The 58,433-nt window shown below is 43.8% G+C and overlaps 1 protein-coding gene across 5 annotated transcripts; it reads right to left on the bottom strand.

Annotated features, from left to right (window-relative positions):
* Window positions 1-21,901: 21,901 nt before the first annotated feature.
* On the bottom strand, window positions 21,902-57,609 carry CNOT8 (CCR4-NOT transcription complex subunit 8). 5 transcript variants are annotated; one of them, XM_085617626.1, is made up of 7 exons: window positions 57,492-57,609; window positions 54,995-55,248; window positions 52,687-52,880; window positions 51,248-51,409; window positions 28,503-28,647; window positions 26,950-27,060; window positions 21,902-23,155 (listed from the first exon to the last, which is right to left on the bottom strand). In XM_085617626.1, exons 2-7 carry the CDS (start codon window positions 55,109-55,111, stop codon window positions 23,015-23,017), a joined length of 870 nt encoding a protein of 289 aa, XP_085473752.1. In that variant the 5' UTR covers window positions 55,112-55,248; window positions 57,492-57,609; the 3' UTR covers window positions 21,902-23,014. The 5 variants fall into 5 exon arrangements, with proteins under 5 accessions (XP_085473752.1, XP_085473755.1, XP_085473751.1 ...); XM_085617629.1 differs by having other exon boundaries at window positions 26,940-27,060; XM_085617625.1 differs by having other exon boundaries at window positions 54,929-55,248.
* Window positions 57,610-58,433: the final 824 nt, after the last annotated feature.

A 58,433-nucleotide genomic window follows, 5' to 3' on the forward strand; every position in this document is an offset into this window, starting at 1 on the left:
CAAGCAAATCCGATGGTCCTGAGCCCAGGACCAGAGTCGCAAAGCCTCTCTGCAGAGACGGTACGACCCTACTCGTCCCTGCTTGTTGACATACCACATCGCGGTTGTGTTGTCCGTCAGGACATGAACCGACAGACCTCGAAGGGAAGGGAGAAAAGCCTTGAGCGACAAACGTATTGCCCGCAATTCTAGAAGATTGATATGAGACAAACTTTCCTCTGGAGACCAAAGACCCTTGATCTCCAGATCCCCCAGATGAGCACCCCACCCCAGGGTGGAGGCGTCCGTTATATGCGATGAAAGGTGAAGTAGATCTGTGTACCACACCCTTCTTGGCCAATCTGGGGTCATCAATATAACTTGGGCCCGGTCTTGGCGAATCTTCCTCAGAACCAGAGGAATCAAGGGTATGGGAGGAAACACGTAAAGGAGTTGTGAGCCCCAACTCAACTGAAACGCATCCCCGAAAGCCCCCTGCATCGGAAACTGGAGACTGCAGAATGACTAGCAATGCGCGTTCTCTTGAGTGGCAAACAGGTCCACCCGAGGGAGATACCTTCTTGGCCTATCCGGGGCGATCAATATAACTTAGGCCCGGTCTTGGTGAATCTTCCTCAGAACCAGAGGTATCAAAAGTATGGGAGGAAACTTTTTTCTTCGAGGTCTTCTCCGCCTCAAGAGCTGGCTCCTCACCATTTGGTGATAAAGAAGGCTGCGGAGCTTTTAGACTTACAGTTGCCTTCTGCAGAATATAAGCCGAACTTATTGACCGAGGTTCTTCATTCATTCGCCTTCCTCAGTTGTCAAGCCTCTGTTGCCTTTTAATGAGGCCATCTTGGATCCTATTATGGATGTTTGGCACAAGCCACTTTCTTCGCCTGCTGTTTCGAGGGCTGTAGCTAGAAGATATAGAGTAGCTCCAGGGAATCCGAGCTTCCTTTCTTCTCATTCATCTCCAGAGAGTTTGGTAGTGCAAGCATCCTGCTCCAAACAATCTTCGGGGACTTTTCCACAAGCTCCAGCTGACAGACTCAAAGAAAATTGGAACAGTCAGCTAAAAAGGTTCTCATCAGCTAGCATGTCACTGAAGTCAACTAATGCCACTTGTTTGTTGGGCCCCTACATTCATGCTTTAATGGACTCTGTAAAGCAATTGGCCCCCAAATTGCCTGATGAGGAGAAGGGTTGTTTCATGGAGTTCTTTCTGACGCTCAGGCGGCAGCTAGGCAGGTAATTCAGTCAGGCCTAGATACGGCTGATTCTGTGGCCAGAGTTATGGGTTCTTCCATAGCCACTAGAAGGCAGGCTTGGCTCCGCTCTTCTGGATTTTCACCTGATGTTCAGGCCACTCTGGTTGACTTACCCTTTGATGGGACAAAGCTTTTTGGAGAGCAAGCGGATTCTGCCTTAGAGGTTCAAGGATAGCAGAGCCACTGCGAAATCATTAGGATTGCAGACCCAGTCGAAGGGTTTTGGCTTCAGAAAGTATAGGGGTTTTGGGAGATCTTCCTTTCGGTCCTTCCGTCAACCTCAACAGCAGCAACAGCAACAAAATCCTCTCTATAAGTCCTATAGAGGAAGACAAAGGGGTCGACGTGGTTCTGGCCGCAATCTCTCCTCCTCCTCCTCAGCCTCCTCTGCTCCCAATGATGCTGCAGGGAATCAGCCCTAGATCCCCCATCCTGGATCATGTAGGGCCTGTTGGGGGTCGGGTGTCCCACTTTCTGCAAGGTTGGAAATTGGTCACGACAGATCTATGGGTTTTAAACCTTGTGGAGAATGGGTACGCCCTTCCCTTTCGGGAATTTCCTCCCCCTTACCCTCCTTGCCAAGGCTTTTGCTCAGAGGACCATCTACTTCTTCTACAGAAGGAGGTTCTTGCATTGCTTCAAAAAGGTGCGATAGAGGTGGTTCCAGAGCAGGAAAGGGGTCAGGGATGCTACTCCCGGTATTTCCTGATTCCCAAAAAGGACGGCAAATTGCGTCCGATTCTGGACCTCAGAGTCTTGAACTTTTACCTGAAGCAGGAGAAATTCAAGATGCTAACCCTTGCACAGGTTCTTCAGGCGTTGCAGCAAGAAGACTGGATGTGGTCGATCGACTTGCAGGAAGTATCTCCGTTTTACGGTTGGGTCGCAACACTACCAGTTTGCGGTCCTTCCGTTTGGTCTTACTACTGCACCTCGAGTCTTCACCAAGGTGATGGCGGTGGTGGCTGCCCATCTCAGGAGGTCGGGATTCCTTTTTTCCCCTACCTGGACGACTGGCTTCTGAAAGCAGAGTCGCCAGAGATGGTGCAACATCATCTGCAGGTAACATCTCATCTGTTATTCAACTTGGGTTTTTCAATGTGCCCAAATCTCACCTGGTGTCCTCTCAGCGCAACCTGTTCATAGGGGCGGTTCTGGACACTACTGTGTGTCGAGCATTACCTCCTCCTCAAAGAATTCTCGACATTCAGGAGATGATCCCTTTATTCCACAATGGAGCGGTTGTTCCAGTTCTGAAGGTCCTTTGCCTGCTTGGTCTGTTTGTCTCCTGCATTCGGTTTGTCAACCATGCACGCTGGCACATGAGGGTGCTCCAGAGGTGTCTCCGCAGGCAGTGGTATCAGCACAACGGGGATCTCAGGGAGTCAGTCCGGATCTCCAGAGAAGCTGCAGCGGACCTGTCTTGGTGGAGCGTGGAGGACAATCTGTCTCAAGGAAAGCCTTTTCATCTTCCTCCAACAGTGGCCACAGTGATAACGGATGCCTCCACCTTGGGGTGGAGTGCTCATCTGGGGGATCTGGAGATCAAGGGTCTTTGGTCTCCAGAGGAAAGATTGTCTCATATCAATCTTCTAGAATTGCGGGCGATACATTTGGCGCTCAAGGCTTTTCTCCCTTCCCTTCGCGGTCTGTCGGTTCAAGTCCTGACAGACACCACCGCGATGTGGTATGTCAACAAGCAGGGAGGAGTAGGGTCGTTCCGTCTCTGCAGAGAGGCTTTGTGACTCTGGTCCTGGGCTCAGGACCATCGGATTTGCTGGATGGTGAATCTTCTGGCCGGGGTGCTGAACGTACGTGCGGACAGTCTCAGTCGGCAGTTTTCCGCCGACCACGAGTGGAGGCTTCATCCAGAGGTAGTTCAGCACATCTTCCGGATGTGGAGGACTCCTCGGATGGACCGGTTTTCCACTCAAGAGAACGCGCATTTCCTGTCATTCTGCAGTCTCCAGTTTCCGATGCAGAGGGCGTTGGGGGACGTGTTTCAGTTGGGTTGGGGCTCACAACTCCTTTACGCGTTTCCTCCCATACCCTTGATTCCTCGGGTTCTGAGGAAGATTCGCCAAGACCGGGCCCAAGTTATATTGATCGCCCCGGATTGGCCAAGAAGGGTGTGGTACACAGATCTACTTCACCTTTCATTGCACCCTCCGCTCCGTCTCCCTCTCAGGGCAGACCTCCTCTTGCAGTCGGAGGGGCAGGTTCAACACCCCCACCTCCAGAGCCTGCACCTTCATGCCTGGAGATTGAACGGGGCAACCTGAGTTCTTTCTCTCTCCCACCAGACGTAGTGAATGTTATATTATCATCCAGGCGACACTCCACTAAGTCAATTTATTCCTATAAATGGTCTAAGTTTGTAAAATGGTGTGGAGAGAGATCCATTGACCCTTTAAAGGCCCACTTGTCTAATGTGCTTCAGTTTGCTCTTTCCTTGGCTCAGCAGGGTTGTGCTGTGGCCACGGTTAATGGCTATTTATCAGCCTTATCGGCTTTTCTGTGTCTTCCAGATCAGCCGTCGTTATTTAAATCTATTGTTTTAAGATTGATCAAAGGCCTTACTAATAGGTTTCCACCTACTCCCTTTGTAATGCCAGAGTGGGACCTTAATCTTGTTTTACCTTTTTTGATGGGGTCCCCTTTTGAGCCCCTTCATAGCTGTCCTTTGAGGCTGTTGTCCTTTAAAACGGTCTTTCTTGTAGCCATAACCTCGGCAAGGAGGGTGAGTGAGCTTCAAGCACTTAGTTAAAAAAAAACGTTTTTAACCTTAAATGCTGAAAGGATGGTCCTCAGGACCAGGGCTGCTTTCCTTCCTAAGGTAATTACTCCTTTTCATCTGGGGCAGTCCATTACTCTCCCTGTGTTTTATCCTCCCCCTCACCCTTCCAAGGAGGAGGAGAGACTTCACCGCTTGGACCCTAAAAGAGCAGAGCGCTTTTATTTGGACAGAACAAAAGATTTTCGTTTGGAAGATCAGCTCTTCGTTGGCTATATTGGACACTCAAAAGGCAAAGCTGTGCACAAGCGCGCTCTGTTCAGGTGGATCATCCTAACCATCAAGATCTGCTACGCCCTTGCTGGTAAGGTTCCTCCTGAGGGTTTTAGAGCTCATTCTACTACAGCTAAGTCTTCCACCTCTGCTTTGGCCAGGAGTGTTCCAGTTGCAGACATTTGTAAGGCCGCGACTTGGGCCTCCCTCCATACTTTTGCAAAGCATTATTGCTTAGATTCTAAGATGAGGAGGGAGGGCCATTTTGCGCGCTCTGTCTTGCAGGACTTTTTGGTATAGGAAAGGTGGACACCCTCCTCCGGGAATGGGACTGCTGTGGGAATCTATTCACAAGGTGAGGAATCCACTGGCAGATGTATCCATCAGAAGTACAAGTTACTTACCTTCGGTAACGCTTTTTCTGGTGGATACAGTATCAGCCTGTGGATTCCTCACTGTCCCACCCGGCTCCCCGTTATCCACCTTTGTATACCTAAAAAGATCCCTTTTTTGGCTGGTTGTTTATTCATTGTATTTTCTATCTAGTACATTTATGGGAAATGTGGTAAATAATTTAATTACCGGGACTTAATTTGGTACAGAAACATAATAAAACAGCTCAGTAAATAAGAGGCAGAATCCGTGGTATTAGAGGTTCGGAATGGGCTTTATTCCAATGATCGATTATAATCGGTTGCTCCAAGTTCCGTCACCACGAAGGTTCAGGAAGTGAAGTACATACATGATTGACAAGAAATGACTTTTATAGAACATACAATACAATGAAGCGAATGCGGTAGGCGTAACAATTGATAAGGAAGATGACGATTCACCTGCGTAACCGAAAATGGGCGTAATGAGGAGTAAAAAGGAACATAATTGGTTATGATGTCATATATAGGTGGATCTATAAGATTATACTTGGCATAGATGCGTGCGCAGCAGCATGACGTGTGATTGACGTGCAACTAGGGGGTGAAGGGGGCTTGACATTTAGCTCTACATGTGGAGACAAGAAGTCTGGAGGGTCAAGTCAACCTAATCCCAAATCATATCTAACATCCCATGTTTAAAGAACTATGTTATCCACAAAGGGAAGTCTCTTGGACAAAATCTATTCTATACTGACTGTGTGTGCGTGCACAAGCGTCTAAGTGTCTAAGTGTCTATATGAGATGCAAGGGGCAGAAACCTTCCATGGTAACAGGGCTATGAATTACTTGCATGAGGACAGAGAAGCCGAGCCTTTGCTCGGTAGCTGGAAGAATGTTTACTTAAACTACTAGACAGGAATGCATCGGGCAGGGAACGGAGCAGATAATTTCGAAGGTGAAATACAGGTTTTGGCAGGCAGCAGGCTTATGTCAGGCTTCGTGAGCCGCGCAGAGAATGAGGCAAAGTTCATGGTCACAGTTGCAGGCTCAGACTGGAGCTTTCAGAGGCAGAAGGCAAGAAGAGTTCGATGACAGAATCAGGGCCTACTTGCCTGGACTGTAAAATGGCATAAGTGAACCATATAAAGCCGGTGGCCTTTCATACTTAAGAATGGAATATCCGGCCTATTCATGGCGGATCTGACAAAGGACATGTTGGCGGTGGACGCACATGTGTTTGCGTCTTCATAACTAGAACTGGAGGGAACATACATGTACTTGTGATTCATACATGGAACCGTTGGGGTCCAAGATAGGGGACATAACTGATCAGAAAAATCCATATTTCCACATTCCCTCCTTGTCCCCTACTTGCCCGTTAAGAGATATCAATCTTCATCAATCCATTGATCTGTTCATATAACATCATTTGTTCTTCTTTCTTCTTTCGTGACGAATGAATTCTTGGTGGTGGAATACACGATGTGGCACACAGACCACAGATCGCTGGTCCACATTGTAGACATAGACAGCAACTGAATAGTATGAGAAGGCCAATACCTAGGAAAGATAGGACCTTCCATCCAAAGGTAGATAATATACTCCAAAACCAACCGGACCAAGTCCAGGTGCCTGGGTTCTGGTGTATCTGGCTTACAATCTTATGAAGGCGAGTTATGGCCTTATATACAGATGGCGAATTTTCTGGTATGAAAATGCAACAGCTTGATCCGATGACCCTACAAGCTCCGCCCCTATCAGCCAGGATGACGTCAAGGACAAGACGATTTTGAAGCACAACAATCCGCATAGCAGACTGCTCTTCTGTTAAATTGCCTAAAGCGGAAATAGTTTCATTCACTACTGCTTCAAGGGTTCTAGTTAATCTACGTATCAGCTTACTATTAGTAACAGTACCTATATAGGGAAAGAGACCTTTATTGAAATCTGTGTATTTTTCCCATGCTGTTTCAGTGTAATCGACTATTGGGAGATCTCTCCTTACTCTACTATTTACTAAATGAATATTTCTGTGATAATCAGGAGGAGCTAAAAAAACTGGTGGCAAAAGGAATCCAATATAGCAAGTACCGTCCCAGTCTAGAGGCAAACGTACATATGCCGTCTGACCACATATGTAATAGGAATGGCGGGAAGCTCTAAATGTGGACTTGCCTTGATCACTAAACTCTACTACAGTCGTGCATTTACTATGGCCCATATGTATGGAACCATTTTTCCTTACACATAGTTCACCCTTTACTGGAAATATTGACATAGCGGGCAAAATTGGAGTAGCTTCGGATTCGACATTTAGGATCATAAGATTAAGCGTGAAATTACCTAATCCATACACTTCGTTTTCTAGATCAGTTCCTGTTCTCTGGGGAAGTCCCTCCTTGTTGGGGTAGCAGACCTTAAGTAAAATTAAGTTCAAATTTCCCCATACCCAGTTATCTTGATAAACTGCAGAATTCGAATCTAGAGAATTAATTAAACTAAACCATGCTCCACAGGAGCCGTTGTGTGTGAACGGGTATGGAAAGAGAGGTAAAATTCCTTTATAATTCTGATAGGGAGGGAGTCGGCCACATATCCAACAATTTGTAGCATTGCTAACCTGATGGGAGTGATGTAACATACTAATAAAAGTGTTATTGCGCAGCGCAAATCTATAAGACAACTCAAGCGGAGATAATTCACTAAAAGAATGTTCAGCAGTAACATTGTAAACAGGTCTAGAAATAGGATAATATATGTGCAACAATATACTTGCAGTAATTATTAAAAGACTCAAGAAAAACAAAATTAATAACGTCATTATGCAATGGCTACGCAATGATTTACAGTACGCATGTCGCTTCAACATTTTTCGCGATTTTCCATGATTCAGGTCTAAGGGATACATGTCGGAGACAGATTCAACCGCTTCACCTTGGAGAGGACTTAAACAATCAAATCGTCCGACGGTTTAGGCCTGAGTTTCAGTTTATAAAGTTCCTGACTGTTGGCCTCAGCCAAAGGTAGTTTTGAGTCAATGGGTGAAGACACACGAGGTGGGCTATTCACATCCGAAGGAAGTCCATGAAATTTCTTGATATGACTTGAATGCACCCATCCTTTTCTGCCTTCGATCTTCACGGCTGTCCTTGTGGTGAGCAGGACCAATTTGGGTGATCTCCACCTGGGCTCCAGCTGAGTCTTTCGGTCGAAATTCCTCACAAGAACGAGGTCCCCCGGAACTACGTCAAGGGGTTTCACCTCAGTGTTGTCGGGAAAGGTTGCAGCTACCTGTGAACGACAAGATTGTAGTGCAGACATCAAGGAAGCTAAGTAATCTGTCAGCATATTACAGTCAATATCAGTTATTTTTCGTGGCATAGGCGTCCCCCACATATTTGGTGGTCTGCCGAAGATCACTTCATACGGGGATAGCCCTGTTCGAGAGTGTGCTACCATTCTTGTGTAAAAGAGTGCAACTGGTAGTGCTACTACCCAGTCGACACCTTTCTCCCTGCATATTTTGGACAATCTAATTTTCAGGGTCTGATTATGTCTTTCTACGAGACCTGCTGCCTCAGGGTGTCGGACACAGTGGAATTTCCACTGATAACCTAACAAAAGTGAAACATGTTTCATTAATTCGGATGAGAACGGCTGGCCGTTATCTGAGTGAACAACACGTGGTAAACCGTATCGTGGGAAGAATTCTCGAACCAACTGTTTGGCAGTAGTCGGGGCAGTGTAATCTGAAACCGGGTATGCCTCCGTCCAACGGGAAAGAGCACAAACAACTACGAGAACGTATTTGAATCCTCGACATCGTTCCATCTGGATATAATCCATCTGGAGGACTTCAAAAGGGTGATCAGGAGGATGAAATCCACCCTGTTCTACGGGAACGCTTTTTCCTGGGTTGAACTGGCAACAGATCATACAGGTACGGACCTTTTGTTTGGCTGCTGCTCGTAAATGTTTATTGAACCAAATGTGTTGAATGCTATCTAGCATAGCTTTTTCTCCTAGATGTGCTGGACTATGTATAGTGTTAATTATAACTTGGACCATTGAATCAGGAAGGAACCACACAGACTTTTCCTTCATAATCCATCCTTGATCCGTTTGGATCCCTCCTAATTCGGTCCATTTCTTTATTTCATCTGGTGTAGCATGTGTCTGGATGTCAATTACGTCAAAAGTAGGATCTTTAACTGTCATACAATGTGTCGGCGTCGGGACTATTATCTTTGTCATGTCGGATGTTTGTGTTTGAGCAGTCTGTTTAGCTGTTCTGTCGGCTAGATCATTGCCTTGAGAAATGATATCAGTGACTTTCGTATGAGCTTTACATTTCATAATTGATATTGCAGTCGGTAGATGTATCGCATCTAATAAAGCATGAATGAGGGGTCCGTGCTGAATGTGGGCACCGTGGGAAGTTAAATAACCTCTCTCTCGCCACAGCACGCCGAAGTCATGTACAACTCCGAATGCATAACGTGAATCAGTGTATATGTTGACTTTTTTACTTGTGGCTTGAATACAGGCTTGTGTCAGAGCGATGAGCTCTGCGGCTTGAGCTGACAAAGTATTTATATGATTTGTTTCAATGACTTCAGTATCTGTTGTGACTGCGTAAGCAGCCACTAACTCTCCTGTATTTGTTCTCATACATGAACCATCTACATACAATGTCAGGTCTGGATCTGACAATGGGACATCGGTTAAGTCTTGTCTGGGTTTCGTCGTTATAGTAATAACTTCAATACAGTCATGGGCTAGTGGGTCTGTTCCGATTACTGGCAAAAGTGTGGCAGGATTCAATGTGTTACAGCGTCTGATTTCTATATGTGGCTGGAACAATGTAAGTTCGTACCCTGTAAGTCGCGCTATAGTCAAGTGTTGTGTTTGCGTTCTATTTACAAGAACCTCTACTGCATGTGGTACTTGAACTGTCAATGGATGTCCTAACACTATGGCATCGCTTTGTCTTATTGCTAAAGCTGTCGCTGCCACTGATTTCAGGCACGCAGGCAGAGCCTGAGCTACTGGATCTAATGTACTAGAAAAATAAGCACATGGTTTGTGTGCTCCTGCTTGTTCCTGTGTGAGTACTGACAAGGCAGTACCTTCGCGCTCTGTAACAAAGAGTGTAAACTGTTTTCTGTAACATGGCGTTGCTAAAACAGGTGCTTGACATAAAGCTTTCTTTAGGCTTTCAAAAGCTTGTGTATGTTCCTGAGTCCAAGGGAGAACAGTCGATGTGGCTGCCTCCTGTGTTGTCAACTGAATGAGCGATTTTGCTAGAAATGCATATTGAGGGATCCACTGTCTACAGTATGAAGTGAGGCCTATGAAAGCCCGTACTTCCTTTTGTGTGTTAGGTATTGGCATGTTAGCTATTAACTGAATGCGGTCGGGTGTAAGCTGCCTTCCCTCCTTGGACAGCGAGTGTCCAAGATAAACAACTCGCTGGACACAGAATTGCAGCTTAGAAGGGGACACCTTGTGTCCCTTTTCAGCTAGAAATTGTAAAACTGTCAGTGATGCTTTCTCACATTCGGGTTCGCTTCTAGCGGTGATCAACAGATCATCGACATATTGAAGCAAGGCAGTGTTAACTGGCATGTGGATACTGTCAAGTTCTCGTTTCAGTGCTTGGCTATAGATGCTGGGGCTTTCTGTAAATCCTTGAGGTGCGCGTGAGAATTTAAAGCTACGTCCATTTAAACTAAATCCGAACAAATATTGGCTTTCCGGATCTATTGGGACGCTGAAAAAGGCGTTTTTAAGATCAATTACAGTAAAGAATGTTGCTTCGGAATCAATGGCTGTCAATAATGACGAGATATCAGGGACCACAGGGAATTGTGGCACAATGCACTTGTTTAATTCGCGCAGATCAATAACCAATCGATATACTGGCAGGGCCTTTGGATCTGTTCGTTTAAGAATCGGAATTATTGGTGAATTACATACATTGGAGTCTGTTTCCACAACCACTCCTTGGGCAATGAGCTCGTCAATGATTTGCAGCAAAGCCACTACAGCATCTGGGGGTAACTTGTATTGTCGCATTCGTGGTAGTACCACTCCTGCCTTTAATGTGACTCGATATGGTGTAATATTCATGCAACCAACATCAGTAGGGCCTTGTGCCCATAGATGTGTAGGTAAAGTCTGCAGTCGGGGATCCATGTCTCTAGATACATAGTGACCTTTAAAATCACGTAAAAACAATCTTACTCCTTCCGGAGAACAACATATTATGGCTCCTAGAGCTTTCAGTGTTTTTATTCCTAACAGATTTTCTGGACATGATTTAGTAAGCAATAAATCGGTAGTTCGGGTCAAAGGTCCTATCGTAAGTGGAAGAGGTTGTGACACTTCATTAACAATAGGTTTTCCTGAAAAACCAAGGGAAATATTCTGAGAGCCTGAGAGGGGTGCCCCTGGAACTTCACTACGTTTTATGGTCGTTCGACTTGCCCCTGTATCGAGTAAAAATTTTCTGTCTTGGCCTAACAATTCACTATGTACATAAGGTCCTTCTTGATCTACAGGGATCTCGATAAGGGGTAAGTCAACTTCCCTCTCTAGGCTGGTTCATGCGTATCGTTGGTAATCAGGATAGTCGTACTGTGCGGTCTGGTACAGTTGTCGTGTCGTGGTTTGTGTGGCAGCAACGGGCAGCGCTGGTGCAGCTGGCACAAACTGTACAGACTGTGGTGGAGCTGGCATGGACTGTGCGTGCTGCGGAGCTCCTTGTTCATTCTGATCCTGTCTAGGTGGCCGTGGTCTTTCTTTTGTATTACCTATGGCGATATTATGTTTCAAAACTGGACAATCGTGTACGTAATGACCTGGCTTTTTACAATAATTGCATGTCCCTTTTACAGGTCCTGCTGAATCACCGGAATGTGTCATACCCTTTTTATGTCCTTCAGCTGGAACTGTCTGAGAAACTAGCATTTTCATTTTTGTGTCTTTCATGCGTCTGTGTTCATGTTCTTGTTCCTCTCTAATTCTATTGTGATGGTACTGTAACATTTGTAACATTTGTGATGGAGTGTTACCTTGCCAGGTACTCTCGAATTTTAATACTCTATTCTTTACTTGGGGCAGGGCATTTTCTACTAATTTTGTTACAAACAGATGTGGGTATGATTCGCTACTTGCTTTTATGCCACTATTTATACCAAAACATTTTTCAAATCGGGCATAGTAATCACTAGTGTCTTCATCTTGCTTCTGTTTACAGGCTGAAATTGTACCCCAATCTTCCTTTTTCGTAGTTAATAAACGTGGCAGTACCTGTACTAATAAACCTGGTAGTGCTTTAGTTTTATCCCCAAGTCCTGCTCCTGCAGTTCGGGCCTTTTCTTCTGCTTCTAATACTGACCATTCTATCTTTTGGTCTCCTACCTCCCACTCTTTTTCCCTGAGTTTCTCATAAATGCCAGCAGGCATTAATACCTTTAATATTGTCATAATGTCGGGATAGGTATACTCTCCCATGAGTAACATGTCTTTAATTTCTCGGTGAAAACCCGCTGGATCTTTGTCATGACTGGGTACCACTTTCTTCATTTCTAACAATTCTATTTTTGATATGGGCGTGTATACAAATACGCGTTTAAACTCATTGTCCTCGCCCTTTATTGGGTGTACTTCTCGTAGAGGATTCTGTCTGTCCATGTAATACGTGGTTCTTTCCTTAATGGGTAGTGAAACATGTTCTGAACATACAAAAATAATGTATTGCTTTCTTGATTCTAGTATTTCTTTAATTAATTTAGTACCTGAACCTCTCCATCTATTCATGAGTAATTCAGTCAATATATCAGGTAAGGGACCAGGGTCCGAATGCTGACTCTGATATAGTATAAGGAGTTGTTGAATCATATAAATCCCAGCTAAACGCTGTTCATCTGGGGTGAGATTCAAAAATGTGCGTGCTACTGTATCATCACTATATTTTCCGGGACTGTCAACCCAATGGACAGCTGACCTGGCTAATTCTTGTTCATCCATAGAATCGAGAAAATGATAACCCCTTCGTTCTCGGAGTAATTTGTCAGCTGCTTGGAACGAATGCTCGTTAGACCTTATATGGACTATGGGTGTTGGGAAACTCCTGTTATTGTCTGGACATATCGGACGTATCGGGTCAATAAGACATCTATTACTATTACAAGATCTTCCTCTACCTACATAGGCTATAGTGTCTGACTGTCCTGTGGGCAGTCCTGATCCTTCTTCCTCGCTTTGTTCGAACTGGTCTACCGCTAATCTTTCTTCGTGTAGGCGTTCTATTTCTTTTCGGATCTTTCGGCACATGGCTATTATACAATTCTGCTTATCATGTCTTCCTTCTGATATATTCTGACTCCATCTGGTAAGAATTTGCATTGCTTCCGGGTCTACCCCTGGTCGGTCTTGATTTCTGATCACACAATTTATGAGGAAACGTAACAGTTCCCCCTGTATCTCCACTTTCTGATATTCCATAGCTCTGTTAATACATTCAGAATCTCGCCCTGTTTGAACAAAATGATATATATTATCTAGATGCGCAGTCATTCCTGGTAACTTCCCTAGATACACCGCGGCTCGTCTGATACGTAATGATGCCAGGGTCATTTCGTCCTCTTTGCCGGGCACAGGGTCATATCTACAATCTACAAGAAGTTCCTTAAGCGTGCGGGCATTTATGAGTTTGGGTGTACGTGAATGTCCTGACTCTTGAAAAGTAAGTTTATTTATTCTGGGTGGTGTAGAAAAAATGTTGCTAGTACCTCCCGTAGCCCCATCTGGGGTGTCGGGCGTGAAAGGATTCGTTGAACGCGATACAGCAACTATAGGTGTGGACACAGCTATAGAAGTATCTGCAGGGACAGATGTAGAAACAGATGTGCTTGCCGGAACTCGTTGCTGTAGAGATACGGGTACCGGATCTTGGCGTTGAACCTCCCTGACAGGCGGTCTATGTGGGGCGGAATTAGCATACTCGGGAGCTGCGTCATCTAAATATGAGGAAAGAAAAACATCTTCTGCGGTTCTAGGATGCCCCTTAGGATGTACCTTTATTGGAAATAATGAGGTTGGCAAGTCTTTCGGTATCTCTGGAGTAGCCTTAGGTAATCCTTCGGCCAGAAGGGGATACATACCATTCATAAGGGCATTTCTTTGTCTGTCTACTTGTTCTGATTTCACTCGGATACCTTCCTCAATTAATAGATTTTCTCGAACTTTATTTGAACTCTCTTTATTCTTCTCTTCCTGTCGGAGTGCTTTTTCTGTACGTCTATGAGATTCTTTACGCCATAACTCAACGGCATCTTTCTGTGACTGTCTGACTTTCCTTTTCCATAACTCTTCCTCGACTTTCATGATGCACTCTGCATCCCAGGTCCCCGCTGCGGGCCACCTCTGACTTTCTGGTAATTCCTTGGTGTAGTCTACCCATAAATCAAGAAATAATATAGCGTCTAAGCCATGTTTATGATACATGAAGTACCCTGGAGTGTCCCTAGGAGGAATAGGAACGGCTTCTTCGAGTACCCCTTTTCTTGTTGTGATCTGTCTTAATTTTGAAAAGAGCGGCATATTGAGAACTGATCTGATACTGGATTTAAAACAAAACTTAATACAGTAACCACGATAATGAACAGTCATTCACACCACAATATGCAGAACGTACTTAAAACATTTAACATTTAACATTTACCTGAACAATCAATAATGATGATGATCTAAGGAAAACTTAAATCACTAAACATAATACTCGACATTAACTGAATTATATACTTGATATACTGCTAAACAGTACAGATACACTGCTGAAACAGTGCAGACCGGATTTGTGTACCCAAACCCGTCTTGACCGGCACAAACTATGTGCACGTCAGAAAGCCTCCCCAGTAATGGTACTCACCGGGTAGCTCGGAAACGGAAGGCCTCGGAAACTGGACTGAACTTGAACCGGACTGGACTCGACTCGAACACTGCGGAGACTGGACTCGACTTGGGACTTCGGAAACTGGTGGGCCTCTGTATACCTTGGATCTTGCTCTCTCAGCTAGGCTCTGGTCGGGATACTTCGCACTTCTCACCGCCTCGTCTGGGTGTTGATCGCAGCCTCAGTCGCCCCCGCTTGACCGGAGGGAGATACAGGAAATCCTGCTGGTACGCGTTATTGTCCGTCCAGCTGTGGCAGGAGACAGGGCCTGCAACTCACCGCCGGCGCGTGAGATGAGAAAGTGTCCCTGTTCGGGCGCCATTCATGTGGTAAATAATTTAATTACCGGGACTTAATTTGGTACAGAAACATAATAAAACAGCTCAGTAAATAAGAGGCAGAATCCGTGGTATTAGAGGTTCGGAATGGGCTTTATTCCAATGATCGATTATAATCGGTTGCTCCAAGTTCCGTCACCACGAAGGTTCAGGAAGTGAAGTACATACATGATTGACAAGAAATGACTTTTATAGAACATACAATACAATGAAGCGAATGCGGTAGGCGTAACAATTGATAAGGAAGATGACGATTCACCTGCGTAACCGAAAATGGGCGTAATGAGGAGTAAAAAGGAACATAATTGGTTATGATGTCATATATAGGTGGATCTATAAGATTATACTTGGCATAGATGCGTGCGCAGCAGCATGACGTGTGATTGACGTGCAACTAGGGGGTGAAGGGGGCTTGACATTTAGCTCTACATGTGGAGACAAGAAGTCTGGAGGGTCAAGTCAACCTAATCCCAAATCATATCTAACATCCCATGTTTAAAGAACTATGTTATCCACAAAGGGAAGTCTCTTGGACAAAATCTATTCTATACTGACTGTGTGTGCGTGCACAAGCGTCTAAGTGTCTATATGAGATGCAAGGGGCAGAAACCTTCCATGGTAACAGGGCTATGAATTACTTGCATGAGGACAGAGAAGCCGAGCCTTTGCTCGGTAGCTGGAAGAATGTTTACTTAAACTACTAGACAGGAATGCATCGGGCAGGGAACGGAGCAGATAATTTCGAAGGTGAAATACAGGTTTTGGCAGGCAGCAGGCTTATGTCAGGCTTCGTGAGCCGCGCAGAGAATGAGGCAAAGTTCATGGTCACAGTTGCAGGCTCAGACTGGAGCTTTCAGAGGCAGAAGGCAAGAAGAGTTCGATGACAGAATCAGGGCCTACTTGCCTGGACTGTAAAATGGCATAAGTGAACCATATAAAGCCGGTGGCCTTTCATACTTAAGAATGGAATATCCGGCCTATTCATGGCGGATCTGACAAAGGACATGTTGGCGGTGGACGCACATGTGTTTGCGTCTTCATAACTAGAACTGGAGGGAACATACAGGTACTTGTGATTCATACATGGAACCGTTGGGGTCCAAGATAGGGGACATAACTGATCAGAAAAATCCATATTTCCACAGAAATGCTGATTTTTTTTGACTTTGTGCTGTATATATTGGTTCAAATGTTGTGTACTATGTATACTTGAGTCTGTGTCAGTCCACCTGTTCGCCTCGGAGGCATGGAAAAAATGGGTGGAACTGACGTCATCACGCCGACGTGGCTCTCTTATGGCTCCGGTGATGTCATACGGAGTCTTAACCGCCCAAACTGAATGCCATTGGACCCACAGGACCTGAAGGTGCACCGGATGGGAAGGCTGCTCTTTGGAAAAACTCCATACATTGCATTTAAAAAATGCGACGGATCCGCCCCTGGAGTCGGGAATTGAGGGTATGGATTCGAACCTGTATCCAGCCGGGGAGTAACTGGAGTCGGAGCAGACGGATCCTCTACCGGATCCACTGGTTCACCTTCAGGCACAGGAGAGAGTTCAGCATCCTGATCCGGCTCGGCGTCGGAAGCTGGTGAATCCCTCGGCACCAGAGACTGCGCCGGAGTTACCTTTGGCGAAGGCGATTTCTCCGGAGAGACACGAGGAGAAGGAGAAGGAGAGATCAAGTCCTTACTGCGACGTCGAGGTGAAGGCGACCTCGAAGCCCTACTCTTTGTAGACCGGCGCAGAGACTCATGCTTCCTCTTTTTCTTATGCCTTGTCGACTTTGACGAGTGCGAAGTAGACTACTCCGGCTTCGACTTGTCTCGCTTTCGACCGCTACCTTCCTTCTTCACCTCGACGGCGTGGAAAAAAGGGAACTGACGTCATGGCTCGCTTATGGCTCCAGTGACGTCATACGGAGTCGCGATCGGAGCCGTGGAATTATGACGTCCACGTCGGCGTGGAGAGCTAGGAAAAATTCAGTGGAATGCTGGCGCAGGGGATATTCACAAGGTGAGGAACCCACTGGCAGATGTATCCATCAGAAACCACCATTATTACCAGAAAAATATATTTATATATAGACAATATATATAGAATAGTTATAGCAATCAAATACTTAAGCTATTCAATACTGCAGTCAAAAATCAATCAATAGGGATTTGTGAAGCACGCTACTCACCCGTCAGGGTCTCATGGCACTGGGGGGTCTGGGCTGTCGTGCAGCTCAGTTTCATCCAAAGAGCCGAGTCTTGAGGCTCTTCCTGAATGCTTGCAGAGTGGGGGGGAGGGGATCGTCTGATGCGGAGGGGGGAGTTCGTTCCAGGTCTTGGCCGCGATGTAGGAGAAGGCTCTCCCTCCCGTCTGGCTCTGCGGATGCGCGGGATTTCGGCCAGGGCAAGGTTGGCGGAGCGGAGGTTTTTTCTTGGCTGCGTAGAAGGAGATTCTTTCGTTGAGGAATTGGGGTCCGGTGTTTTGGAGGGGTTTGTAGGTTTGGGTGAGCAGCTTGAAGGTCACTCTTTTCGACGGGGAGCCAATTGAGGTGTCACAGGTGTTGGGTGATGTGGTCTTGTCGTGTGATTCCAAGGACAAGTCTGGCTGCAGTGTTCTGGATGGTCTGGAGTTTACAAAGTAGAGATTTGATGATCCCGGCGTAGAGGGCGTTCCCATAGTCCAGTCTCCTGATTAGGAGTGCGTGGGTGACAGCCTTTCTGGATTTGGGGGGATCCATTTGAAGATCTTGCAGAGGATGCGGAGGGTATTGAAGCACAGGGATGAAACGGTGTTGATCTGTCGGTTCATGGTGAGGGAGGATTAGAGTATGATGCAGAGGTTGTGGGCGTGGTCCGTGGGTGTGGGAGGGATGCCGAGGGCGATGGGCCACCAGGTGTTGTCCCATGTGGAGGTGTGGATCCAAGGGTGAGGACTTCAGTTTTCTCCGAGTTGAGCTTCAGGCAGCTGCTGCTCATACAGGCTGCAACGTCTTTCATTCCTTCCTGGAAGCTATGTCTGGTGATGTCGGGTTCCTTGGTGAGGGAGAGGACGAGATGGGTGTCGTCGGGGTAGGATACTATGTTGAGTCCATGTTTTCTGATGATGGTGGCGAAGGGGGCCATGTAGATGTTGAAGAGCGTCGGGCTGAGCGAGGATCCTCCGGGTACTCAGCAGCAGATCTGTGTGGGTTCGGAGAGGAAGGACGGGAGTATGATTCTTTGAGTTTGGCCGGTGAGGAAGAAGCAGATCCAGTCTAGGGCGGTTTCCTGTATGCAGGCGTCGTGGAGTCTGGCGATAAGTTTGCGGTGGGAGACTTGTGTCGAAGGCTACTGAGAGGTCTAGTAGGATTAGGGCCGTCGTGTGGCCCTGGTCGAGGAGAGTGTGGATGTCATCTGTAGCGGCTAGGAGGGCAGTCTCGATGCTGTGGTTGCTGCTGAACCCGGATTGGGAGGTGTCGAGGACCGAGTTGGATTCTATGAAATTCGTGAGCTGGATGTTGACGATTTTATCATGGACTTGGCTGCGAAAGCGGGGGATAGAGATGGGTCTGTAGTTCTTGCAGTCCGTTGGGTCTGCGGAGGGCTTTTTGAGAAGGGGCGTGACTTCTGCGTGTTTCCATTCGTCGGGGAATGTGCCAGTTTCACAGGTAAAGTTGATAATTATGTCGTAGTTCAGGTGCTATGCGGCGGGCACATATCGGTGGGGGCTCCTGAGTGTATGCTCCTCATGGTCTTAGCGGTGTCTTCTGTGGAGACGGGTCCAAGTGGTGATGGTAGGCAGGCTGGCGTAGCCGGTGGCAGGTGTAGTGTCAGTGCCTTGGTTCTGTTAGTCGAAGTTGTCGTAGAGAGTCTTGATCTGATGGAAGTAGGAGCAGAGTTTGTTGCAGAGGTCCTGGGAGGGAGGGGCGTCTGAGGTTTCGCTGGGGGGTTTGGTGAATTCTTGTATGATGCTGAAGAGTTTTGTAGAGTTGCGGGAGTTAGAGAGGATTCTGTCCTGTATGAAGTTCCTCTTTGTGGATTTGATGCGTAGGTGGTGTTCTGTCATGGCAGTTTTGTAGGCGGTGCGTGCTTCAGAGGTTTTGCTGTTACTCCATGCTTTCTCGAGACGTTGGCACGTGCGTCTGGATTCTCGGAGATCGGTGGTGAACCAGGTGGCTTTCGTGGGGCTGTGTCTGTCGGAGTTCCGGATTGGGGCAAGCATGTTTGCGCATTCGGTGATCCATCTATGGAGTTCGTTGGCTGCCAAGTTGGCGTCAGTCGTAGTGGGTGGAGGAGCGCAGAAGAGGGTGGAGTTGAGGTGCTAATCGGTGACCTTGTTCCAGTGCCTGCGCAGGGGCGCGGTGTAGGCTTGTGTGTGGTGGGTTTCTAGAAGGAGAAATGGACGCAGTGGTGGTCCATCCAGAGGTGCTGCGTGGTGTGGGTGAAGCGGATGTTGTTTCCACCTGCGAAGAGGTGGTAAAGGGTGTATCCTGCCTTGTAGGTGGGGGTGGCAACGAGCTGTTTCAGTCCAATCTTGGCGAGATTGTCCAGGAGGGCGGTGGGGTTGGGGTGGCGGAGGTTGTCAAGGTGGAAATTCAGGACTCCGAGCAGTACGTAGTCCATGGAAACGAGGGTGTGGGGGTGATGAGGTCCGTGATGGTTGTGGTGCGTGGTCCAGGAGGTCTGTAGGCAAGGGTGCCGCGTAGAGTCGTTCTTGGAGTTGGTCTGGATCTGGAAATGGTGGTGTTCTATGGGGACGGGGAGTCATTCTTACAGGCTTTAGTCGGAGGGAGATTTTGTGTACAATGGCGAGTCCACCTCTAGGGTGGTTGGGGCAGTCCTTCCTCTGGATCTTGTACCCGTTGGGGATGGCGGTTGCGATGTCTGGTGTGGAGCTGGCGTTGGTCCAGGTCTCTGTGAAGAAGGCGACGTCAGCGACAGGGTGTCGAGGAGGTCCTTGATTTCTACAGCGTGTCTGTGTAGGGAGCCTATGTTGAGGAGGATGTATCTCAGGGGTTTGGGCTTGCTGGCATCCGGAGGGTTAGTGGGAGTCCGGAGATGGGTGAAGGTGTGGTAGCAGTGTCGGCAGGAAAACTGGCCATGGGTGGTGTTCGGCATCAGCAGATGTTTGTTCAGGGGTTGAATGCGTGGAGGACAGCTGAGTCGTAGTGGTGGGTGGTTGGAGAACCAGGGTCCCTGGCGCTGGTTGCGGACGGGCGCAGACAGGCAGTTGGGAGGCAGGATCGAAAACCGGCAAAGGGGGGGGAAGGGGGGGCAAAACAGGAAAATAAAAACAAGCTAGCAACAGGAAAACGGTACAAGAGAGACAAAAAGGCACAACCAGACAAAATGCCAACAGATAGACAAAAAAGGCAACAGACAGACAACAGGGCACAAATAGCCAAAAGCAGAAAGGCACAGATAGACCAAAAAGAGAAAAGCAACAGAAGGCTGGCAGAGCAGACCAGCAGAAGAGCAAGGCTCTCCCACTGCACCACCAGGGATGAGGCGCAAGGAGGAGCTTGTGGGTGCAGGAAGCCCTCGAACACCTACCTATAAGCAGAGAGGTGCTAGGGGCAGCGGTGCAAAGACGGAGCTGCACGTGGAGAGAGCAGTTTCCCTAACCACGAGGTCAGAGGTCTTGCTCCCAAATGAGCTCACTTCATTATGCTTTTCAACAGAAAGTGGGCACATCACTAAGAACATAGGCTAGTTAGAAAGCTGACTCTCATTACAAGCCATCCATCCATATTAATTCAAAAGCGTTACCTCTGAAATATAAAAAACAAAAATGGCAAAAATCACCAAATTCGAAGCATGGAAACACTTTAGATTAGCATCATATCTAATCAGATAGCCCATTCATGACATCAAAAGTAACCTGTCTGCATTTATCAGCATTTGTAGGTTTTTACCATTTCTAGTGCATCCTAGTATTTTTGCAACTCAGGGAGTGTGCCCTTGGGCCCTGTTCAGTGGTTTCTTGATTACACAGTACAACATTCATTGTTGTAAGGATGGAATAGGGAGAAGACTTCAAATAGTACTTCACATATGGTCAGATATTGGAAGACTTTTTAAAATACCATTAAAAGCTAAATATATACAATGGAGCAACCCTAGTTTGCAAGTGGTATTTTTGGACCATGACACAGAGGTCCCTGGAAATTGTTGGCCAGCTCTTTGATGAAGAAAATTCATGAGATTCAGACACTGAACTGCTCAGCCAAAAATCTACGGATCCAAACATGCAGTCTAAATATAACTGTAGCATTTAAGAGCAGTCTTTGACATACATTTCAATATATTATCAATGATGTTGGCATACAGGTGTAAGATTAAGTTTATCAAACATAATGGTATATACTAAACATAGATTAATATTTTGAGAATAATGCTGCACTTTTGGGAGCTACTATTAGCAAACCAGACAGCTAAGGGTTGAACACTCGATGTGGCATCTGGGTGATCTACAGGTCAAGAATTATATTCCCACGAGGAGAACAGTTAAATAGATAAATTGAGTACCATTAAATTAGTAATAATACAACTGCTATTTACAGTGTTTACAAAAAGTGAAAACTGCAGTATTAGGCACTATATAAAAGCAAAGTTTTATCAGATGAAGTTAGTGGTGGAGATCTGGTACATACATTTGCTTACTGTAACTCTCAACTGAAATGGGTAGAGGTCAGGAGGAATACTCTTTAACCAGTAACTTATTTGGGGTACAATATGCTGCTATCACTGTGAAGAAACAATCTAGAGGATCAAAGATAAGATTGCCACCTTCAAACTTATTTGGGCAAATTAGTAATTAAACAGAATCAATTTTCTTCCCTCAAAATGACATAATGTAACGTGCTGAACGGACATCACCTACTTTGCTGTAGCTAAAAGTAACAGACTCAGTTTTCTCCTTCACTCATCTTAACAAATGCTCAGAACAGATGCACGATTAGTGGGGTCAAGCGAAAGAAGGCAAAGTTGCAAAAGCTGGTTAAAAAAAATCTTTATTTTACATATTTAAAAACATAAATAATATATACAGACATTTTAAATACCACCTGCTACCCATGGGCCTCCTCTCTGTTTGCTTTAACAACGTCAGCTTGATAAAATATATAGATGTGCACCACTGATCGCTTGTCTCTTTTGTAACACAGGATGTGGTGTACATACAACATGGAGTAGTCCCACAAGGGATGCATGAGAACCTCCACTCAGAGGCAAGAAAACAAAATTAAAAACGTAGGACGTGCGGTTTACAAAAGTCATTGGTAAAAAAAGAACCCTCACTTTAAGATTATGGAGGCCTTAAACATGAGAACTTTGGCAACAGTTAATGAACCGCTCTATCTATGCAACCACTGCATATTAAAAATGGGAATGTACTTTTTGCTCTGAAAGCATTTTCGAAACAGCATTGAGAAAGAAAGTTAAGTTTTAAGGCCAAATCTTTTGTTTCAGTAAGTTGAACTATACTGTTAACGTGGTACAAACATGCTAAACAGTTGCAAGGAAAGCGGAGCATGAGTGTCAGTACTATGCAACAATTCCATGACACATAAGGCGGTGGTCCAGGGTGACGAAACAACGTAAAGAAAAAAACTCTTGAGACGCAGTCTCGCACCATTTCAAAATGCAGCGGCAGAAAACAAACTCAGAGGGCAGGAGAGATTTTTAATCTTCCACTAGTGCATCCCAAGTAAAATAAAATTAAGGGGTTCAAATTGTAAAACATTCCAGCAGCAGAAAAAAGTAAGAGGGATTTCCAAGTTAAAGATCGAGGTGACACTTTACGGAGGCCTTGCTTTATGGCAGAATCAATCGTGCGCACCTATAGTAAAAGGGTAACGGGGAGGGCGTTTATATTTACATTAAGGAATGTTGCCTTACAATGTCCTGCTGGTATAGGAGAGCAATGCAAGTCAAGTTGCTGACATTTGGAGTCTCACAAGTTGACGCCTTAGAGTGGGCTCCACTTTCAAAACCAAGTTCTTCCTGCAGATGCTTGATGTTAGCATAGGCGTCTGAGGAAGCTCCATTCTTTGGGTGTGAAGTGGCACCTGTAGAAAGCACAACGGCTGTCGAAGCACTGTCCTTGGCTACTGCTGCCCATTGTTTATTAAGGACAGGATGCTCATCTTTTCCTCTACCTCTTCATTGGACTTGGGCGCCACGCCAGTGCCTAGGCCGTACAACCTCCCACAGTACTTGGCATCATCAATGTGATCTTCGAAAAACAACTATTCAGAGGAGAGGAGTGCAAGAAGTTAGTGCCATCCACATGTGAGAAAACCAAGGTTACGAATGTCTAAGGCATAAAAAAACATTTTTTAAAAAGAGAAAAGGATTACAAGCAGCTTCTCTTGTCTGAAGAAATGGAGTGATAAAACCGCAAAATATGTCAGCTGGTGAGTGACACTAAATTATCCAATTAGCAATGCCCCTGGGTTCTCCCCATGTTATCTCTGTGGTATTAGTGCTCCATAATGTCTATCACAGGCCTATCTAAGGAGGATACTGTATGCATTAAATACCCTTTATTCATGACCTTTATTTAACATAACCTTGCTGTACAGTTTCTACTGCGCCATACAGGCCCAACCAACCTTGTCACATTGAGAAGCAACAATACTGCTAAGGATTTCTGCACCTATACTGAGAACATTAATTTCTGAAATCCCCCTCATCCATTTCCACTAAATTTTAAAAAGCGGTCTGTATTTTCTCCTGGATATCAACAAAATTGCAGATTTCATACCATCTGCAACGTACATGATTTTTTAAAGGTTTGTAAGACTACAAGATTAATCAGGTTTCATCAAAAGGAAACCTGATCAGAGCCCTTTAGCTATAATTATTTAAAATATTAGTAAAATTAAACGGGGTCATTTAGGACCACTAGGAACAACACTTCAAGAATTTGAGAAAAGATTGCCCTTACCCAAGCCACGCACTAAAATGCTAAGCGATAATGCTCTAGCAATTGTCAAAAGAAACTGTGAAAAGTAACAAACTTTTACGTCATTAAATGGTCTTTTAAGTTTTAAAAGGGCCACTTAGCCACATTAGAAAGTTTGATGGGTAACAGGATCCGAGCCCAGCACTCTAGACATCAGTCTCCTCTGATGTTACTATTCCCAAAACCTCAACCAAGATGAAGGAGCTATATTGTATGTCACTGTAAGATTTCATTGTGAGTGTCAACTGAACAATACTAGTCCGTCATTTCCATTCCACTGATGGGTGTTCTGCCAATCAGACATAACAGTGGAAAATGTAAAATAAGGTGACTCCACAGACTGCTGATGATCAATAAATACCTGGCAGCACCCCTTGCTCTACCCACCCCATTGCCTAACCAATTGCAACTCTCTACCCAGACTGAACAAACCACCTTATGACTATCCTTTAAAACCTGAGAAGTTTTGACACAACTATTGTTCTTCGTGTTATGGTGACTTACAAGTCTCTGATACCTATTAGAAGCCTGTTTAAAGGGTTTGGACAGGTATGTTTAAACAAATGGTTGTATTTTTCTGTTATAAATATTGCACCTGGTCTACAGACCACTGAGAGCAAGATGCCTGGTTTTTGTAAATGTGACACTTGGAAATGGGATTAAACTTAAATGATGCTTTTTTGGAATCCCTATAAACAAAGTTAACTATTCAGTTTAATTAATTTTCTCCCATTTCAAAGTGTTGCCTTTACACACAGCAGATATCTTGCTCCCAGGGGCTGGTACCAGTACAGTGCCATGTTTAGAACTGAAAATACATCAATTTCTTTTTTTAAGTGGGAGAGATTTAAAGTGTCCCATATCATGAACATTTTTGCAGAATGTTTTCTGCATTCTAAATAGCTCCCATTTAAAAAAACAATTTGTATTATATATGTAATAGTGCCACATATGATGAAAGGTATTCCAATGCCACAAGTACACAGGCTCTCAGTCACCAATACACATTTATACTATTCATACACACACGTTCACACAACCCCAAAGAACACACTCTCACTGACACACATGGCAGTCCGGTCATATTGCCCCTAGTCAAAGTATTTTGTTCAAACCATAGCATCTGGCTCTATGGACATTAGGTTTAAAGTCAATGGAGCTGGGTGTCTGGTAACAACTCTTGAGTTGCTTAGCCTTCAATAGCTCACAATGATTTTCACTGATCAGAAGTAGCTCTTACTACAGAATTGGTTGGAGACCCCCTGCTCTAGAATATGTGCTCCTGTTCCCCTGCGTGTTGACCCCCACCCCCTTTCCAGGGTCATCGTCACCCCAGTCAAACCCTCCTGCTAAAATTCCCCCTCAGCCCTGCCCAACTGATGACCATCTAAGGCAATCTGTTTTTTACTCCCGGTCAACAGCTCATACACAGTTTCTGGATTATGCATTCACGTAATCTAGTTTTTACTGGCCTCCTGGTTTGCGCTTTCCCTCAGATCTGAGTTCGTATTCTGGACTACAACCTTATGCTGTACATTGGTTTTAAATTGTGCCAATCATCTGGTATATCTGGAGATATCTCTGATCTGGCATAACCCCCACGACTAACAGGCATTGCCCAATTTGTTCATCCTTTTATGAATTGATATCCAGCTTTTTTTTAACCAGTATATAACCTGAATATTATTAAAACGAATAAATATGTTTAAAAAAAAAAAAAAAGAATTGGCGTACAATACAGAAATCCACTCGGTTAATCATTCAGTCGAGATTTATGATAATCTACCACACACTGAAGACTGTACTCAAAATTCCTAAATCCAGTCTATTTAAAACAAATTTGTGTTGGTACTGTAATCAAAACATAAACTTCCTTGTCCACCTAATGTTAAACTGCAACACATTTCTCCCCTTCTATTAAAATGTTCAGAGAGAACTCGAAAGATTTTATAGGCACCTACTGGCCCTAAAAGCCACCCAGTGAGTTTTTGGTAGGATCTTCTATTAAGAAGAACTGGCACTAAAAGAAAAACTTATTACTGCATGACCTTCTGAGAGTAATAAACGCAATGTTATGCCATTAAGAAAAACAGAAACAGTCATACCCCTCATGGTTGGTGTGGATCTACTACAAAAGGCACATGGACAACCTATCTTTGCTAAAGTGCAGCCGTGTATCAAATGGGGAAAAACTCCGAGATTGTCGGAATCACTATCTAGAGAAAGCAGTACAGGATGATGACAGTTCTGTAGTCCACCTGCAGAGGCTGCACCCATGCTTCACATATGAGCTTTCCTGTTTTTTACAACTCCTTCCAACTACTACCCACAATATTGTGTAGCAATATGGAATTCTTCACTACAGCTTTCAGATTCCAACATCTAAGTGCGCCGGGTATGCCCAGACGTGGGTCCCGTGCTCACTGTGCCATTGGAATCAAGTTATACTGGCTGATGAGGGGTGAAACCCTGCAACCGGTCCTAGGATGCTAGTTTCCAGTCCAGGGAGGACCTTGCTTGGCAGTTCGGGCTGGACTGTTCCCATGAGGCACAGGGTCAAGACTGATTAGCATATGGCCTGGTCTAAACTGGGGTGACATTGTGAGCAAAAGAATTATGGATTTCACCCAGATCTCTTGACTGGGGGTGAATGTTTGATTTGTTCTGCATTCCGTCCATCAATTGTGTGTCTAGAACATCCCCGCCACCAAGCTCTTAGGGACACTTTTCCTTCACCCTCCTATCTATTTTCATAGATAATTATTGCATGTATTCCCTGCCCAATGAGTCAATTGATTTTGTTTGCTAGGTTTCTATGATAGTTATGGTATTTGAATGGTATATGGAAAGCTTGTGACTGATCTACTCAGACCTGAAGAAATGCCATGAAACAATTAGTGATGTGAACTGGGACCTTTTTCGGGCATGTCTGAATTGTGTTTACTATATGAATGAAAAAGTGGAAATACACTTTAAAAAATAAACAAGAAAGGAAGAAGAGTATTGCTGCAGTTCACAATTGTCAGAAAATCCCAGTAACACTATAGGTAAGCAAGAGGCCTCACATTAATGTACCTCTTTCATTCGGAAGAAGGCCATCCCTGTAAGCAAGGAGTCAGAGCCTGCCTGGTGCTGACGGCCAATGCGCTGGAGGTCCAACTGGTCTGCCACCTCCTGGAGTCCCCCCTGGGAAAACATGAAAGAATTAAAACTTTTTTATGCCATCCAGACAATCAAGGAGCTTCAACATCCCGGTCCACAGCAAGTCAGAGAACAGGAACTACTGCTTGTCCACAAAGGCTTTTATACCTTTATGCATAGCCTGCCAAGGAGTCCAAACACCTGTCAATACTGTACACTGACAGGCAGCTTAAATGACAGCATACAGCCACATGACATTTATTAGGAGCACACAACGTGCTGACTTTCAATAATCATCTTTTACGACACCCATGACTGGGCCTCAAAGGAATTTCAAACCATTCTGCTACAAGTTTTTGTACCAGACAGTCACTATTCTTTTAATACAAATACATAAAAACTGCAAGTAAAGGTTTTTTCCAAATTGCTTGCTAAATAGCACACTGAGTTTCTTCCAAAGCCAGTGGCAGTTAATTAACGTCAGAAGAGAGCAAGCAACACGGTTAACGAATGCGATTAGGAAAAGAGTAGGGGGGAATGAGCACAGCCAAGTCAAAGCTAAGTTTCTACCCACAAAAGGTGTATTTGGTTGTAACAGCTCGAAAAACGGTAAATGTGATCTATAAAAAGAGGACGGGGCAGTGTCCTGAGTCTGCATTTAAATAACTAAAATTATTACAATAACAAGAAAAGAAGTACCTTAATAAAATGTGAAGTTAATGCTCCGAACAGTCTCTGTAGAAAGACACAAAGGACCTGGATTCGAAGAGACCCCCTAAAGTGGCCAACATTCCTACAAGTGGGAATTACTGATCCAGCTAGGATTGGTAATTCCTCCTGATTGCAAGTAACAATGCTTGGAGAATAAAAAAGAAAATGTTAAGCACCGATTCCTACAGGTTTCCCTCACATTCCAAAACATTTGCCCTGGGCAGATTTCAGCATGTAGTACTTGATGAATAAAGTGCAGGTGTAATGGGAGGACTGCAGTTTTACATACTATTGTAATAAGAGACAGAGGTCAACACACCAGAAGGAATAGGTTTTCATCCACAACCTCGATTAGATTTGTCCGGATTAAGATCATTAAAACTAAAATACTTTGCTTAGCAGAAAACTACATAGTGGTGCAAATCCATTAGAGTCCCTGCCAGAGGCCCCCGTCCACTAATTCCCTCAGAGACTCTCACTTCTGGCAGAAAAAACGATACAAACATGTCAATTCTTAAAAGTCTGATAAAGGGTGGCTCTGATCGATATTATGTAGTAAAACTAACCTATCACATAATGGATATTCAGTTCTTTCAGAGGTCTTCTTCTCCTCTGGATGAAAACAATACATCTAATCAAATATCCAAAGAAACCAACAGGGCAATTTTGGACTATGGTATGATAAAACTAAAATAAGCTTGTGCTCCATATGTCTCTTGGCCTCCCAGCCAGGCTCCCCAACCCATACAATTCCCAAAGGACAAGATCGCTCAGACCTTCAGATTTTTGCAGCTCTTCATCAGATACTTGACATCGTAGATGGATGGAAAGAAGAGATTCAGGATATGGAAGAACTCGTGCTCTTCTTCGGGCAACCGAGAGTCTGTCAGCAGTTTCACCATGTAGCCAAAATCATAGCCGCTAGCATACAGAGAAATAATGAACATAGCAGAACTATTAAAGACCACAGACAGAGGAAGTACACACAGTTCAAGGAATAAAACTGATGCAAATAATAGCAGGAACAGGCAATCTAAAACGTTTAACAGACTGCTACCAATAGGAAGGTCAGTGTGCCAAAGGTCAATTGATCCTTGCAATAGTAACTAGTACAAATACTCTAATAACATGAGTACCTGGTCTGAGTTTTTCGTTAAATGATTTTTTTGAAGCTTGACTGAAAGTTTGTAAGATTAACTGAAGAGAGTGAATTTGAATTCCATCTTTGTTTTGTCATTGTAAATGTAATTCCTGTTATTATAGATTGTGTAATAAGGTATTGTATGGGTGAAACTTGTTGGACATTTCATGTCTTTTAGATTTTGCGATGTAGCTACTATTGACACCACAATCAATATTCACTTTTTTTATTTATTTTGTTAGGAATTTTTCAATTTTTTTTTAACATATGTATAGCTAGAATCAAGTTGAGAACCATTTTATGACCTTATATTATTAATAAGCACAAACGTGTGAGTGTCGTACGTGTACTTTACTGGCAGACTTTGTACAAATTTCAAGAGCACGACACAAGCCATTGCATCTAGTATCAGCACACCATGCCGTCATCCAAACCCAGACTGCTCTCACCATCATTAATAAATTCATAAAAATGGCTTTTATAAAGACCATCCTTAGAATTTTAGGTTAGCCAAGCGGGGCTCATTTATAAAATAAAAAAAACTTTGCATTAAATGTACAACAAAACAAATAGGCTCCAGAATCTGACAAATGCTTTATATACATCCCATCTCACTAGGTATGAATCATCACATGCTATTGATGTAATAACCTAGCCCAAAAAAAAAAAACATGTCTGACACTGCAGTACGGCATTTAATTAAATAGCTATATTTTGCCATACTATAGGCAACTAAAATATACTACCACTAGATAGGGGAGGTACATTTGCCCTGTACAATCCATGATAGTCCTTACACTGCTCACAGATTTGATCAAACTTCTTATTATAGCTTCAGCTTGCATATGTAAGTGGTTCTGCCATTATGGACCAATCCATATGTTTACAGCAACTTTCAAAGATCGCATGATATAGATTTCCCTATAGGTAGGCAATGTCTTTTCGAGCTATCACCAAGCCAACATTAATGAATGTCCCATTAAGTTTGGAAACTGTTATCTCTCTCCACAAGACTCAACAGGGCCAGTTTCGCAGAAAGCCCAAAGGGAGTCCCTAAAATGTTTCAAATTCAGCATCTACCCCCCCTTCAAAATAACTGAAGGTGTGGCGTTCACAAATTTTACGAAATAATAAGGAAGCAGAACCTCAACCTCTCAGGCAAATTATTAAGTGGTCTTATGCACAACAGACATGGTGCAGTTTCTTTTAAACTGCGTCGACCTGAATCACGATCTAACAGTCCCAACTTTGTGGGATATGAGAGACTTGTAGCATTCCACTTCACTAAGCAATTCTTGCTCAGTTTCCAATCAGGACATCCCTGCTTCACTGGATGCACTGGAGTAAATCAGGTAGGAGAGTGTGGAATGACAGATCTGTGCTGCAAGTCCATTGTACTAACCCTTCTATCTTGGTGAAAGTAGATGTCCGATACCCATCATGGGTTGTTCCGTATGAAATATGAAAACCTAGTGAGGTCATTCTTTTTGTACAGCGCAGGACTATTCATCAGATGGAAATGGGGACCCACTTTAGTGCAACAGATCCAAGGTGGAAAGTTCAAGGTGAAGCACGGACCCAAATAGTGCAGTTTCGATATTTATTTAGCTCTCGCAGCAACCTCTGCAGCCATGACGTGATTTGACACTCTTGGTGTCTTGATCACATGACGCGCGCATCATGGGGAAGGAGAACCCAATAGCAATTCACAAAAGTAACCTTGACATGAAACTACAACATTGGTGGGAGAAAAAAAACTCAAATTATGAGGAAAGGAAGTATCTTACAACTGAGCATCCGATAATTGCAACAATTTACTTTCTCCCAAAGATACATACGCATCCCACGAAACCACCGGGGAGACCAATTATTTCCGCAAAAGGGTCACTACTAGATCCAATTGAAAATTTCATAGACAACTTTTTGGGTCCCTATGTAAAAGAATTGACATCGTATTAGCGAGACACCAAAGACCTGTTAAGAATTGTGCAAGAAATCACTTGGGTACCATCATACAAGTTAATCACAATGGGTGTGATCTCGTTATACACAAATATAAACAATGCAATTGGCTTAGCAGCGTGCAAGTACTTTCTAAAAGAACGAAATATACATTTTGCAAATCATAATACAATGATATTGGAAATGATTGAACTACGTTTACCACAAAATGGATTCATGTTCGGAGATGAAATTTATGTACAAAAGGATGGGACCGCAATGGGATTTTCCTTCAGTCCAAATTATGCGTGTCTCACAATGGGCTGGTGGGAACAAAAGGTGGCTTGGAACACGAACAATGACCAATATGTGGAGAAGATAATATCATGGATGAGATACATAGACGATCTCCTCATAATTTGGAATGGGTCAGAGGAAGAATTCGACGCATATTTTAACATCTTAAACACCACCACCACCACCACCAACCTGTATTTTACATACAACATCAGTAACAATAGAGTGATTTTCTTGGACACAGATTTATATAAGGAATAACATACTGCATACAACGTTGCACAGGAAGGAAACGGCAAGTAATGCAACGCTACATGCGGACAGTTTCCACCAAGCCACGTTAATCAAAAATATTCCATATGGTGAACTGCTCAGAATAAGACGGATATGTTCGGAGGAACATGAATGGCAGAAACATAGCAAATTGTCAATGATGAGATTCAAAAAAGAAAATATAACAAAAAAAAGGTACTAAGATCATGTCTTGAAAAGAACTGAAATTATAAAAAACAAGAAGCCACCACAAGACAAAGAAAAAGACGCAATCTGATAAATAACAACTTTTTCCACAGAATCAAAGGAGATTGGAAAGATAATACGGAAACATTGGAATATATTGTGCCTGGATTCCTCAATGGCTGAAATAGTGGGAAATCATCCGAAAATCAGCTATAGGAGAGCAAAAAACCTCAAAGATAATTTGGTACACAGCCACTTTGTAGCAGAGATAAAACAAAAGACTTGGCTAGATACGAAAGGCTTTTACAGATGCTCCACGTGTAAAGTCTGTCAAATCGCCCACAATACAAAAGACATCACAATGGCCAACAAAAAGAAGTGGAAAATAAACCAATTCATTAATTGCAAAAGCCAATATGTCATCTATATAATTGAGTGTCCCTGTCAACTTAAATAAGTGGGGAGAAGAGTATGCGAGTTGAAAAAACGTATCCTGGAACACGTAAGGGCAACAGTGAACAAGGATCGGAGCTATGCTGTTGCAGAACACATGGAGAAGTGCAACGAAGGGGACTGGAAACAATTGAGGTTCTATGCGGTGGAAATGGTCGATTGCCATGTGAGAGGTGGCAATCGAGAAAAAACTCAGACAAAAAGAATCTCGTCGCATATTATCGTTTAGAACTCTGGTACCTTATGGCCTTAATAAGGACGAAGAGTTGTACTCACACCTATAAAGAAATTGTATTTAGAAGAAATGGCATCATAAACTTTCGACATTACACCATTTTAAACTGTACAGCTTACCTTAGTTATGAATAACTATTAATTCTCTCTCTGATCGCAAAATTGTAGTCACTAATTAAGAACTTGGGCAACACAATCAGTTTTAGCAACACATAACCAACTGTCATTAGTGTCCACCTAATAGATATGGAACTAATGAAGAATGGGTTATACTAAGGGATCAATTGGCCCACTAGAGGGCTTAGAGCAAAAATAATAAGGATATAGGTGAATGAAAGACAGGATACATTTAGCATCCAGTAACCCAATACTAGTATTTTTGATAACCATTACCCACTAGAGGGAAGATAGTGTTAGTAAAAATAGGGATAACTGGTAAAAAAAATGGTCACTGTATATGTAGTCCCACTAGAGGGCTTACAGACACGTAATTTTAGAACTAACGTGAATTATCCTTTCTAAGTTTGCAATAAGCAACATAGAACCCACAGAAGGAGGAACACGCAATGAAAGTCAATAATATAGGAGTTGTTAAATCCTCCATATTTTCTTTACATTAATCAATTGTTTAATTTACATCAATGTTATTAATTGTAAATAATTAGGTGGACCGAAAAAACCACTTGCACAATCACATTATTTTGTACAGTCACCAATTTCAACTGCACTTATACACTGCACTACAAAAACCATAATGCAAAGCATGACCAGCCAGGATATGAGGTAACATCATGTGATGAACTTTTAAATGATGCACTGGTTGGAATGTTTGTACTACCCGTGACAAGGTCTGTGAACAGTCTGAAACACGTAGGGTTAAGAACCTCTCAGGCTATGCCTTTGCCTGAATAAATACAGAAACTGAACAACTTAATTACAGGTGAGTGCGTGTGGAAAGTTCTTGGATGGGAGCATTGGAAGATAATGTTTTAACGGCTGGCTCTGCCGTCTCCACTAACCGCACCGTTACAGAGCGCTGGATGCCCGAAAAAGAGCAGCTGCTGAGGAGAATATATATATCACACTTCACCTTGAACTTTCCACCTTGCCCAGAAAGTGTAGCACGGACCCAAATAGCGTAATTTCGATATTTATTTAGCACTCGCAGCAACCTCTGCAACCATTACGCGATTCAACACCCTTGGCGTCTTGATCACATGATGCGCACATCATGGGGAGGTGCATTTTAAACCATTTTTTGACAGCTTTTTTTCCGAGTGATTAAAGTGACAGTGCAGTAAAACAACATACAAGGTCCATACATAAAAAACAGATCACAGATAAATAAATATATCAAATGTGGCTCATGCTGGCTACGATGTATCAAATCACTGGTAAATGATGTTGTATTACAGGTTAAGGGTATAAATACCGCATAGATCTTGAATTTAAAACATTCCATTCAAATAGTTTAAAAATCGTAATGTCTGTTTATATATATATTTTATATACACACACACACACACGAGACACACACACATACTTCACTGTTAAAGAAAAAATGAAAAATAATTAAAAAGATAGCCCAAAAATTAATTACCTCGAGATTAATCCCAAATTAATTAGGAAGCAAAGCAGAGTCGGGAGAGGGACACCCCAACCTCATTCACAAGAAAAGACAGTAAATTACAAGCCACAGCCTTCACCCTGGCCCTAGAGAGTATATTTAGTAGAGAGCAAACAGAAAGCCAAGCCAAATGGCTTGATAGCTCTCCAAGGCTCGTATATATGGACAACCATGGTGGCGTCCAGTGTTCACAGCCATGGCCTCCAATACGTTTTGCCAAGCTTTCAAAGCCAGCCCAAATGCCATTTAAGACTGCACCCACATACACCCCTGGGGTCAACACCATCCTCTCCACACCACAGCTTACCATTGCATGACTCCTGGGTCAGCCAAAACAATGAAGAATCAGTTTCCAAGAGATTCCCTGATGGTTCCTCACCTGACACCAGAGGTACAGCAGGCGCTTTCCAATTTGTGGCCGACACTGCTCTCCCCCACTTACAGAGACTCTTTAGTCTGTGGGCCACAACAAATCCTTCTCCTCTTATCAGAGCCTGCTCGATGAGACTAAAGAAGAGCCATACCAGACGATATACTCTAGGTAAACACCATGCTTTCCTCACTGAATAATCATAGAACCCTGGGGAAAATGGGCTTACAGAGTGACAACACTGCCTCACTTCTTAATGAAGCCCAAGCCAGGCACCGAAATGTCATCCAAAGATCATACATACGACTCAGGCCAAATTTAAAGTTTGGCAAACAGAGTACTCGCCACAAACGTGGCTAAGTACCCTATCTGCCAAATGGTCAGTCCGCCTGCTATCGTTAGCTCTTACACTTAGCACCAGATGGATTACATGAGGCCTTTGGTACAAGTAATAAAGACTGTCCTCCCTATATAGAACAGACAGACAGAAGTACTTTTTTAGGTCTCGCCTAGCGAATGCAGCGCATGCGCTGCTCTCACGAGAACCTTTTGGAATCGATTCCGCCGAGGGCTTGCATGCACGCGTCTGCATGGACAAACATATCTTTTGGCAGTCTACGGCACCCCCCACACAGTCCTGCTCCCTGCTGACGAGAGGCAACTACCTCGAAACACGTGTCCAGGGATGGCATTTATTATTACACTTCGTAGCATAGGTGTACTCGCCGCTGCTACTCTATCATCCAGAATCCTATGGGGCTACTTGCTAAAGACCAGCGGAGTGCGACCCACGTGAAAATAATGTTTGAAGCTCCCTGAGCGATTGGCTGACGAGCCTGGAGTCTGCACCCGCGCGCCGCCACGAAAGGTACTTAAACCTCATATCTTTTGGCAGTCTACGGCACCCCCCACACAGTCCTGCTCCCTGCTGACGAGAGGCAACTACCTCGAAACACGTGTCCAGGGATGGCATTTATTATTACACTTCGTAGCATAGGTGTACTCGCCGCTGCTACTCTATCATCCAGAATCCTATGGGGCTACTTGCTAAAGACCAGCGGAGTGCGACCCACGTGAAAATAATGTTTGAAGCTCCCTGAGCGATTGGCTGACGAGCCTGGAGTCTGCACCCGCGCGCCGCCACGAAAGGTACTTAAACCTCATATCTTTTGGCAGTCTACGGCACACCCCCCACACAGTCCTGCTCCCGAGAGGCAACTACCTCGAAACACGTGTCCAGGGATGGCATTTATTATTACACTTCGTAGCATAGGTGTACTCGCCGCTGCTACTCTATCATCCAGAATCCTATGGGGCTACTTGCTAAAGACCAGCGGAGTGCGACCCACGTGAAAATAATGGCTGCGCCTGCCATTTGTCCATAGCAAACAACATGCGCGTGTCCGTAAGGACTGTGGACAGCCCGACGCCATTTTGGTGTCCTACAACAAAAATGCTGTTTCCTGTACGACGTGGAAGGTGTCCTAGCAACGAAAATGGCTGTTATTTATTTATTCTTAACCGGCACGTTTCTTAATAATGCCGCTTACACGGAGTTTGTATTTATTTTGTTGAAACGCGCGCCGTGTAACTTGGCGCCCATTTTTGTGTGTTTTTGTTGCTAAAAAGGCTGCTTTCAGTACGCAGCTTGCCGGGGTTTGAAGAGTTCGGAAGTACGCAGCTTGCTGCATTTTGGTGTTATAGCAATTGGAATGCCGTTTCCTGTACCGAGCTTGTCGTAGTTTGATGACTTCGTATTTATTTTGTTGAAACGCGCGCCGTTTAACTTGGCATTGGCATGCTACTCACTCTCTACCCCTCTACTACTCTACCCCTCTCCTCTACTACCCTAGCATACCCCTCTGCAACCCCTCTGCTACCTCTCTACCCCACTACCCTAATACCCCTCTACTACCCCATTACCCAACTACCCCTCTACCCCATTACCCAGCTACCCCTCTACTACCCCACTAACTCACTACCCCTCTACTACCTCACTACCCTAACACTACTACCCCTCTACTTCCCCACTACCCTACTACCCCACTACCGCCCCACTACCCAATTACCCCATTACCCCACTACCCCCCTATCGTACTACCATACTATCCCACCCCTCTACCCTACTACCCCGCTACTACCCACTACCCCTCCCCTACCCCTCCCCTCTACTACCCCACTACCCCCTACTACTCCACTACTACCCCTCTAGTACCCCTCTAGTACCCCTCTACTGCCCCACTACCCCTCTACTACCCCACTACCCCTCTACTGCCCCACTACCCCTCTACTACCCCACTACCCCTCTACTACCCCACTACCCCTCTACTACCCCACTACCCCTCTACTACCCCACTACTACCCCTCTACTACCCCACTACTACCCCACTACCCCTCTACTAACCCACTACTACCTCACTACCCTACTACCCCACTACCCTACTACCACTCTACTACCCCACTACCCCTCTACTACCCCACTACCCCCCTACTACCCCACTACCCCCCTACTATCCCTCTACTACCCCACTCCCCTCTACTACCCCACTACTACCCCTCTACTACCCCACTAACCCTCTACTACCCCTCTACTACCCCACTACCCTACTACCCCTCTACTACCCCCTACCCTACTACCCCACTACTACCCAAATACCCCCCACTACCCCCCTACTACCTGCCCTACTATCCCACTACTCTACTACCCCTCTATGACCCCACTACTACCCCTCTACCCCACTACTCCTCTACGACCCCACTACCCCTCTACTACCCCACTTCTATCCCACTACCCCCTACTATCCCTCTACTACCCCACTCCCCTCTACTACCCCACTACTACCCCTCTACTACCCCTCTACTACCCCTCTACCACCCCAATACCCTACTACCCCCTACCCTACTACCCCACTACTACCCAAATACCCCCCACTACCCCCCTACTACCTGCCCTATCCCACTACTCTACTACCCCTCTACGACCCCACTACTACCCCTCTACTACCCCCCACTACCCCTCTACCCCACTACTCCTCTACTACCCCACTACCCCACTACCCCTCTACTACCCCTCTACTATCCCACTACCCCTCTACTATCCCTCTACTACCCCACTCCCCCTCTACTACCCCACTCCCCCTCTACTACCCCCACTCCCCCTCTACTACCCCCACTCCCCTACTACCCCTCTACTACCCTACTACCCCTGTATTACCCCACTACTCTAATACCCCACTACTACCCCACTACCCCTCTAATTCCCTACTATCCCTCTATTACCCCCCTACTACCCCCTACTACCCCACTACTCCTCTACTACCCCAATACCCTACTACCCCTATACTACCCTACTACCCCTCTTCTACCCCACTAGCCCTCTACTACCCCCTACTTCCCCACTACTACCCCAATACTACCCCTCTACTACCCCAATACTACCCCTCTACTACCCCAATACTACCCCTCTACTACCCCACTACCCCTCTACTACCCCACTACCCCTCTACTACCCCACTACCCCTCTACTACCCTACTACCCCTCTACTACCCCAATACCCCACTACTACCCCAATACCCCTCTACTACCCCAATACCCCTCTCTACCTCTACACACACACACACACACACACACACACACGTCCTGCAAATGCTGTGTACGGTGGAATGATGTGATGATCGCTACTTGCCCATACAGGTTTGGACTTCTGCTTCTCATGTGCGACTGGTTATCTCTCGTTCAGAGAGCCCCATGTGTTAGGTTGTTGAAATTTGAATAAAGAAATGCATGAAAAAGAAACTGTATTTTAATGGTCCATCAGTAGGACACCACTTGTCATATATGGCATTTGCAGACTACAAATCACAACTCACAGCGAACCCAAAAGTAAAAAAAAAAAAAAGTAAAAAAAAACATTTTCTGCAAGGACTATTGGCGCTCTAGAACAGGAGAGAAGCTATCAGGCTAACCTTAAAAGGGAGCAGCATCACAAAATAAAATGATTGACTAATTGTTGAAACTTCAAACACTGACTCCCAGTCACAGATCTGGGTTTAATCCCTTGTTATTTTGCTTGCCATGTCATCCCAGTTTGGACCCAGCCAAATGCACATCGGTCTTGACCCTGCTCCCTGTGGGAACAGTCCAGCCCGAACTGCCAAGCCAGGTCCTCCCTGGACCTGAAACAAGCATCCTGGGACCGGTTTCGGGGTATCACTCCTAATCACCCAGGCTAGCTTGAATCTAGTGGTGCAGAGAGCAAGGGACCCATGTCTGAGCATACCCGTAGCCACTTAGGGCACACATAGCAACATTGCAAAATAAAATGATGGACAGAGTGTTGAAACTTTCCACTACTTGACCCAGCTCCCCATGGGAACAGTCCAGCCCCTCCCTGGATCTAAGTGGGAAGGGCATGCCCAGACATGGGTCCCGTGCTCACTGCGTCACTGGATTCAAGCTAGTCTGGCTGCTGAGGGGCGATACCACGAAACAAATCCAAGGATGCTTGTTTCTGGTCCAGAGAGGACCTGGCTTGGCAGTTCGGGCTGGACATTTCCCATGAGAAGCAGAGTCAAGACTAATTTGCATATGGATGGGTCTAAACTGGGGTGGCTTGGTAAGCAAAAAAATGGTGGATTAAACCCACATCTTGTGACTTGGGGTGAATGTTTGCATTGTTCAGCATTACGTCCATTATTTGTTCTTTTTTCTTTTAACCTTAAAAGGGAGCATGATCCTTGCCAGGTGACTAAGTAGATTATGCTTCTGAACCAAGCACAAGCATATTTGATAAAGTGATACTGGGCCAGTTCAGGAATTAAATCCAATTTAAACTATAGGCTTTTGTGAGCAAGTCCAAGGTATGCTCTTTCAATTACCAAAATACAGAAGCCTTTTTACTATGTAGTGCTTTCATAGTCTAGACTATTGCTAAGTTGGGGATCCCAAGAGTAATGAGCACCAGCTACCACCGCTATAAGCTTTCACATTCTTATGATTTTTTTCTGCTTTAAAGGGAAAAGGTACCCACAAATTAGAGGAGAAAATGGGGTGAAACACTGGTGGGGTTCTCTATTCTTTGTAAGCTCTACACCACTGATCTGCCAGGGGCCTTGAGCTAAAATAAAAGATTACATGAATGTAGTCCAGTTTCTACATTATAGGAACCTTTTTCACACACAAACGCTAGAATATTTTCCTCTACATTATGCAGACCCTGGAACACCTTTTTGCAAAGCTTTCTTCCATAGAAAAAATAGTAAATATTGTCTGTCCAGGTTAATGGAAACCTAGAAGAGCAAAAAAAGTAATCATATTGGTAAAATAGGACGACTTTGCAACTTCCAAGATGCAAGACTTTCTATAAACCAGATATACATAGGCGTGAAAATACCGGACATTGAAGGTAGAGAGAAAAGGAGCTGGTCTCGTGGATGCACCCCTTCACACAATCCCCTATACTGGCAGTTGCCTCACACAGCCAGTTCTGTTTTACAGATAAAAGGTAAAAAGTTTACAGATCATCGCACCGCCCACAGCTTTAAATGGCAGGGGCAGTAGGTGGGTCTCTTATGACTTCAATGAAGATTACTACATTGCAGAAACAGGACTACGGGTGCAAATCATTTTCATCTACATCGTTGGATCTTCATTGATAGTCAAAAGATGAAATACAGTAGCAAGCTAATTAAAAATGTATCTTTTGGCTAAAGGGCAAGAAGAGATTTAATAGGTAGCCGGAGTGTTAATCATATAGGAAAACACTTGAAAACATTTCTAAGCATTGTGTGGCCTACTCTGGCATATTCTCCACTATCCGTCTCTAGGTATTATTCCTTATTCTTGAGTATCCGAGTCTAGGTAGTAGTGTAGTGAATGTGTGGAGTGATCTCTATGTATCAACTATATAGATTTCTGAGATGGGCACATTTCTAATCTAAGCCATGGTAGCTGGTTTTCCTGTAATGGAATGGGCCTAGCAATGAATTGTTTGGAAGTACCTAGACCTGATGTGTCCAAGTAGCTAGACCTTGTCAGATGTGTCCGTAGTCAACAATAACACTAACATCTCATAGGAAGCGAACCTCAACAAATGCACCACAGCTGAATTCTTTGGAATACGAAAGTAACAGCAACCACGGACTCTTCAGGCTTTTTTAAATGCACAGGTTTATTTTGCAAAAACGCAGACGAAACACTAGAAGCCAGTATTGAGACTATTAATGGGAATACGGCACAAAACAACAAAAAAATGCTATGGGACAGACTCTGGAAATCAATAAAAACCGAAGAGAACAAGTGGTGGGAGGCAACCACATTGCAAAAATACGTAGAAGTCGGAAGAATACCAAGAGGATTACGTATTTTTATAACACCGACGTTCAATGACCCAGATCCAGAACTTGTTAATGAATGGGCGAGTAATAACCATCAGTGCTCAGTAAATATGCTTAAAATGTTGGTAAAATTTGCAAATAAAGAGGTTGAAAGACTTAGCTCAATAATTGAGGATACGACAACTAAAAACCCTGTGCGGACAGGAAGAATTTCTCAAAGAAATGGAGAAAATATACAGAAGTCTTGAAAAAATTGAAAATGACATAAAAATCAAAAAACAGCGTAAATTCCAACGCGATCTGGTTGACTATCAGAAAAGTCAAGTTTTGACCTTTGGAAAGAAATATGATCAACTCCGCACAAATACATCAGTCCCAAATACTATGAACCAGCAAGTTTCTGGTAATGATCTGGAGGATCACTCTAGTACTGACAATCAAACCGGAGAAAGTATTACAAGTGGAAGCGAATCCTCAGCTTTAGCAGACAACATTTCAGTAAAAAACAGCATTTTAAAAGAGTTCAGCCAGATGGCCAAAGGGAGAAATTCGGCCAACAGACAATTCGGGTTTCATGGTCGTGGACGAGGAAACAGAGGCGGAAGTAAGCCAAACACAATAGCGCCAACAGAATTCGAAAGCCCTGTGGGAAGCAGAACAAGGGGACAGATCAAGAAAAAATGATGGAGGAGAAAACAGTCATCAATCTGTCAGAAAGGACATGAAGCCCTATAGAGGTAGATCTTTTAACATTAGGACTTACTTTTTGTCCTTTTAATGACTTTAACTACACACAAAGTCGTATTGATTTATTCCATTTCACGCGGAAATTACGCATTAAGAAATGGTATGCCACCAAAATTACAGGTAACAGACATGAATGGGGAACCCCCAAGTGTAATAACAATGTCTGATGTTGAAACACTGCAGGCTATGAAAGTGTTGGCAGATGAAAGTCAAAACGATGATGATCTCTTTGCTAATTTAATACATGACAATGTCCCTCTAAATTTAAGTGCCAAAACAGGTTTTAAGCCTAAATCGATCTTTCTTCCCCAAATTAAGAATGAGGCGATCGATGTGTTTGAGAAGGGAGTCACACAGGAATTATCCAAGTTGGCCAAAAAGAAATATTACGGGTGGAAAAATGTTTCCAAACAGCAGATGAGTGCAATTGATAATTTAAAGAAAGACCACACCATTGTCATTAAAAAATCCGATAAAGGAGGGAATGTTGTTGTATTATCTAGACAGAAGTACATTGAAGAAGGGATGAGACAGTTAGCAGATAAGGAGAGTTACAACAGAATGGAATATGAAAATTCTGTCAAAGCATTTCAAAAACGTCTTACTGAATGGAAAGACAAAGAGTTATTAGACCAAGGGGAATATGGTTTCCTTCTGTGTAAATTTCCTAAACTTCCTGCTTTATACCTACTCCCCAAGATTCATAAAAACATGCAGAATCCCCCTGGGAGGCCAATAGTCTCATCGAGAGGGAGCTGCATGGAGAACACATCTAGATATGTTGATTTTTTTCTGCAGTCATTTGTCAAAGCGCTACCCTCGTATGTGAAGGATACGGGGGATTTTTTGAGACGCTTGGAAAAGTTTGATTGGAAAGAGGAATTCCCATTGTTGTCTTTGGATGTGATGAGTCTTTACACGTGCATTCCACACGAATTGGGGCTCCAGGCATGCAGACACTTTATGAATGAGAGATCTGTCTCGTACCTATTTCCCACAGAAATGATCATTGAAATGATGTCTATCTAAAACAAAAAAATGTCATGTTTGATAACAAAATCTACAAACAGACCCTCGGTACTTCGATGGGGACCTGCTTTGCGGGTCTCTATCTAAGGCACTGGGAGGAACCGATAGTGAGGAAATTGGATTTCTTCAGAGACAGAGTAGCACTTTGGGTACGTTATATTGACGATATTTTCTGTGTATGGAAGGGGAATGAAGGAGAGGCGAGCGAGTTTGTAGAGGTACTTAACACAAATGATTTCAATTTACGATTCACAAGTCAGTGGTCCAACAAAACCCTTGAATTCCTTGATCTGACACAGTACAAAAACAATAGGTTGGAAAGTTCACTGTTCAGGAAAACCACTGCAGGGAATAGCGTACTCCACGCAAAGAGCTGTCATCCGCATTCCCTCATTGACAGTATTCCTCTTGGAGAACTTCTACATGCCAAACGTAACTGCAGCACGCTTGAAAGTTATGAGAAGGAGGAAATCATTATGACACAAAGATTCCTTGAGAGAGGTTACTCAAGATCAGTAATCAACAAGGCCAGAGCAGAAGTAAGGGATAAAACTAGAGCCTCACTACTGGTAGAAAAAAACGACAGGGAAGAAGATTTGAAAATCAGATTCATCACCACTTTCAGTAGACAGGCATGTGATGTAAGGAAAAGTCTTACCAAATTCTGGCCAGTGTTACATACTGATAAAGATCTTGTCAGTAAAGTAGGGATACTGCCCCAGATTACTTTCAGAAAAGCTAAATCCCTGAAGGACACACTCTGTAGAGCAGTGGAACCAGTTGAAATAAGAAGTCTGGGAATATAGGGGTTTTATCCATGCGAGTAATTGTAAGGCATGCAAAAACAGCACACACAAGAAAGAATGCAAACTCTAACCAGATTCCAAACCTTTTCAGATAACGAAACATACATTTTGTAACACTGAATTTGCAGTGTATGCCTTATTCTGCCCGTGCAAAAAAGCATATATCGGCAGTACTATACATAAGGCAAAGAAAAGGGTATTGGAGCATTTGCGTGCAATAAAAAATGGTGACAAGCAATACCCCATGGCAAGACATTTTCAAAGTCACCATGGGCTAAACAACGCCCTGTTAAATTTCTGTGTATTAGACTCGATACGACTTAATGAAAGAGGTGGCAACAGAGTGCAAGATCTTAGACGCCTCGAGTCTAAATTAATTATACAGTACAGGACTCTAGTTCCTATCGGACACAATTGTGATGAAGAAATGGAAGTTCATTTGGGTTAAGAGAGTACACCGTTTTGGATTTTGTGAGGTACTGTTAGTGTTGCGTATATCCCTATTATAGTTTGGAATAAATCCCTTAATTTGGAGATTTAGGAGAATAAAAGTAGTAAGTTTATTGTCTTTCATCCTGTCTTAGTCAAAGAACGAATTTTAATCAAGTATTTATTTAGTTATAAATCTGAGAAGTGTCTGTTATTGTGGTATAGTGTATCATGTCTATGTAGTTAAAATTATCGAGGACTCTGACTCCTCGATAATTAACCTAGCCTTTCCCCCAGAGTATGCTATTTTCACTTTAAATCGGACGACTAGAGGTGGAGGTATTGCGATGGCCACCAAGCGGTGTTATCCCTGCGAGTGGAAAGCCGCTGAACTTTTGGGGTGTGAGGGTGTCCTATTTAAAATAGCGTTTAGTCACCAGTTTACCTTCTCTGGGTTATTAATTTACCGGCCTCCGGGCTGTGACTCTGTTTTTAGGGCTGCTCTTCCTGAGTATATTAGCATAGAGGCACTAGGATGCGCAAATTTTAATGTTGTGGGAGATCTTAATCTCCATTTGGACTGCCCTTCTTTACCCTCTATTAGGAGCTTTTTGGCGGATCTTGAGGCTTTACAGCTCTCGCAGATGATTACTTTCCCCACACATAAAGGTGGTCATATTCTTGACCCGTTCTTCACAAATCTAGAAGGACTCAGAGTTCTTGGTTCCTCCCAGTTGGTCTGGACAGACCACATGCTGGTGAAAACGGCATGCTCTTTGTCTGACTCTCCTTTTCTATCTCAGGATAGACTTGTTCTTAAACGACACTGGAACAAATTAAGACTGGAGGATTTTTACCATCAGCTCGAGAAGGTTCCTTTAGGTCCGCTCACCGAGGTCGATTGTGGATACGACTCCTTCTGTGAGTGGATATCTGGTGCCCTCGATTCTCGGATTCCTATGTGTTGGTCCAAGTGTCACCGGAAGGAGCCGAGCCCTTGGTATGACACTTCCTTGGCATCTCTTAAGAGGGCCTGTAGACAGGCCGAAAGATTATGGAGGAAGTCGTACGACCCAGATCTGAAAATATGTTATCTGGCTAAGGTCAAGATTTATCACAGGGCAGTGTGTCAAACTCGCGCTTCCTTTTATGCTCAACAGTTTCAGAACTCTGCCAATCCATCGAAACTTATTTTTAAAGTATTAAATGACTTGATGGCGAAGAGAGCAACTGCAGTGGAAATATGCTCGGACTCACATTGTGAGGGTTTGGCCTCTTTCTTCCATGAAAAAGTGCAAGCCATCTATCGCACTTTCCCAACGGGTTCCTTGATGCTAGAGCAGGTTGGTCGCACCTTAGGTGAGGGGGAATGTCTTTCCATCTTACCCCCCTTATCTCTGGAGGTGTTTGACTTTCTCAGTGCCAAAATCAAGTCTGGATCTCCGGCAGACCCGCTGAAACCGGCCCAACTCAAGACCCTGGCACCGGTTTGCCGTACCCCGGTGCTGTCCTTGATCAACCTGTCTCTCTATTCTGGAGTGGTTCCCGTTAGATGGAAGCAGGCAGTAGTCACGCCAATTCTGAAGAAAGCGACCCTTAACCCCCTTAAACCTGAAAGCTACCGCCCTATCTCCCTTGGGCCACGAAAATAGCGGAGGCCCATGTGAATGCCACTCTTACAGACCATCTTGGTAGGCTTAAAATTCTCGACCCTACCCAGAACGGGTTCCGTGCGGGTCACAGCACGGAGACGGCCCTTCTCTCGATGGTCGAGCATCTGCGGTCCGTGCTGGATTCCGGTCGGACGGCGGCACTACTGTTATTAGATCTTAGTGCCGCCTTCGACACGGTCTCGCACGGGATTCTGATTCGGCGTCTTGAGGAGGTGGGCGTTTCTGGCTCCGCCTTGCACTGGTTTCGTTCCTTCCTTACGGATAGGTCATTCCAGGTGGCGATCCCGCCCGGTAAGTCGTCATCCTACCCGCTAGACCAGGGAGTCCCACAGGGGTCTTCACTGAGTCCCACCCTTTTCAATCTGTATGCGAGACCGTTGGCTGCGGTCGTCAAGCGGTGGGGCCTGACCATGGTCTCTTACGCAGATGACACGCAGCTGGCGGTCACACTGAGTGGGGACTCAGACCTGGAGGCTCCCAGGTTCTGTGATGGTCTGCGGGAAGTGGCAAACTGGATGAATTCCAACTGTCTCCAGTTAAACACCAAGAAGACGGAGATTATGGTGGTTGTTAAACAGGTGGCTTTGTGGGATGACAAATGCTGGCCTTCGGAGTTGGGTGTGACTCCCCTGCCAGCGGCAGAGATAAAAAACTTGGGGGTGTGGCTTGATCCTTCTCTGAGTTTCATCTGTCATACCAAGAAGGTGGCGGCTTCTTGCTATGGCATCATCAGAGGACTTCGACCCATCCTCAAATTCTTTGATGCACCCACAAGACAGCTGGTGGTCCAAGCATCAGTGCTGTCCAGGCTGGACTATGCCAGCTCCCTACTGGCGGGGATAAACCAATCAGAATTTCTGCGGCTCCAGCGGGTTCAAAACGCTGCGGCCCGACTGGTGACAGTTCTGCCTAGGCGATGCTCGGTGTCCAATACTCTGCGCTCTCTCCACTGGCTCCCTGTGCAGCAGAGGATTAGATTTAAGGTTCTCTGCTTTGCATTTAAAATCCTAAAGGGTACTCCCCCACAAATCTTGGAGAAATTGCTGATCCCCTATGTCCCCTCTCGCACTCTTAGATCGCTAGGCCAGAACTTAGCAGTGGTCCCGCGTTTTAAGTTGAGCAGAATTGGTGGCCGCTCCTTTCGAGTCCTGGCAGCGAGTTGGTGGAATTCTCTTCCTCCACAAATCCGGGCCATCGATGAGCTCCTTCAGTTTAGACGGGCTATCAAGACCTTTTTATTTGTTTAGCTTATCTGTTGTGTCTCGTCTCCTTTTGTCCGCTTTTAGTGCTGTGTTGTGTTCACCTTCTCAAAGCGCTAGGACGCCCCTTTGCTGGGGCAGCTGTGCGCGGTACAAATAAAAATAACATAACAAAATGAATGTGTGATTACATTTATGTTTTTTTGTCCGTTTATTACAGAGAACAGAGAAGTCATCATTGGAAAAATGCAAATAAGCCAAAGTATCTGTGGATTGTTCCACGAAGGAAGGAAAGAGTAATACCGTTGAATGGTAGGACTGTTCCAGATTAAGGAGAATGTTGTGAAGAGGTTTTGACCCACTTGGGTTTAATTTAATGTCGAACGCATATTTGTTTATCGTGATTTCATTAATCAGTGATGAAGCAGTAAAATGATACTGCGTTAAAACTGTCAGAGATGCTTTCATAGATTGGAGCATAACATCTAACTATTTGATTCACTGTACATTACAAACGCGTTACGTTTTGTTCCTTATCATGCATTTAATGATGGTCAAATACACACTGGTATTAGTATAAAAGCTTTCCGACCAATAGATCATCATTTGAAAGATGGCAGCATTCGCCGACTTGCATTGCAATTGGAGTGAAGCAACTCCTGAGTATGAAGTCTGTTGTCTATGTCGTTGTATTTTTCACACGATCACATGTTTGCCTATTGTAACCACTGCACTCGTGAACAAGGGAGCAAGTCCCGAAACGCGTAGAGTGGGCCGTTTTTGCAAAATAAACCTGTGCATTTAAAAAAGCCTGAAGAGTCCGTGGTTGCTGTTACTTTCGTATTCCGAAGAATTCAGCTGTGGTGCATATATATATATTACCTACTGGCGGTCGCCAGTAGGTAGTTATAGTTAGGACCCCTTTTCCATAGGAAATCCGCAACATTCTATTTTGAATAACTTTGGCGCCGGTCGACGAATCCTCGCGAATTTCTCAAAATAGGTGGGGCGCTACGCTCCGCTCCTACCCTGAAAGTCTCGGGGGGATTCGTCAAGCGGGGGCTGAGATAAAAGGGGGGTCCCAAAACGCGTTTTTCCCATGCATTTTTCCATAGGACCTTTAGACAGGGCTACAGCCCGAACGGCTGAACAGAATTACTAGAAATTTGGCAGAGAGGTAGTCCCTAGGTCAAGGAAGTGCCTTTTGTAGGTTTGGTGTAAATCTGTTCAGTAGATTCTGAGAAAATAGCCTTTAAATCAATATATATATCTGAGCCAGCTTACGGTACGCTTACCGTAAGCTTACCGTACGCGTACGGTGGCGTGCGCGATTCTGATTGGCTCTTAGATCTTAGTAAACATTCGAATCGGCCGAAACCAGGAAGCGGCGGCCGCCATTTTCTCTCTCGCACTGAGAGTAAGGTTGTTTAATTAAAACCAATACACATGTAAAGGAGCTGTTTTGACAGCTCACACACACATAGCCATGATGAGGGAGTCCCCCATGACCCCCCAAGGCCAAAAAGGCCATTTTTATTTTTTCGCTAATTTCGCCGATTACGCTTACCGTACGCGTACGGTAAAAAATATATAAAAAAAAACACTATCCACACTCTCCCCACCCCCTGTGCTTTTGGTGGCCGCAGGCCACCAAATGTGCAGGGCTTATCAGAGGTGTAAAAAACCACAATATTTTCAACAAAAATAATCAAAGAAAAAATTATCCACACTCTCCACCCCGTGTGCAAATGGTGCCCGAAGCGCACCATTTGTGCATGGCTTATAAGCACCGTAAGCACAGTAAGCACCGCGTGCTTACTGTGCACGCACGGTGCGCGAAGCGCACCGTGCGCGCACGGAACGAACTGCGTTAAGTGGGCGCGCACGCCACGAATGGCGTAAAGTAACTTAGCATTTAAAAAACCGTACAAATTCACAGAAAAAACCATAGGTTTCACACACGTTATAGTTAGGAATTAGCATTTAAAAAACCTTGCAAATTCACTGAAAAAACCATAGGTTTCACACATGTTATAGTTAGCGGAAATTTTACTGATAAAAAACCAGTGAAATTCCCCCGTTATAGTTAGTGCAGGCAACTATAACTCACGCGACCGCAATCTTCTGCTGATGACATATGTGTCTTTATGAAAAAAAAATATTTGTAATATATGTATAGCTAAAAATTTATGGAAGAAGACATGGGCAAATAAGTGTCTAAATACAGTATTAGCATCAGCAGAGGATTGCGGTCGCGTGAGTTATAGTTGCCTACACTAACTATAACGGGGGAATTTCACTGGTTTTTTATCAGTAAAATTTCCGCTAACTATAACATGTGTGAAACCTATGGTTTTTTCAGTGAATATATATATATATACATACATATACACATACACATATACACACACACACACACACAATATCACTATATATAGACATACATAAATATGATCAAATGATGGGCTGATAAATCTAGACATTATCAAGTTGAGTTCCCAGGGTGGGGTGGGGGAGTAACAGCACGCGTCAGATTGATTCTTAGATGGCCTATGACAACTGCCATACATTTTGAGAAGGCTCAGAGAGCTGAATTTAGTCCGAATCGAAAGACAGTGTACTGATAATGACTTTCTCCCAATGTGAATCTCAGAAATTATCTGTGAAGAATTGAGACTGGAATTTGAACAATGCAAACGGTGGAGAGACTCTTGGGGGGAGGTACGTTTTAGTTTAGCAACTGATCTTTCACTTTCAATTTACCTAAAAAAAAAAGACAATATTCGAATCCACCCTGAAACCTTGATACCAGGGCATATGACCGATGAGAAGATGAACAAAATACTCTTGCTAAAGCCAATGCTGCTGAATAAAGGTCGTATTCGATAAACCCGGATGCCTCACCCTTGATTTCCTGTATTGGGATATGAGATTCTCAATCGAATTTTTTTATTTAAAAATATGACCTCACCAAGCACACAACAGCACCCCGCTCTTCGTAACTAGACAAAATACCACACTGTAATAACGCAACAATTGTTCATCTCAATTACAGAGTCTCATACTTCAAGCTGATCAAGGCACGTAATTTTCCCAGATGGCAGATACCCTGCACCCATTACGTCTAAGCACTAACACACACAATCAAACATACAGAAAGAACCCTTTCATCCACAGTCACACAACTGATTATCCAACTCAATCAGCCACAACTGAAACATAAGCCTAAAATAGAATCCTTCAGATGCAGACATTAAATGACAAATACAATGATACCCTACCAATAGCAGAGCACGAATTGAACCCATCTCTACAACATGGTATTTAAGGTGCTACAACATCTCTACAATCTTTCACCACCTTAGAATGAAGTATATGGAGGATGGTGTCAGACCACAGAAAGCCATGTGTGTGTGTGAAGCGCTTCTGAAGCCGAACCACTGCGTGCATTTTTTATTTTAATGCCATTCAAGCGTTGATAAACACTTCCTTTTAAGAATGTGTTCTTCAGATTAAGAATGACAAGATCAAGGATTAATATCAACTGGCCACAAAATGAGCTCTTATGTTTTAAAGTGTAAGCTTAAAGTTAACTTGTTTGAGTGTGATGTAAACATTTTTAAGATCAGGCTTCTGGTATCTGTTAATTCGTACTTAAAGAAAGGCCACAGTTCCAGGTTTCTGTGGGGATATCCTTTCAGAGGCCCCCTAAACATTTATAAAATTTTGTTTTGGGCAAATTAAGTCTTCTCCGAGGCTTTGGAATGCTCTTTCAGACACGTTTGAACGCTACCTAAATTAATCATCTCCCATTTTCTCGCTCTCAGAATAGTGCTGTTCTCTTCTATGCATTACATCTATACCATAATCAAGCCTCCAACCCGCTGTTCCCCTTGACTCCTTTCACACCCAGACCACCTCCCTTTCTTTATATGCTCTCTCAACATAGCTTCCCTTAAGTCTCTTACTTTGTCTCTGCTCTCCCCTTTTTCCTATCCAGAATACTTGTTGCACCACAGGTTATTTCACCAAGGGAATGAGAAGTTTTATACATTTATGATGGCGGTTCTGTTTGATTTTTAACATTGCTTTATTGTTGTATGTAGAATTCGCAGATACCCCAAGAGTGCGTTATAAGACTGTAAAAATGAATAACAGAAAAATGGCTGAAAAGAGGCTTGTTAATTTATCCTGAATCCAGAAAGGCCCGTGAAAATATATGACAATGAGGACATGATTGGGAGGTTTTTTTAATGGTACTCAGGGCCAGCTTTAGGGCAGTGCGACTGGCGTGGCCGCAGGTTGGCACCTGTGGATGGGGTGCCAACCTCAGGGGGGGGGCAACGGTGTTTAGCAATAATGTATGATTGGAGAGATATGGGGCACTTATGCCAGGTGGTAGTGAGAGAATCCGAGGAGGCGGTCATGGAGTGTGGGGGCGCCAAAAACTATTGTTGCACTGGGCGCCACCAGCGCCCTGATGGTACTTTTAGAACATGTGCCTCATGCCAGTTCATATTATTATGGGTATTACACATTTTCGTCTAACACAATATGAATTACATAAACCTATAACCATAATACATGTAAGCCCTGGTACTGTTGGTTGTGGAAAGAGGAACTGTGTGAACACTGTTGATTGTGGAATGAGGAACTATATGTGTGAAGACAATGTTTGACGTCCGTAACAGTATGCTGTAAAAAGAAATGTACTGTAAATAAAACTCTTACATGATCACATATCACCCTCAACATTAACGCACACAACACAGATACATACCTATGAAAGGACAGCCACTTGACATTGTCACAGAGAACGACTCCAGAGGTCATAAGGAGTTCAGCAAACCGCAAAGTGTCAATTCCCTCTTCTTCATGCTTCTGGAACTGCAGCCCCGAGTTAGCTAGGAGGTCGATGGAATCCTGAGAGTACATATCCTCACTGGGGAGTAAATGAGTCAGAAAAGGCAATAAGAATGGCCAGATAACATGAACAAATGCAGCTACAGTGTGTAGATCATGAAGGGCAAACATTTGTTGGGTTGATAGCCACTGTGCTATTGCGCAGGGATGTAAAGGTTTTGGGGGAATGAACAATAAGATATGGAGAAGATGTGACACTGTGAATGAAATAAGGGTGAGAGACAATGAGGAAGAGACTCACAGCTTGGGACCTCGTGGTTGGGCTATGTTTAAACACACAGGATTATTAACAAGAAGCCTGGGTCTGTGCTAGTAAGAAGGAGCACATGTTAAAAATCACGAAATTCGTTGAGCAACACCTGGGAGAAAGAACTTCTATTTGAAAGAAGGGAGGGACTTTGCAAGCAAGCGGTTTGGAGGCACAAGTATATTATGAACTTACAGGGGGCTGTGCAGCAGGGTCCAGTTCAAATTTACTGACAAAGGCATGTGCCTATGTCTACAAATGGAATAAATATCAAATTTTTTGTAACTCAACAAGATTAGGGTTTTTTGTTTTTGAAAATCGATCAAGTTTGTCTGCAACTTTAAATCGTGATATTTGTGAGCCTATGAGCTACTTGGGAGGACAAACACTTCAGCAACTCAAGCCCAAAGAGCTCAGTGTGTGCATTATACAAAGCAGATTCGAACTTACACAAAGCTTGGGATGCAACACTGATTTAGTAGCCAGAATTTATTGAGGAGGACAAGAACTTGGATAACAGAAAGAAATCTGTAGAGAATAAGGGAATATAAAGAATCTCACATTTTGAAAACACCAGTCCACAGACCCTGCAGATTAGAGTAGTGTGAAAAATAGAATTCCACTTTTGTCACCAGCTATTGTCACAATACATATTAGCCTCAAAATCTCAACCACCCTCTCCTCAGAAGCATTCACCGATAATGGTGAAAGCTTTAAAAAGAAGGGTCTAGACATTGAGGGGACTGTTACCACCCTCATCTTCCTTTTATCAGTGCAAGTAATGAAAGTGATACATTGACGTGTATCACGAGAAGCAAGTCTCTTGTTAGCTTTTTGTCACCTATAGGAGAGTTCACGACCATCAACAGCAACCAATAAAATTAATTATTCTCATTGGCAATTACTAAAAAAGTATATATATATATATATATATATATATATATATATATATATATATATATATATATATATATATATTCATATATACAAGTTCTCACTTGGAAGTAACAGCCAGCACATATAGTTGCCTTCCTCTGCTCCTGACTTACGTGAGGTTAAACCTGAAGTTGAACTGCCAGGTGTTGGTCCCAGGTGGATACTCTCCCTTCTCATTCATGAAAGTCAGACCGAGCTGGATGATTTTAAGCAAGTCCACGTTACAGCGCAGAAGCTGGTACTGATAGTCAATGGTGCTGCGGAATTCACCGATCGGCCTCACCACCACCCCAGGAAACTCTGTATCCTAAGGACAGCAATGAAAAGAACACTTACCACTGCAGAAAGGTTGAAAGAAAATTGAAGAACACAGCTCATCCATCTCCCTCAATTCAACTACCGTCCAACAATCAGAAAGTTAAGAAAAAAAAGCACTGCAACTAACCAAAATACGACTTAACCATGTTGCAATTAAAAGACAAGCAATTGCACAAACAAATTGATCTTAATAAGCTAGCCGCTCCACCCAGCCTTACAGAGAAAACCACTGTCCTACTTAAATATTAGCAATCACAATTAGATACTGTTAAAATAAGTGTCTATTTTAGTTACCGAATGGGAAAGGCCAAACCCTCTCATAGTCCTACCCAAAGCACGAGTACAAATTACTTCTTAAATCATTCAACAATGGCAAATTATGCCTAGAATGCAGACTATCCCCAAACCTGCACAGCACGAAACACATGACGGTCAACACTCTGAAGATGCAGCTAACAGTTCTTACCAATAAGTCATTTTAAAGAACTTTCGGGAAGAAGCACTTTCTAATCTTGACAGATAAGATCCGAAGGTGGTTGCCAAATAAACGGTGCTCTGATCACATAGCATGTTGATTTCTCAGTAATTTAGCATTTACCTACCAGATAATGCTGATTGCATGCTTACTGTGACCACACAATCTGTTGGCATCATACTTTCAAACTGCCCTTAATGCATACATTTGCCAGTGAATCAGATTCACTATATCGTCATTGTTGGCTCTCCCACGTCTCCATTACTAGTCTATCTGTGGATGAGCAGTGCTAGCGAAATCATTTACCACAACTGAGGGCTCTCATTTTAATCATGCATGCACAGGTTTGTGCTATTATCAATGCGCCTCACCTAAACCAGTTTTTCTTTAACCATAGGTCTTTCAATTTGAAGATGAGATTCCATGTTCCATACACTCCCTTTATCATCTAGCAGTTTCCAGACATGCGCCTTTGTTGTAGCTGGAACATTTTTGAGTTCTTATGTCAGATGGGCACTGCCATTTCCAGTTTAACACCTTTGCCAAGTTATTCTCTTCAGACTACACCTTGTTTTCTGCAGAGCGGTTTTCTTCAATATCTAACCCATAGCAGATTTAAATTGAGTGATAACCTGTAGACTGCCTTTTCTGCCTCTATGTGTAGTTCTGGCCAATAAATGTGATTCCTCGTACTTCCCCTTGTAACAGTTTGTTCTCATGTAGATAATGGGCTTTCCTTCACGAAGATTACAAAGCACACCCTACATTAGTTTTTATAACATGTGAAGAGTCAGTCCTCTTTCCATGACTGTTCCGCCCCACCAATGGGAAGACACTGTGCTGTATTTAAAGTCGAAACATGAATCCGTTTATTTGAACCCACACTGAGGAAGGCAGACACGCCGAAACGAGTCTGTGGGGTCTAATTCAATAAAAGAGAGCGGTATTAATCCTGCCTGAGTCTTGTGATGTCATTAAGTTAATATGCGGTGAACCTGAGCTGTGTCGGAGTCCGTTACATTTCAAGCGGGCTGTGGTGAAGGATATATATATATATATATATATATATATATATATATATATATATATATATATATATATATATATATATATATATTAGCATCTCCCAATACTGAACAACTCAAGTCTCTTTTCAGGGTACCAATGCTTAAAAAATAGTTATGTGTACCTTTCAGCCCGTGTCACATTTCTACTTGTAACAACTCTATCCAGAGGTACTTGAACAACCAGATCATCTGGTTCTTCCCCAACAAATAGACAGTCCTAGTTTGTGTTTTCTATATTACACGGGTCATTAGCAAATATATTTCAGATATACATCAACTCATTTATTTTATATTAATGACTATGCCAACATACATTCATGGTTTTCCACATCCTGCCGTCTTAAAGCCAGTCATGCAATGATCTTTTTTGCTCAGTCATTCAATCTTTGCTTGCTCCCAACTAAACTTACTAACTGCTCCGGAATCCTAATCCAATATGCTTAGATTTCGTTTATACAAAGAATGTTTGCAGCCCCAGCTTTTTTTTCCACCTACTGCATGACCAAATCCCACTGCTGAGGAGCCACAGGCCATGTCTTCCATTGGGTGAGGCCTGCTCACCATGGCGATGTAGCTGAACGTGCGCACCATCTCTCGGATTTTCCTCATTTCGTCTTCCAAGTTGACAGCCCACACCTCGCAGATAACTTGGGTGTTATCCACGATTGCAGCGGGCATGCTGGGGGCGTTGGCGGAAGGTGCAATGTTGGGAAGTTGATGGGACACCAGGACTGACCACCAAAAAAGAACGTACTGGGCTCGGAAGAAGGCCAATAAGGCTCAGTGTATGGCGGCCCAAGGACCGCTGCTGGAACCTGAAAAAAATGGAAACAAAACATCAAACCAGTCTGGCGCAAATTAACTGTCAGCGACAAACAGGTTGCTTTTCCAAATACAGGAAGAACCTGATTGGACTAAGATCAGTAAAGAAATGTCATAACTCCCATGGTTTCCCCAAGTCTCTGTCTAAAAAATGGTTCCACAAACTCCATAAAACTTTACCAAGCAACAGATCTCTGAGTGGAATATCCTTAAAGTGACAATGAAAAAATAAAACAATATTTTTCATATAGTGTCTACACTTATAGTTGTTACAGCATGCTAAATCTCTTTCTGCCAAGTTACCGGGACAGTTGTGAATACGTTTTAGTTATCTACACTTCGAGCCAGACTGCTACCAGTTACTGCATTTGGAAACAGGGTTTACTGCAGTTCAGTTATAGAAAATATACTGCATAGGAGAAGCATGTAAAATGTGTCAGCCAAAGGCACAGCAAGTGCATGTTCAGAAGGCAGTGTCCGGTCATATTGTTATAGTAGAATATAACCTTATATTAGGAAGGCATCCAGTACATTTCAGGGCATATTTCGTTTGAGTTCAGGTTCAAAGTGGTGTACAGTACACAATATTGGGTTAAATGAGTTATTGCTCAGTCTCGTATGAAGTCTTGCTCAGCCCTGTGTTACAGTCCAGTTTTAGATTATGTAGGGTATAGCCCTTTGCTCAAAGCGTTGCTGTTCAGTGAAGATAAATCTTGATCAGTACAGTAGTGACCACAGCATATTATGATCCAGATAAAAATCATAAGATATGCAGGACAGTTTGGTTTAATAGCCCTGGCATCTGTACAATAGGTTACTTATAGTTCAGTCTTAGGTGACCGTATCCACACAGAACAGACAGATGCTGAATCTGACATTAACCACGTTATGCAAACCGAGGGGCCCGGTAACAATTTTATTTTTTCACTATATAATTGTTTGCCCCAATTCATACCATCTATCTTATAATATACGGATGTATTTTCTAATGGTAACTGCAGAAGGTTAAGTGGGCATGAATAATTTCTGACTCCTGTATCAGCTACTGCCAATGGTTGTCCTTCTATTGGGTCCCGAATTGCCACTGTATACAACGCCGAGCTGGCATTAATGGGCAGCAGAATGCCTGTTGCAGAGGGGTGTGATAATTAAACGATTCTAACTGAATCTATGCACGTAACTTTGTTAACTAGAGTATTTAGCAGGCGACGCAATTTGGCCTGACGAATATTAACAGACAACTTTCACAATAGATATCAATTCCTATAGGATCACAGACCCCCTCTTGCAGAGTCTGCAAAATGAAAAGGGTAGCTAACCACCAACTGCAGCGATGGCACATGCATAGGCCCAGAAGCCTACGCTAGACTTTTATACCGGACATCGAGCATCCCGGTAATATCCAATACTCCATACTACTTTAAATGATTGCACAGCCCCAGACACACTAAGGGGCACCTCTAACCCCGTCCCTCAAAACAGAATGTCCAAAGGACTCATTCACATTTATTCGAAAAGTAAAAGTGCCCCTGCACTCATCTGAAGGTCTACGTGCCCCCTCGTACTCCAATGAAGGCCCAAGTGCCCTTCTGCACTGCCCTGTAGGACCCTTGCAAGTCTCTGAAAATCCAGGTTCCTCCCTTCACACTTCTGCACTTCTCTGAATGTCCAACTGTTCCCTGCACTCCTGTGTAGAGAAGTTCTAATTGGTATATAGTCTTCGAAATGTCCAACTGGACTCATCTATAGAACTCTGTATGCTCTCTCGAGCCCTAGTACACCCACCTAACCCAATTACGGTAAGTAAAAGTACAAGTGACACGCACATTTTTCTAAAGGTTCCCGAACCCATCCTACTCCTCCGAAAGCCCAAATGCAACATCCACTCCCGAATGTTCAAGTTGAATCTTAATTTTGTATGCTACTCGCCTACTAGCCTTACCATGTATTGTATATTTCTGACTGATATATACTTTGGTTGTCATGTAGGGATCTAGTACAACTGTAGAGCGCTTTAACACCTCTGAGTAATCACCAAGCCACATAAGGCTGCAAAAATAAAGTGCCCCCCCCCCCCAACTACTCTAAAGGTCCCAGTACGGAGGCCTGCTGAACATTTTCCCATTCTAAATAACCCAGTTGTCTTTTGCGTTCCTCTAAAGAACCGAGTAATCTCTACCCCTCCTCTTAAAGTCCTAGTGTCATCTGCCCTCCTCCTCTAAAGCCCCCTACTTACACGAATCGTTCGTGATTTCACCCTAATACCCGTTGTCCGTTGTTGATCTTTTAACGGATGTCATTTGTCTGTGAATTCAGCATTTCCGGGTCGCGTAACAACCAATCACACATTCTCGAAGTTGTATGGGCGGGGAAAACTATTGATGTGTAAAATGACCTTCGATTGGCGCATCGTCACTACCTCAGCCAATCCTAGTGCGCCGTCCAGAGTCCCGATATGCTGATTGGCTACAGAGACACTGAGTCTGTATTTATGCACGCATCTCTAGCTGATACAATGTGCGATAATCGGTGGGTGCTGCTGCCCATGCCTTTTTGGAGATTAGATACATTTTAGATGGAGAGGCAGACAAACGCTGAGCCCAGAACCAGGGATTACACCCTAGCCGTTCTCCTTCAGGGGCGTCGGAGACATTAATTGTCTGTGGGGCAGTCTTGAGAATTTTCCATTGACACTATACAAAGTGTTCGTGGTTAGCGAGCCGCAAGCTCCTTCTTATCCAACCGAATAACGCTAAAGTGAGATAGAAAGGCAGGTAGTTACAATTTGCAAGTATGCTTTAATTTTAACCTCATTCAGCAATAATGCAAGTTTGGACATGTGATGTGAAGCATAGGTTTTGTACTGGAGGTGTAGTGGTGAACACATTTACTACTATTTTGGTATGCTGTAAAGTGCAGTATGCTGCATAGTATGAAAAGTTGGGAGATAACAAAACGGTTCTCACATTTTATGCTTTGGCTCGAGGAGGCATACGTTTTTGGCACAAAATCCTGTCTACTCTCTCAGTAGATGGTGTAGGAAAGTGGCTCTGTATATACTGTTACCAAATAGGTACAGTGTGTACAGAGTCCCCAGTCCCCAGAGGTTTGGCAGAGGCTAAAGTTAGATATAACCTTACTTTCTAAAGTGGTAGCTTGGTCGAGCAGTAAGACAGTA

This window comes from Triturus cristatus, chromosome 7 (genome assembly GCF_964204655.1).
Source record: "Triturus cristatus chromosome 7, aTriCri1.1, whole genome shotgun sequence".
In the NCBI taxonomy this organism is placed as follows: domain Eukaryota; kingdom Metazoa; phylum Chordata; class Amphibia; order Caudata; family Salamandridae; genus Triturus; species Triturus cristatus.

Coding starts and splice junctions, on each gene's coding strand:
- CNOT8 (XM_085617625.1), bottom strand. CDS start 55,111: ATGCCCGCTGCAATCGTGGATAACACCCAAGTTATCTGCGAGGTGTGG. Junction 28,648..51,247: donor AAGTGGCTGTCCTTTCATAG/GTATGTATCTGT, acceptor TCTGTATGCTAG/CGGCTATGATTTTGGCTACA. Junction 27,061..28,502: donor AGAGCTGCAAAAATCTGAAG/GTCTGAGCGATC, acceptor ATGTTTTCCCAG/GGGGGACTCCAGGAGGTGGC.